This window comes from Sapajus apella, unplaced genomic scaffold (genome assembly GCF_009761245.1).
Source record: "Sapajus apella isolate SASKATOON/1434 unplaced genomic scaffold, GSC_monkey_1.0 scaffold154, whole genome shotgun sequence".
In the NCBI taxonomy this organism is placed as follows: domain Eukaryota; kingdom Metazoa; phylum Chordata; class Mammalia; order Primates; family Cebidae; genus Sapajus; species Sapajus apella.
Genome location: NW_022437094.1, coordinates 314830 through 386918, shown reverse-complemented (window position 1 = coordinate 386918; position 72089 = coordinate 314830). Strand labels below are relative to the sequence as shown.

The following is a 72089-nucleotide window of genomic DNA, read 5'->3' as shown; positions in this document are numbered from 1 at the left end:
TTGGGGTTAAGATTCATTGACCCATTTATCAACATAAAATGCCCTTATTTATATCTAGTAACAATTTTGTCCTAAGTTCTGTTTTGTCTGATGTTAGTATGTCCACTTTGGTCATAATATGCAAAATATAGCTTCTTCATCCTGTTTGTGTCTTTGTGTGGCTCATAGAAAGGATATGGTTGGACCACGGTTTTTAAAAATCCATTCTGTTAATCGCTGCCTTTTGGTTAGAATAGCTAATCAATTTAAACTGAGTATAATTACTGATAAAATAGGATTCACATCTATCATTGTGCTATTTGTTTTCTTTATGTTTTGTCTTTTTTGTTTTTCTGTCTGTCTTCTTTCTTATAAATATTTTGCTACATACCATCTTAATTCCCTTGTTTGTATTACTATATTTTACAATTTAAATAATATACAAAAACTTTGCCTCTATAAATCTCAATTCCCTCCCCATGTTTTGTGTTGTATTTGTCCTATAAATTACATATTTAAATATTGCATGCCCATTAACACATTTATGGACATCTCATTCCCCATACTTTCTTTGTAAGCTTTTTGGTTAATGTTTGCCCCAATCCTTATCTACCACCTCAGGTGCTATGATGTAATATAAAATTATTGGTGGTAGATTTTATATATATATAATTTTTTCTGAATATTTCTGACAAATGACTCCATGGAATGGTCTATTCATCCTAGGGGAGCTCTTAGGTCTATTAAAGGTAGCCTTGCACATGACGTCTCCCTGAGAGCTGTCATACAGGTTGAATAATGACAGTTTTCTAGTAATGGGACTTTGAAGAGGTACCAACCTCATTTTACCCTCTTCGGTGATTACCACTTTGCTGCTTTTTGCTGTGACTGCATGCTGTTGATTTTCAAGGCTGCTGTGGAACTGGGAGATGGTATGGGAATAGGACAAATAAAAATAATAAAAAGTTTATGTTTCTACTGAGCTTCAGACAGCTTTCTTAAAGTCTCCATGGATATCTGCAAGTGTTTGGTTAGTTTCTAGAGTTCTGAAAACATTGATTCTCACTTTTTTTTTTTTTTTTTTTTTTTTTTTGCCAGTGTTCTCATTGCTTTTTATGAATAAGAGTATTCTGCAGATCCTCACTCCACCATTTTCACTGATGACATACCGGACTGTATTCTTAAATTCAGATATTTTATGTGAGGTTTTTTGTTTGTTTGTTTCATTTTGTTTTGGTTTAAATTGTAGTGAATGTGGTTGACACTTGCTCTGAATTTTTTCCAGGATGCATTTTTATTTTTGCTCTATGCTCCTCCGCACACATTTCTGGGGCATCAATTACCCAATTTTCATGTCCCGCATGAAGCTATGAAGTGTTTATGAGAAATATCTTGGACATACACAAGGCATGCTATTCCCTCAGTAAAGCACAGTGCCAAGGTGGAGTAATCATATGTTCAGATATATATCAAGCTTTGGATTCCAGACTTTCACTAGAAGCTATCAATCTTACATACCACTCATGAGCAGTACTTACTAGTAGTACTTATATTCTCTCACAGAAATTATATTTCTGTACTTTGCATTTCCTGATGAGCATAATTCTAACATCTCTATTATTGAACTGCAAAAAACTTTAATGAAAAAAACAATATTTTTGGAGTTGGTAAAAAATAAGAGTGGGTCACTACAACCACTTTGGAAATCTGTTTGGCAGTGCTGACTAAAATTAATCACATGCATAACCTTTGTTACAGCAATTCCACACTTTTATATATAATCAACAGAAATGAGTGTGCACATGTGTAGCAAAAAATATTTACATAAAAACTCATATAGCTTTTATTATTTTAGTAGTATGATTATTATTAATAACCAAAAACTGAACATGACCCAAATGTCCATCAATCTTCGAAAGAGTAAATAAATTATTGTATAGTCATACAATGAAATACTACTGAGAAATGAAAAAAGAACAAACCATTGCTGCATACAACAGCATCAATAAATCTCAAAATCATTAAGTTGCATGAAATAACAGCTACAAATGAATAGATATCATATGGTTTCGTTCATATAAGTTTCAAAAACAGATGGTAATAATCTATTATACAAGAAGGTGGGTGAGAAATAATATTCTGTTTCATATTTCTAGTGCCAATTACACAGGTATGTTCAATTTATGAAAATTTGCTGAGCTGTGCATGTATAATATCTGTACTCTTCTGTATGTATGCTATATTACAATAAAATATCAGCAAATCAGAATGTAAACATATATATTCTGACTGAAGAGAGAAAGTATTTGAAGCAAAGGGAACAACATGTACAAAGGTATTGTGATGTGAAGAACATGCTGTGTGCTATGTTATTGGAATGGTGATGAGTTCAGTAGGGCAGGAGCACAGCTATGCTTATAGGTAAAAGATGAGAGGTACAGTAAGCCTTTTATTTCTGGAATACAGTGAGAGGGTTTAAAAATGTGTTTTGTCTTGTTTATTCCAAAAATTAAGTAAAAGAGTAGAAGTAGAGCAAGCCTTTTGTTTCTGGAATATAGTAAGAGTGTTTAAAAATGTGTTTTGACTTCTTTATTCCCCAAATTAAGTCCACTCTCACCATATGTATTGCATATATTTATTTACAATAGGCCATCTATTTAAATGTTCCAGAAACACCTCGATGTAGACACTCTGGAACAAAATATCTTCACTCTAATAATGCATACATAGACTAAAACTTGCTCTTCCTTTGGTGCCTTGGCACCATTCTTTACTTCATTGCCCAAATCAGAAACCTTGGAGTCACCTTTACTTCCTCTTCTCCCACAACCAATCAATAACCAAATATTAGTGATAACACATCATTTATATCTTCAGAATTGACGTACTTTTCTATGGTCCAGTGGCTACCACCTTAGTTTAAGGCCCACTGTTTCACATGGACTATCACAAAAGCCTCTAGACAGGATTCCTGTTGCTACTTTCTCCTCTTTTCTAAGCATGCTCCACACTACTGTAGCATGAAGTTTCTAAACACCAAAATTTTTAGCATGCCTTATACTGCCCTTCACTATATATATATATTTTTTAACCCCAGAGCCCTTATCTTCTCTAAATAAAATTGCTGTCCTAAATAGCACCCTAGCTGAATACATGCTAATTTCCATTATGTTTAGAATTCCTTTCAATCTGGCTGGGTGCGGTGGCTCACGCCTGTAATCCTAGCACTTTGGGAGGCAAAGGTGGGTGGATCATGAGGTCAAGAGTTCAAGGCCAGCCTGGCCAAGATGGTGAAACCCCGTCTCTAGTAAAAATACATAAATTATTCAGGCACAGTGGTAAGCGCCTGTAATCCCAGCTACTTGGGAGGCTGAGGAAGGACAACTGCTTGAATGGGGTGGGGGGGGGCGCGGAGGTTGCAATGAGCCAAGGTACTCCAGCCTGGGTGACAGTGAGACTCTGTCTCAAAAAAAAAAAAAAAAATTCCTTTCTTATTTGGTGTATGTAGAATTCTAGAATAAGGGACATAATAACTAAAAACTTTGTTGTGCCTCTCACCCACCTTTTATCTGACTTGTCAAACGTCGTGTCACATCAATACATAATTGTGGTTAATTCTCTATTTTCTTTTTGTTAATCAAGCTTATCATTGTAGCCTTCTGTCACATTGCAGTCAGCTGTCAAACAAGACTCTAAGATTAAGGTTTGAGTTTAGGTAGAGGAAAATGGTCTCACAGGCTTCCAAACTTAATTATAAGTTCTAGCTTTACCTAACACAGTTCTCTGAATAGAGTTCTGGGAAACAAGTGTATCTAACTATGTGTTATGTTCCTTCTCCTTACCATTCTTTCTCGTGTTCCTCTGGGACTTTGTGGAGAGAACCAAGACAGGTCCAAGATAACTATTCTTGGTTTTCTGAGCCAAACACCATTAAAGTCTAGCATTACTTCTAAAGGTGTATATGTATAGAAGAAAATCAGCCTCAGAACTTTTTGTTACCACATAAGACTAATCACTAACTTTATGTATCCACCTCTGCTTTTGACTCATTTATTCCAAAAATTAAGTCCACTCTCAGTAATCTGTCACAGAGATATTAAAGTATTTGTGAATATCCAAAACATAGGTCTTTGCAGAGTTTGCTGCATAGATCAAGTGTTCAATAGATCAGCTGAGTGTTAATGAAGATAATCCAATAACCTCTAAAACAGACAGTAAATGAGCAATTTTCTGGGAAAGAAGTGCATTTTATTCCAAGGTTTTCTCAGCACTCTCTGGAAAAAAAAAAAGATTCTGATACAGCAGCCATAGTTAAATAAAGATCCATTCTCCAAGAGAAGGCTAAAGAGTAGCTTAATAACACACAACCATCTCCAGAGGACTGGTTTTTATGTCAAATGACTATCTGAGAAGGTTTGGTGATATTTATGTAATCCAATACTAATTTTTCCTTTATAGTCATGAGATTAAATGGTATATACAACTGGCTGTTACTATTTTTTTTTAATGATGCTGATGAGTTGTTTCCTTTCTCATTCTATACAGAATTTAAAGCGGACTGAATAGACTTAAACGGCAATATGAGGATTCCACCCAAACACATGACCAAAACATCTGGAGAGTAAAGTCTATCAGAGCCTAAAATCACTGAGATTGATCAAAGACCTCTACTAAAGAAGGTAGAGGTTCATTCCTTTAAAATATGTTGAAAAGAGAGCCCTAGCCACTTTTCTGAGACCCTTTCTAAATATATATAAATTCCTATGGCTTGAAAGTTTTGTCATGACATATACACACACAAACACACACATCCCTCTCCCTCTTCCTGTTAATCTCTTACTCTCTAATTTGTTTTAAACCACACACACACACATACATACACACACACACACAAAAACACACAAATGCCCAGTGTAACCATATAGGCTTGCTAATATTTAACAATTTTTACCTACAAAAGTAGTAATTTCTTATGGGCTAACTGGCTTAACTGAATATATATGTGTGTATAGTAAATTAACATATATAATAATATGTATATGTGTGTAAATTACCATGTATTATATAATAAAACATATTGATGTGTGTGTGTGTGTGTATGTGTGTGTGTATTTTTCCCTCCTCAGAGAGTTAGGCCATACTAGTTTCTATGAAAACCAAATCATCAAATTTTGCCCAAAACGCATAATTCAGCTGCTATGACTAGTTTCATTTCTCTTTCCACCCAACACACACTCATATACATAAACAGAGGAAACTCAAAAGCCTTTACTATCACTTTCATTCAGAACTATGTCAAAGATAGGTTTCTTTTTTCTTCTGAGTAGTATATTTTTATTTGTAGTTAATAATGTGGAAACTAAAGTTAATAAAAATCAGGAGAAAATTACGTTAAGTGAAATAAGTAAGGCACAGAAAGACAAATGCACATTCTCATTTATATGTGGAAGCTACACAATTGATTTCATGGAGGTAGAGAGTGTAATAGTGATTGCCAGAGGCTGAGAAGGGGGATGATAGGGGGATGAAGAGGGGTTGATTAACAGGTATGAAGATACAGTTAGATAAAAGAAATAAGTCCCAGTGTTTGATAACACAATAGGGCTACTACAGTTAAGAATTATTTATTGTACATTTCAAAACAGCTAGAAGAGATGATCTGGAATGCTCCCAACACAAAGAAATGATAAGTGCTTGAGATGATGGATATCCCAATTACTCATATTTGAACATTACACAATGTATGTTTGTGTTACATGTACCCCATAGATATACACAACTACTATATACCCATAAAAATTTAAGAATTTAAAATTAATAAAAATCAATAAAACACTTCAAAAGCTATTGGGAGTAGGGTCAGATGTATTGGGAGAAGAAGTAAAACAGTCTATGACCTAAAACGAATGCAATTTTTCTTCATTTGGCTTTATGTCTATGATTTTTTTTTTAATTCTGTTACCTTTAACTAAAAAGAGAATTAAATAAAATGTTATTATATACAACTAAAGGGAAATATCCATTCTACTCAAGATTATGACACAAACAATCAGTACTGCCCCTCAAAAAATCAAACCCCCACTAGCAAACATACACTACCATTATCACTATATCCAGTGCACTGGGGGACTACTTGCTCACTTTTCGTGGCAGAGGAATCTTGTCTATATCCACAGTGAACATTAGTGTCAATCTCAGACCAACTGCATCTTCCTCCACTGCCCTTTTCCATTCTTCTCTTTTCTCTCCTACAAACTGCTTCTTGTTTTGTTTGAAAGAGTAAGTGTGCCTTTTGTCTCCTCCAGGGCAGAAAAATGCTTTCTGCATTGATCAGAAGCCTCTGACCAGGAAAGCAAGGAGGCCCTGTTCTGGGTTTGCTGCCACTGTGCTTGGAAGCCTACCTTACTTCTATTAGGCCACCCTCTCTGCATACATACCAACTGCTACAGCAATGGTATGCCTACAAGTTTTTCAGGTCCCTAATACTAGCTCTTCAATCAGCTTCTGTGTTACGAGGAAAAATTAACATCAAATAAAAATGCATAGGTCTAGTGGCCGGGCGCGCGGTGGCTCACGCCTGTAATCCCAGCACTTTGGGAGGCTGAGGTGGGCGGATCACGAGGTCAAGAGATCGAGACTATCCTGGCCAACGTGGTGAAACCCCGTCTCTACTAAAAAGCACAAAAATTAGCTGGCATGGTGGCGCGTGCCTATAGTCCCAGCTACTTGGGAGGCTGAGGCGGGAGAATTGCTTGAACCTGGGAGGCGGAGGTTGCAGTGAGCCGAGATCGCGCCACTGCACTCCAGCCTGGCGACAGAGACAGACTCTGTCTCAAAAAAAAAAAAAAAAAAAAGGCATAGGTCCTTCTACTATTCCCTTCAGGCTAGACTTTGACTAAGGTTGGGAGCAGGAAACAGATGTCTAGACCAGCCCCTGTAGTATTTTCTATAACAGAAACAACCTCTCTTATTTTAAAATTAAATGTTAAAGATAGATGTATAGCACCTCCCTCAATCCACCACTAACCTCTCCAGTGAACTACTGGACTTTTAAAAATGTTGTTTGATTATAAAAAGTTTCATTTTATAACATATCCACATGGTATTTCACTTAAAATATATTTGTATAAAAACTATGAAAAATAAATTTATAAGGTAAAGGCAGTAATATAGTAAAATAGATTTGGCAATCCAGATGTCTCTATGTGCAAGAGAAGGAATAGAAAAATCTAATTTGAATCCTAGTCTAATAATTAACATATTGTGTGATACCGGGCAGGTCACTCCTCCTCTCTGACTACAGTAGTTAAAATGTAAAGTCAGAAACCACAGTAGTTGTTTGACCTTGGATAAGTTAATTAACTGCTTTATGCTTTAGTTTCCCATGTATAAGATGGGGATAATAGTAGTTCCTATTTCATAATGTTATAGTGAAGATTCATGGCTTACTTAATGTAAAGTACTTCTATGAGTGCATGAATATATTGTCTAATAAATGTGAGTTGTTATTGTTTCCAGTAAGTTTTCATTTGGCATGGGAAATGAATGGCAGATTCTTATCAGTCTTACAGTCTAGTTAACTAATAATTACTATGTATATCACCAGGAGTTATTACATTTAAAATTACAATTAAAATGGAAGGAAAACATAAATTAATACAAACTACTATGACAGCTTCTAGGGCTTCAGCATTGGGAATCTCAATTTTGATTGATCTACTCAACAAATGTGCTGAATATTCACTCTGCGCCAGGCAATATATAATATACTTCACATACATTACCTTACATTTACCTCACAATACTTCTGTGTAGAAGCTAGTGTTGTGTCTATTATATTGAGGCTATATAATTTGTTCAAGGTCACATAGCTGTAACTGCTTAAGTAGAGATTTGAACCCAAGTTCCAAAACCCAGGTTCAACAGCATGCAAAAGCTGGGCTGAATCTCTAGAATCTTTAGAAGCAAATGCTCCAAAAATACATTAATAATTAGAGCTTATTGTTTGTTAGTAACTTTGTACACACAAACACACACATACACATGTATGGTCTGGGAAAGAAAATGCTATATACGAGTTTACTCGTTTAAAAGAAGTAGGGACTGAAAAGACGAAACTGTCCTCTGTTCCCAAAATATTTCTCTGGCTTCCATTTTGGCTTCTAATTTTCTCCCTTTCCCTCAAACAAAATTCTGTGGGGTTTCTTATAATAGTTTTTTTCTCTACACCACCACTGATGCTACCCTTTTACACACTAGTCAACTATTAAAACAACTTCTTAACTCTTTTCTCTGTTACTGTTCTCCCCTTCCTCCATTGCAGTCTGTATCGCTTTTACCTTGCTTGAATCCACCCACCTAGACTTTTAGCAAAATGCTAGAACCAAGTCAGAAAGTGCTAGAGCTACAAGACACCTATGTATTGAGCAAGGCAGAGATTATGTCATTTTCCTATTAAAAAACCGTCAGTGACATAATAGAAAATGTACAAAGGCAGTTCACAGAATCAGAAAGCCAAAATTGCCAACAAACAAATGAAAAGATATTCAGTCTCATTAGTTACCAAGGAAATTCACATTATAACAAAAATATGATATTATTTAACCTGGCAAATTGGAAAACATAAATGGTTGGTGAGTGTGCGAGATAATACAAATTTTCCAATTCTGCTATGGGAATGAAAACTAGTACAGCAACCTTAGAGAGTGATTCAGGCTAAAGATGTATATATTTGTGACACATCAAATCTGACGTACTATAGATACAACTTCTTCATCAAAGTTCTAGAGAACTTCAGGAAGTCCATGATGTTGAATGGGGAAAAATTAGATTTTAATTTTATTTGGTTTTATTTTAAGTTCAGGGGTACCTGTGTGGAGTATGCAGGTTTGTTACATGAGTAAACATGTGCTATAGTGGTTTCCTGCACAGGTCATCCCATCACCAAAATATTAAGCCCAGCACCCATTAGCGATTTTTCTGATGCTTTCCCTCCCTCCACACTCCCCAGCAGAACCCACTGTGTGGTGTCCTCCCCCAACTCTATCCAAGTGTTCTCATCATTCAGCTCCAACTTATAAGTGAGAACTTGCACTATTTGGTTTTCTGTTCCTGCATTAGTTTGCTGAGGATAACAGCTTCCATCTATGTCTCTGCAAAAAACATGATCTTGTTCCTTTTTATGGCTACATAGTATTCCATGATGTACATGTACCACATTTTCTTTAACCAGTCTATCATTGATGAGCATTTGTGTTGACTCCATGTCGTTAATATTGTGAATAGTGCTGCAGTGCACATATGCGTGCATCCATCTTTATAATAGAACAATTTATACTCCCATGGGTATGTACCCAGTAATGGGATTGCTGGGTCAAATGATATTTCTGGTTCTAGGTCTCTGAGGAATAGCCACATTGTCTTCCACAAAAGTTGAAATAATTTACATTCCCACCAACAGTGTAAAAACATTGCTTTTTCTCTGCAGCCTTCCCATCATCTGTTGTTACCTGACTTTTAATAACTGCCATTCTGACTGATGTGAGTTGGTATCTCATTGTGGTTTTGATTTGCATTTCTCTAATAATCAGTGATGTTAAGCTTGCTTCCATATGTTTGTTGGCTGTGTGTATATGTTCTTTTGAGAAGTGTCTGTTCATGTTCTTTGCCCACTTTTTAATGGGGTTGTTTTCTTGTAAATTTGTTTAAGTTCCTTGTAGATTGTGGATAATAGACTTTTGTCAGGTGGTTAGATGGCAAAAAGTTTCTCCCATTCTGTAGACTGTCAGTTTACTCTGATAATAGTTTCTTTTGCTGTGCAGGAGCTCTTTAGTTTAACTGAATCCCATTTGTTAATTTTTGCTTTTTTTTGCAATTGCTTTTTATATTTTTGTCATAAAATCTTTGCCCATGCCTATGTCCTGAATGGTATTGCCTAGATGTTCTTCTAGGGTTTTTATAGTTTTGGGTTTTACATTCAAGTGTTTAATCCATCTTGAGTGAGTTATTAGATAAGGTGTAAGAAAGGGGTCCAGTTTCAGTTTTCTGCATATGGCTAGCCAGTTCTTCCAGCACCAATTATTAAATAGGGAATAGTATGAGTACATTCTCATTCTACTAATAAAGGCATACCCAAGACTGAGTAATTTGTAAAAGAAAAAAGTTAAACTGACTCAGTTCAGCATAGCTGGGGAGGCCTCAGGAAACTTACAGTAATGACAGAAGGAGAAGCAAACATGTCATTTTTCACGTGACAGCAGCAAAAGAATGAGTGCCCAGTGAAGGGGGAAGCCCCTTATAAAACCATCAGATCTCATGAGAACTAACTCACTATCATGAGAAAAAAACATAGAAGAAGGAAACCACACCCATAATTCACTTATCTCTACCTGATCCCTCCAAAGACACATGGGGATTATGGAAACTACAATTCAGTGAGATGAGATTTGGGCAGGAACAAAGCCAAACCATATCATTCCACCCATGGCCCCTCCCAAATCTCATGTCTTCATATTTCAAAACACAACCATGCCTTTCCAATAGTACCCCAAGGTCTTAGCTTATTCCAGCATTAACCCAAGATTCCAAGTCCAAAATCTCATCTGAGACAAGGCAAGTCCCTTCCACCTATGAGCCTGTAAAACTGAAAGCAAGTTAGTTACTACCCAGATACAATTGGGGTACAGGCATTGGGTAAACACACCCATTGCAAGTGGAAGAAATTGGCCAAAACAAAGGGGCTGCAGGCCCCAAGCAAGTCTGAAATCCAATAGGGCAATCATTAAACCTTAAAGTTCTAAAATGATCTCCTTTGACTCCAAGTCTCACATCCAGGTCTTACTGATGCAAGAGGTGGGTTCTCTTGGCCTTGGGGCAGGAATCCTTTCCCCATTTCTTGTTTTTGTCAGGTTTGTTGTAGATCAAATGGTTGTAGATGGGTGGTTTTATTTCTGAGTTCTCTATTCAGTTCCATTGGTCCATGTGTCTGTTTTTGTACCAGTACCATGCTGTTTTGGTTAGTGCTACGTTTTAGTATAGATTGAAGCCATGTAGCATGATGCCTGCAGCTTTGTTCTTTTTGCTTAGGATTGTCTTGGCTATTTGGGCTCTTTTTTGATTCTATAAATTTCATAAATTTTAGAATAGTTTTTTCTAATTCTGTGAAGCATGTCAGTAATAGTTTAGTGGGAAGAGCAGTGATTCTATAAATTACTTTGGGCAGTATGGCCATTTTCATGATATTGAGTCTTCCTATCCATGAGCATTTGTTTCTGTCCTCTCTGATTTCCCTGAGCAGTGGGGTTTGTAGTTCTTCTTGAAGAGGTCCTTCATTTCCTTGTTAGCTGTATTCCTAGGAAATTTATTACTATTTAGCAATTACAAATGGGAGTTCATTAATGATTTGGCTCTCTGCGTACCTGTTGTTGGTGTCTGGAGATGGTAGCAATTTTTGCACATTGATTTTTGTACCCTGAGACATTAATGAAGTTGCTCATCAGGTTAAGAAGCTTCTAGGCTGAGATATGGGGTTTTCTAGATTTAGAATCATGTCATCTGCAAACAGAGACAGTTTGACTTCCTCTCTTCCAATTTCAATACTTTCATTTCTTTCTATTGCCTGATTGCCCTGGCCAGAACTTCCAATACTATGTTGATGAGAGAGTGCATCCTTGTCTTGTGCTGGTTTTCAAAGGGAATTCTTCAAGGGTTTTTCCTTCAGTTTCACTCTGGTCTTGATTATTTCTTGTCTTCTGTTAGCTTTGGGATTTGTTTGCTGTTGTTTCTCTTAGTTCTTTTAGTTGAGATGTTAGTTTGATAAGTTGAGATCTTTCTAGCTGTTTGATGTAGACACTTAGTGCTATAAATTTCCCTCCACACTGCTGCATCCAAAGATTCTGATACATTGTTTATTTGTTCATACTGGTTTCAAAGAACTTCTTCATTTCTATCTCAATTTCATTATGTACCCAGGAGGCATTCAGGAGCAGGTTGTTCAATTTCCATGTAGTTGTGTGGTTTTGAGTGAATTTCTTAATCTTCAGTGCTAATTTGATTGTGCTGTGGTCTGAGGGATTGTTATGATTTCAGTTCTTCTGTATTTGTGGAGGAGTGTTTTACTTCCAATTATGTGGTCGATTTTAGAGTCAGTGCTATGTGATACCAAAAATAATCCATACTCTGTTGTTTTTGGGTGGAGGGTTCTGTAGATATCTATCAGGTCCACTTGATCCAGAGCTGAGTTCCAGTCCTGAATATCATTGTTAATTTTCTGTCTCAATGATCTCTCTAATATTGTCAATGGCATATAAAAGACTCCAAGTATTATTGTGTGGGAGTCTAAGTCTCTTTATAAGTCTCTATGAATTTCTTTCATGAATCTTTGTGCTCCTGGGTTGGATATAGACGTAGATATAGATATTTAGGATAATTAGCTGTTCTTGTTGAATTGATCCCTTTAACATTATGCTATGCCCTTCTTTGTCTTTCTTGTTTTCTGTTTGTTTGTTTTTGTTTTTTTGGTTTAAAGTCTGTTTGGTCAGAAACTAAGATTGCAATAGATTTCATCTATCTGCTTTCCATTTGCTTGGTAAATTTTCCTCCATCCCTTTATTTTGAGCCTATGTGTGTCTTTGCATGTGAAATGGGCCTCTTGAATACAGCACACCATGGGTCTTGACTCTTTATCCACCTTCCCATTCTGTGTATTTTACTTGGGGGATAGCCCATTTTCATTAAAGGTTAATATTGTTATGTGTGAATTTGATCTGGTTATCATAATGCTAGTTATTTTGCAGACTTGCTGATGTAGTTGCTTCACAGAGTCACTGGTCATTATACTTCATTGTGTTTTTGTAGTGGCTGGTAAAGGTTTTTCCTTTCCATATTTAGTGCTTCCTTCAAGAGCTATTACAAGGCAGGCTTGGTGCTGACAAATTCCCTCAGCATTTGCTTGACCGAAAAAGATTTTAATTCTCCTTTGTTTATGAAGCTGTTTGACCAAATATGAAATTTTGGTCCTAAAGAAAATTCTTTTCTTTAAAAATGTTAAATATTGGCCTCCAATCTCTTCTGGCTTGTAGGGTTTCTGAGATTCTGTGTATTTCCTGAATTTGAATGTTGGCATGTCTTGCTAGGTTGGGGAAGTTCTCCTGGATGATACTCTAAAGTATGTTTTCCAATTTTGTTCCATTCTTTCAATCTCTTTCAGGTGCCCCAATCAGTTGTAGGTTTGGTCTTTTTACATATTTCAATAGTTCTTATAAGTTTTGTTCGTTGCTTTTCATTATTTTTTCTCCAATCTTGTCTGCCTGTCTTATTTCAGCAAGATAGCCTTCAAAATCTGAAATTCTTTCCTCTGTTTGGTCTAGTTGGTTATTGATATTTGTGATAGCATTGTGAAGTTCTTGTGTTGTGTTTTTCAGCTCCATTAGGTCACTTATGTTCCTCTCCAAACTGGTTATTCTGGTTAACAGCTCCTACAATGTTTTTTTATGGTTCTTTGATTCTTTGCACTGGGTTAAAACATGCTGTTTTAGTTCAGCAAAGTTCATTACCACTCACCTTCTGAAGCCTACTTCTGTCAATTCATCCATTTCAGCCTCTACCCAGTAATGTGCCCATGCTGGAGAGGTGTTGTGATCATTTGGAGGAGAAAAATCAGTCTGGCTTTTTAAAATTTTCAGTGTTTTTTCATTGATTCTTTCTCATCTGCATGAGTTTATCTAGCTTTGATCTTTGAGGCCGTTGACCTTTGGATGGGTTTTTTGTGGGGACTTTTCTTTATGGATGTTGTTGTTGTTGCTTTCTGTTTGCTTTTCTTTTAACAATCAGACAACTCTTCTATAGGCTGGCTGCAGTTTACTGGGGGTCCACTCCAGAACTTATTCACATGGGTTCCTCCTACAACTGGAGGTGTCACCAGTGAGGGCTGCACAATAGAAAAGATGGCTGCCTGCTCCTTCCTCTGGGAGCTCTGTCTCAGACTGGCACTGACATGATATCAGCAGGAACACTCCTGTATGAGGTGCCTAGAGACTCCTGTTGGGGGAGTTCTCACCCAGTCAGGAGGCAGGGATCAGGGACCACCTTAAAGAAGCACTCTGGTTAAAGAAGCCCCTTGGTGCTGGGTGTAATCCCACTGCTCGGTACAGCCTAGATTCTTCAGACCCAGCAGGGGGAAAGACTCAGTTCATTAATCTGTGATGACTGTGGCTGCCACTCCTTCTAGGAACCCTGTCCCAGGGAGATCAGACTTCTGTCTGCAAAACCCTGGCTGGAGTTGCTGAAGTTTCTGCAGGTAAGCCAAGCCAAGTGAGTTGGAATGGATTAGAGTCTGGCCTAAAGAGGCAGTCTGCCCACGATCTGCCACAGCCACTGTGCTGTGGTGTGGGGAATTCCTCTTGGTTCCAAACCACCCAGTCTCCCTGTGCCAGCAGGAAAAAATGGCAGACTGGAGCTTCAGTGATGGTGCTGCCCTTCCCCCCAGGTGCTCAGTCATTTCGGGCAGCTGGCAACTGCAATGATGGCAGTCATCCCTCCCCCGGGGAACTCAGTAGTCTTAGGCAGTCTCCAGCCAAGTGACCACTGAGAATCTGTAGAGCTCTGTGCTTGGGATCCAAGGTGCTGGTGGCATGGGCTCACGAGGATATCTCCTGATCTGTGGGTTGCACAGATCTGTGGAAAAAGTGTGGTTTCCCATGTAGAGTTGTTCACTGCCTCCCCTGGCTGGGGGTGGGAGCTCCCCTTGCCCCATGTGGCTCCTGGGTGGGCCATCAGTACACTCTGCTTTTCCTCACTCTCCATGGGTCATGCCAACTGCCTACTCAGTCCCAACAAGAGAACCTGAATACTTCAGTTGTTGGTGCAGAATTCACTGACTGTTTTCATTCTTCTCAGGGGGAGGCTCCAACCACAGCTCTTTCTAGTGGGCCATCTTGGCCAACTCCCCCGATTTTTATTTAGACTACTTGAAATTTAGCATCTCTTTTCAGCATGCATGTAGGCAAAATACTACAATTGTATTAGTGTACATATCTATGTGTGTGTACATATATGTGTGTGTATATATATATATGTATATATATATATATAACTTTGCACTAATAAAAATTCCAGTTATTTGCATAACATATTAGTTATTAGAGCAATCTCAAAATAGTGCTTATGCTCATTAGTAATTTTAGATTATAGTAACTACTAGACTCACTGAAATATCTTGCTATTGAATGAACTTAATTTAAAAAATCACGTTTTTTTTCCTCCAACTTTTATTTCAAGTTCAGCATTACATGTGCAGGTTTGTTACACAGGTAAACATTTGCCATGATGGTTTGCTGCACAGATCATCCCGTCACCTAGGTATTAAGCCCAGCATCCATTAGCTAAGAATCACATTATTCTATCACAAACTTTAAAATGATTTGGTAAATATATTTCAAAAAAATTGGTTCCTTTTTTAGTCGAATGCATTGTATTTTACGTATTTAAAAACATTTTTTTCAAAGATGGTTTACTAGAGGCACCCAGCACCTAACTCATCCACAGAGAAGTACAAAAACAGCAAGTAGATAATCACATGTCAAATGCAGAGTTTAAGAGAATATCCTGGAATTTATCAGAGCAGTGACAGGAAACCTCTAAGGCATGAAAGGAGAGGGAAGCAAAATAATACAGAGCAAAAAAGAACTCTCCAACGTGGAAGAAAAGCAAGAGATCCCCTGTGGTTCAGGCTCCCACCACAGACCCCTGTAATCTTAGCCACAGAGAGAGCCTCAGCCCTTACAGGCCCTGAGACTTAGTATAGGGAGTTACTTAAAGTCCACACCTTGGCATTATTCCAGAGGAATGTGTGCTGGGTCCCACATAAAATCTGGGACCCAAGTAGCTGCTTCACAGCACCATTTTGAGAGCACAACTCCCACCAGACTACACCCTGCTCTGGGGCCCAACTGATGCTCCATCTCCATATCCTAAAAGCCCTGCAGACATCCCCTCATGTCCACTCAGAGGGCTGCAACATTATGACACTGGCTGGACCCAGAAATGCAGCCAGATACTCAGAATTCTAGTAGTGTACTGGGGCAGCTGCCTCTGGATCATAGAGAGCTAAAGTATGTATTACCCAGATCCTAAGAGCCACCTGCCTAGGGCTGCTACCACTGATGGCAACCCCATTGACCACTAGCAGCAAGAAAGCCCTTTGTCTACATGTACATTCAGGAATTCTGGGACCAGCTTGCCTGGGCACAGTCCAGGGGGCTGAGAATAGGCCCACCCTGCCCACTGACACTGACACCCAAGCACACTATCTGTTATCTGAGGGCCTGGGAACCAACCAGTCTGCCTGTTTCCACTGGTACACATGTGCACAATAAGAAAGCCTAACAACAGGCCCAGCCTACATGCCACAATCAACAGACTGAAGAGACAACCTGTACAATGGAAGAAAATATTTGCAAACTATGAATCCACCAAGTGACTAACATCTGGAATATACAAAGATACCAAAAACCTCAATGCAAAAATATAAATCATCTGATTAAAAAATGGGCAAATAAATATTCTGAATAAACGTTGTTCAAAAGAAGACGCACAAATGTCCAACATATAAAAAATTATTGACACCAATAATCATTACAGAAATATAAATCAAAACCACAATGAGATTCTGGATTCAAGATGGGAGACTAGATGCAGCCAGGAGGTACATCTGCCATTGAGAAACAGACATCAGAAAGACTGGTACACTCTGAGCAGATCTTCAGAGCTAAGGCCTTGAGAAAGGATGTAGCAAGGACAAAGATGCTGGGCTGAAGGGGAAAGAAGCTGGAAACCATGTTCGGAGCTGCCATGCACTGGAACTTGTTCCTGGACTGCAGCAACTCCTGAGGAAGGGGTGAGTTGAACAGGTGAGGAGCAGCGTATTTTCACCATGGACCTCTGGAATCCTGGCATCAGGCAACCTCAGAACCCCCATGGACACTTCAGCTGGCAGGAAAAGCAATTGAGATAGATGGTAGGAGTAGGACTCCAGGCTGTGGAGAGTCCAGAGGGCCTGGTTTGGAAATACCTGCAGTGGAGCATGGCCAGGGATGTATAAGTTCCAAAGGTCGCTATGTTTCTCTAGGAGACTTTAGCCTTAAGGGGACTGTCGAAGCTGGAAAGAGCTGGAGAGTCTTGTATGTAAGATGGAGCCAGTGTAACCTGAGTACCCCTGTCTGTTGGCCTCCCCCAGTGTCTAAGCTTGGCCATGCCTGCCTGTAGTGCAGCCTCAGATGCCCAATCAGGGTGCTTCCAAAAGGCCTTAATTATAGCTCCTTAACTGGCAGACCATAACTGACCACGGCAGAGCTCCACCACAGTGTCCTCCACCACCACACACCAGCCACCTACATGCTCTCCACCACTGCAGCCTCAGCGGCACTACACTTCCAGCACACTATCATCCACAGCCACCCACCAACTGCTTTGCCAATGGATGTGAATGCAGATAAACCTCACCTCCTCTCCTCTGCATGCACACACCCCACCATGCCTATCCAGCAGGTTTGAACACACTCCGCGAACCCAGTTGTGCTGCCATTGCTGGTGAAAACATGCACACAAACGTTGGAAACCAAGCCTCACCCATGCAGCCACCAATGCCAATGTGAACATATGCATGAAGGCTGAAAACGACACCCCTGGTGCTGCCAATATTGCTGCTCCAAACATGCACATGGAGATCAGCAACCCCACACCCACCAGTGCCATGCCTTCACCAACACCACTGCTGGCTACGGCATGCACTTAAATGCAGCAGCCTTGCTGTCACTGGTATGCCACCCCAGCCAATGCATGTGTACCCTGCTGCACAGCCACTGCTCCTGGCACATACAAATGAGCATAAATCCCACTGCCACCACCCCAACAATGAACTGTAACCAATGATTCAGGAACACCTTGTAACCTACAGTGAAGAAGGTTCCTAACCTTGAGGGGCTAGGGAACAAAGCTGGGGGGCTGACAACAGACCCCAGAGTTAAAGCATGAAGCCCAGGGGTGCTGAGCTGGACATGGCCTTCTAAAATCTTCCAGAAATGGAGCCAATCGACTGAACCCACCTTATACCACAATCAAACACCCAAGAGCATCAAAAAAGATAAAAGCAAAAACAAACAAAAAACCTCAACCAAAGTACAGCAACTAAAGATTTAAGGAATATCAGCTCACACAAATAAAAAAGAACCAGCACATGAACTATAGCAACTCAAAGAACCAGAGTATCTTCTTACCTCTAAATGACCTCAGTAGTTCCCCAACAATGATTGTTATCCAGGCTGAAATGGCTGAAATGAAAGAAATAGAATTTGGAATATGGATAAGAATGAAGATCATTGAGACTTAGTAGAAAGTCGAAACCCAATATAAGAATTCTAGGGAATACAATAAAACAATAGAGGAAATAAAAGATGATATAGTCATTTAAAAAAGTAACTAAGTTAACCTGATAAAGCCACCATGAAAACACACAAAATTACATAGACCTTTGACACTATAAAGCCAACACACAAACAAGTGTGCATAACAACCAGCTAACAACAGGATAACAGGATCAAATCTACACATAGCAATAATAACTTTGAATGTAAATGGGCTAAATACCCCAATTAAAAGGCACAGACAACCCAATGGTCTTGGTTTGTTAACAAACTCATCTCACATGCAATTACACTCATAGGCTCAAAGTAAAAAGGCAGAAAAATCTAACAAGAAAATGGAAAATGAAAAAAAAAAACAGGAGTTCCTACTCTAATTTCAGACAAAACAGACTTTGAACCAACAGAGATTAAAAAAAAAAAGATTAAGGAGAGCATGACATAATGGTAAAGGGTTAAATTCAATAAGAAGACTTAACTATCCTAAATATAGATGCATCCAACACAGGATCACCCAGATTAACAAAGTAAGTTCTTAGAGACCTACAAAGAAACATAAATAACCACACAATAATAGTGTAAGAGTTCAACACCCCATGAACAGTATTAGATCACTGATGCAGACAACTAACAAAGATATTCAAGACATGAACGTAAACTTGACCAAATAGACCTAACAGACAAATATACAACACTTCACTCAAAAAAAAAAAAAAAAAACCAGAATAGACTTTCTTCTCATCTACACATGGCGCATACTCAAAAACTGACCACACAATCAGCCATGAAAACCTCAGCAAATTAAAAAAAACAAAACAAACAAACAAAAAAAACCCACAAAAAAAAGCCAACCACACTCCTGGACCACAATATACTAAAAATAGAAATCAACACTAAAATTTCACTCAAAATCACAGGGAAAATAAATAGCCTATTTCTGATGATTTTTGGGTAAACAATGAAATTAAGGCAGAAATCAAGAAATTCTTTCAAACTAATGAAAAAAAAAGCCACAACATACCAGAATCTTTAAGACACAGCTAAAGCAGTGTTAAAATGGCAATTTATAGGGCTAAATACTCACATCACAAAGTAAGAAAAATCTCAGATTTAACAAGCTACGTCCCACCTAGAGGAACTAGAGAAACAAAATATACTGTAAAGTATCCAGACATGGAGGCTGATAGCACTTTGGGTGGAAAGTAGGAGGATTCCTTGTGGCTGAAAACTGAAGACCGGAGCCTGGACAACATAGCCCATGAAAGCAGCCAGGAGGGTGTTTCCTAAAAAGCTACAAGTGCAGAGCTTCCCAAGGCCATAGGAACCCATCTCTTGCATCAGCATGACCTGGATGTGAGACATGGAATCAAAAAGATCATTATGGAGCTTTAAGATCTGACTGCCCCGCTGGATTCTGGACTTGCGTGGGGCCTGTAGCCTCTTTGTTTTGGCAAATTTCTCCCATTTGGAATGGTTGTATTTACTAATTGCCTGCACTGCCATTGTATCTAGGAAGTAACTAATTTTTTTTTTTTTTAATTTTACAGGCTCATAGGTGGAAGAGACTTGCCTTGTTTTAGATAAGACTTTGAAATGTAGAATTTTGAGTTAATGTTGAAATGAGATAAGGCTTTGGGGGACTGTTGGGAAGTCATGATTATGTTCTGAAATTTGAGGACATGAGATTTGGGAGGGGCCAGGGCAGAATGATATGGTTAGGCTTTGTGTCCCCACCCAAATCTAATCTTGAATTATAATCCCCATAATACCCATGTGTCAAGGGAGAGACAAGGTGGAGGTAATTCAATCATGGGAGGGGTTTCCCCTATGTTGTTCTCATGATAGTGAAGTCTCACAAGCTCTGATGGTTTTATAAATGTTTGGTAGTTCCTCCTGTGATCATTCTCCTTCCTGTCACCTTGCAAAGAAGGTGCCTTGCTTCCCCTTTGCCTTCCACCATGATTGTAACTTCCCTGAGGGCTCCCCAGTCATGCTGGCCTGTGAATCAATTACATTTCTTTCCTTTATAAATTCCCCAGTCTCAGGCAGTTCTTTATAGCAGTGTGAAAATGGACTAATACAGGACATGGCTTTTTACCTCATTCTATAAGGCCAGCATCATTGTGATATCAAAACCTCACACAGACATAACAAAATAAGAAAGCTTCTGGCCAATACCCTTGATGAACGTAGACCCAAAAACCCTCAGCAAAATGCTAGCAAACAGAATCCAGCAGCACATTAAAAAGCTTATCAACCACAATCAAGTAGGCTTTCCTTATGAGATGCAAGATTAGTTCAACATACACAAATCAACAAATGTGATTCATCGCATAAACAAAAACAAAAACCACATGATCATCTCAATAGAACAAAAAGGCTTTTGATAAAATTCAACATCACTTCATATTAAAAACCCTCAACAAACTAGGCATTGAGGGAACATAGTTCAAAATAATAAGAGTCATCTATGAAAAACCTACAGTCAACATCATACTGAATGGGCCAAAGCTGGAAGAATTTCTTTACAAATCTGGAACAAGACAATGATGTCCTCTGTCACCACTCCCATTCAATATAGTACTGGAAGTCCTAGCTAGACAATTGGGCAAAACAAAAAAATAATAAAAGGCATCTAAATAGGAAGACAAGAAGTCAAAAAATCTCTGTTTGCAAACAATATGACTCTATTCCTAGAAAATCCCAGGGTCTCTGCCCATAAGTTCCTTGATCTGATAAACAACTTCAGGAAAGTTTCAGGATACAAAATTAACGTACATCATCCAAGCTGAGAGCCAAATGAAGAACACAATCCTATACACAATAGCCACAAAAGGAACAAAATACCTAGGACTACAGCTATTCAGGAAGGTGAAAGGTTTCTACAATGAGAATTACAAAATGCTACCCAAAGAAATCAGGAGATGATACCAAAAAATGAAAACAACATTCCATGATCATAGATAGAATAAATATTGTTAACATAGCTATGCTGTTCTAAGTAATTTACATTCAATACAATTCCTGTCAAACTATCAATGACATTCTTCCAAGAATTTTTTAAAAACTATTTTAAGGGCCGGATGCAGTGACTCACACCTGTAATCCCAGTACTTTGGGAAGCTGAGGCAGGCGGGTCAACTGAGGTCGAGAGTTCAAGACCAACTTGACCAAAATGGAAAAACCCCATCTCTACCAAAAATATAAAAATTGGCCAGGCATGGTGGCACATGCCTATAATCCCAGCTACTCAGGAGGCTGAGGCAGGAGAATCGCTTGAACCCAGGAGGCGGAGGTTGTGGTGAGCTGAGATTGTGCCACTGCACTCCAGCCTAGGCAACAAGAGTGAGACTCCGTGTCAAAAAAAAAAAACTATTTTAAAATTAATATGGAATGAAAAAAGAGCCTGAGTAGAAGCAAGGCAATCCTAAGCAAAAAGCACAAACCTGGAAGCATAACATTACCTGATTTCAAACTACACTACAGAGCTACAGTAACCAAGACATCATGGTACTGGTACAAAAACAGACACATAGACCAATGGAACAGAATAGATAACTAAGAAATAAGATCAGCCATCTACAACCATCTGATCTTCAGCAAACCTGACAAAAGCAAGCAATGGGTAAAGGATCACCTATTCAATAAATGGTGCTGGGATAACTAGCCATATGCAGCAGACTGAAACTGGGCCCCTTCCTACACCATATACAAAGGTCAACTCAAGATAAATTAAAAACTTAAATGTAAAACCTAAAACTATAAAAACCAGGGAAGATAACCTAGGAAATACACTTCTGGACACAGGGCCTGGCAAACATTTCATGAAGAAAATGCCAAAAGCAATGGCAACAAAACCAAAAATTGATAAATGGGATCTAATTAAATTAAAGAGGTTTTGCACAGCAAAAAAAACCAAAAAACAAAACCAAAATAAACAACCTTTCAATATAGTAAACAGACAACCTACAGAATAGAATATATTTACAAACTACACATGTGACAAAATCTAGTATCTAGAATCTATAAGGAACTTAAACAAATCAACAAGCAAAAGACAAACAAGCACATAAAAAATAGGCAAAGGATATGAACAGACACTTCTAAAAAGATATACATATGGCCAACAAGCATATGAGAAAATACTCAACATCACTAATCATTAGAGAGATGCAAATTAAATACACAAAGAAATGCCATCTCACACCAGTCAGAATGGCTATTGCTAAAAAGTAAAAAGAAAAAAAGAATGCTGGCAATATTGCAAAGAAAAGGAAACACTGTGGCGATTCCTCAAGGACCTAGAAATAGAAATTCCATTTGACCCAGAAATCCCATTACTGGGTATATATCCAAAGGATTATAAATCGTTCTACTATAAGGACATGTGCACACGAATGTTCATTGCAGCAGTGTTTACAATAGCAAAGACCTGGAACCATCCCAAATGCCCATTGATGATAGACTGGACAGGGAAAATGTGACACATATACACCATGGAATATTATGCAGCCATCAAAAACAATGAGTTTGTGTCCTTTGTAGGGACATGGATGAACCTGGAAACCATCATTCTCAGCAAACTGACAGAAGAGCAGAAGATTAAACACCGCATGTTCTCACTCATAGGTGGGTGTTGAACAATGAGAACACATGGACACAGGGAGGGGAGCACTACACACTGGGGTCTGTTTGGGGGAAATAGGGGAGGGACGGTGGGGGGTGGGGAGTTGGGGAGAGATAGCAAGGGGAGAGATGCCAGATGTAGGTGATGGGGAGGAAGGCAGCAAATCACACTGCCACGTGTGTACCGATGCAACAGTCTTGCATGTTCTTCATGTGTACCCCAAAACCTAAAATGCAATAAAATAAATGGAAAAAGAAAAAAAAGAAAAAAGGAAAAGGAAACACTTATACCCTGCTGGTGGGAATGTAAATTGCTCAGCCATTGTGGAAAGAAATTTAGTGAGTTCTCAAAGAAGTCTAAACAGAATTACCATGCTACCCAGCAATCTCATTATTGGGTATATCCTCAAAGGGATATAAATCATCCTACCATAAAGCCTCATGCATATGGATGTTCATCACAGTACCCTTAACAATAGCAAAGATATAAAATCAACCGTAAAGCCCATCAATGATAGACTGCATGGAATACTACATAGCCATAAAAAGAACAAGATCATGTTTTTTGCAGCAACATGGATGGAGCTGGAGGCCATTGTCCTTTGTGAACTAATACAGGAACGGAAAACCAAATACCACATGTTCTCGCTTCTAAGTGGGAGCTAAACATTGAGTAAACATGGACACAAAGAAGGGAATAACAGACACTGGGCCTAATTGACGGTGAGGGTTTTAGAAAGGTAAGGATCAAAAACTACCTAGAGGGTACTATGTTTATTAACTTGGTGACAAAACAATCTGTACAGCAAACTCCCATGACATGCAATTTACATATATAACAAACTTGCACAGATAGCATTAAACCCAAGATACAAGTTTTAAAAAATACAACGAAATATCATATACCTCTAATTACAAGGGATATTATAAAAAAGACAAAAAAATCAGAAATCCTGGTAAGGACATAGAGAAAATTGAACTCTTACAGTGCTGGTCAGAATGTAAACTAGTACAACCATTATGAAAAACAGTTTGGAGGTTTTCACAAATCTAAAGATAGAACTACTATGAAACTACAGCAATCCAACTACTCAGTATTTACCTGAAAAATAGCCAATCAGTATATCAAAAGGATACCTACATCTGCATAGTTATTGCAGCACTGTTCACAATAGTCAATATATGGAATCAACCTAAGTGTACATCAATTAATGGATTGATAAAGAAAATATAGAATATAAGGCTGGGTGCAGTGGCTCACACCTGTAATCACAGCACTTTGGGAAGCTGAGGTGGGTGGATCACTTGAGGTTAGGAGATTGAGACCAGCCTGGCCAACATGGCAAAACACCATCTCTACTAAAAATACAAAAATTTGCTGGGTGTGGTGGCGTATGCCTTTAATCCCAGCTACTCAAGAGGCTCAGGCAGGAGAATCACTTGAACCTGGGAGGTGGAGCTTGCAGCAAGCCAAGATTGTACCACTGCACTCCAGCTGAGCAACAGAGCAAGACTCTGTCTCAAAAAAAAAAAAAAAAAAAAAAAAAGAAAGAAAGAAAAAGAAAATATGAAATATATATACACAATGGAATACTCTTCGGCCATAAAAAGAATAAAATCCTGTTGTCTGCAATAACATGGGTGGAACTGCAGGTCATTATTTTACATAAAATATGCCAGACAAAGAAAGACAAATATTGTATATCGTCACTCATATGTTGGGGCTTAAAACTAAAAGTTGATTTCATGAAGGTAGAGAGTAGAATGATAGTTACCAGAGGCTGCAAAGGCTGTTGGAGTGAGTGATACAGACAGGTTGATTAATGGGTACAAACATTCACAGATGGAATAAGTTCTAGTGTACAGCAGCACAATAGGGTGACTGTAGTTAACAGCAATATATTGTATTTTCCAAAATATCTAGGAGATTTAAAATGTTACCAACACAATAAGGAAATGATAAATGTCTGAAGTAATAGATGTGCTAAATATAATAATTTAATCATTAAACATTGTATGCATGTATCAAATGTCACATATACCCAATATATATGCATAATATTATGCACAAATAAAAAAAGAAAAAATAATCTTTCTGAGAAGGGTCCTATAAACCACCGGACTCTCAAAATAATATATGGCACAAAAAGGTTAAGAATATGTTATAAAGACATTCTTGCACATATATATCTGGAGAAATGTACATTTAATAATACATTTATTTATTTGACAAAAATTGTAGGTTGGGTACAGTGGCTCATGCCTGTAATCCCAATATTTTGGGAGGCTGAGGCATGAGGATCACTTGAGCCCAAGGTTTTGAGACCAGCCTGGGCAACATGGTGAAACCCAGTCTCTACAAAAAACAGAAATTAGCCAGGCATGATGGTGTGCACATGTAGTCCCAACTACTCAGGGGGCTGAAGTGGGAGGATTGTTTGAGCCTGGGAGGTCGAGGCTACAGTGAGCCAAGTTCATGCCACTGCACTTCAGCCTAAGTGACAGGGTGAGACTCTGTCTCAAAAAAACAAAATGAAAAAAATTATATGTATTTATCATATACAACAATGATGTTTTGAAATATGTAAACAATGTGGAATGGCTAAAAAGAGCTGATTAACATAAGCATTGCCTCATACTCCTATCGTTTTTTTGTGGTAAGATCATAAAATCGTCTCTCTTAGTGATTTCCAAAAATATAATACATTGTTATTTTCTATAGTCACCATATTGTACAATAGATATATTAAACAGTATTCTTCCTACCTAAATGAAATTTTGTATCCTTTTTGTAACATCTCCTCAATCCTCCTGTCTGCCTCTAGCTCCTGGTAACCACCATTCTACGCTATGCTTCAATGAGTTCAACTTCTTTAGATTCCATGTATAAGTGAGATCATGTTCACTTAACATAATGTCCTCCAGTTTCATCCATACTATCACAAATGACAGAATTTCATTCTTTTTTAAGGCTGAATAATATTTCATTGTGTATATATACCACATTTTCTTTAACCGTTCATCTACTGATGGATACTTAGATTAATTCTATATCTTGGCTATTGTAGCTAATGCAGCAATAAACATGGGAGTGCAGATGTTTTTTCAGCATAAATTTCCTTTTCTTGGATACATATAAGTCCATATCTCCAAAAAATGAAATTGGAGATTTATGTAAAAAAATATATATATTAAAAATAAAATTGGAGATATATATATATATATATACATATACATATATATGTATATATACACATTTGTAGTAACATGCTGGATCATATACAATTCTATTTTTAATATTTTGAGAAATCTTCATACTGTTTTTCTTAATACCTGTAACTAATTTACATTCCCACCAACAGGGAACAAGGGTTCCCTTTTCTCCACATCCTCATTAATACTTTCTGTCTTTTGTCTTTTTGATAAAAGCCATTCTAACAGGTATGTGTTAATATCTCATTGTGGTTTTAATTTGCATTTCTCTGATAAGTAGTGCTAGTGCACATTTTTTAACAATAACATTATACAGAATAGTAAAGATTTGGAAACAATCTAATATCCATCAACAGGAAAATAAATTTTTAAAATGTCACATAATTGTATACCAGAGGAATTAATTAGATTTAAATATATTAGGATTCTTCAATTTCAAAAAAAACTGTGAATGAAAAAATATACAGGACAATATGTACAATATGATATTTAAGCAGCTTAAGAATATGCACATGGAGCTATATTATTTCTTGTGCATCTGTATCTAGGTATGCAAAATAATGAAAAAATTGACTAAGTAAAAAATTTATTCCAATCTACAGCAATGACTTGCACTTGGGTGGTGGGGGTGCTGAAGTGGGGAATAATATATTACTGGATAATTAGTTATTTCCTAAATAATCACACATTTCCTAACATCTATTCCTTTGTCTATCTTGTTTCTTTTCCCTGGAATATTTTATGATTCCACTTGTCAAATGCCTATCTCTGTTCCTCAAAGTCTAGCTCAAATGTCATTTTCCTCATAAGAACTTCCTTGATTTTTAAGAAACCAGAGTTCTCTGAACTCTCCTACCACAATTTGCATCTTAATGGTATATGCTCTTACTGCTCCTAGGTGACAGAGCAGTGAGGTAGCAGGAGAGGCAGTGGTGGGGGGAGGAAGGTGTAAGTTTAAGCACAGTTTAAGCAATTGTCAACCTTGAAATCTTTATTTTTTAATACCAGCTGGGAAAACAAACTCCATTTCTCCTTTCTATTTCCTTTCTCCTTCATCACTCGTTTCTTAAACACCAGCGATATATCTTCTCCCTTACAAAGGCACAAAGGCTTTCAAGAGACATCTGAGGGGCTGTGACTGAAGAAGTTCCAAAGAAAGATAATAATGAAAGGTATAGGCCAGGTGCAGTGGCTTATGCCTGTAACTGAGCACTTTGGGAGGCCGAAGCAGGTGAATCACTTGAGGTCAGGGGTTCAAGACCAGCCTGGCCAACATGGTGAAACCCTGTCTCTACTAAAAGTATGAAATTTAGCTGGGTGTTTTGGTGTGCACTTGTAATCCTAGCTACTCAGGAGGCTGAGGCAGGAGAATTGCTTGAACCTGGGAGGCAGAAGTTGCAGTGAGCCAAGACCATGGCACTGTATTCCAGCCTGGGCGACAGCAAAACTCAGTCTCAAATAATATTAATAATAATAATAATGATAGGGATAAAGGTATAGGGAAGCTCCCATTAAGGCATCATTCTGGGCTGGCAGTCATTAGTTTAACCCTGGAGCAAAGTGGGTGACTTTTATTTGTGGACTAGCATACAAATATTCCCATGGAAATCTCCAGGTATGCTGACAAGTTGTCAGTCATACCATAAATGCTTTGCAAATTTTCTTCAATACCTAACCTTGTGATTATGCTGTTATCTTCTATTTTGTCCCAAATTCACTGGAGGACAAAACCTTCTCCACTCTGCTTTGTGTACCTGAAGGCTAGTTTTTATTTATTCCATTAATGGGCTCCCTTCTTCTCTGGCTTTTGTTTGGGGTTTGGGCAACAGGAAGTGCCCACAAGACTTTGAAATGAGAGAAGAGAGCATGATTGAATTAATTCTCTCTCCAAGTTTCCACCCTACAGTAACTGTGGGCTGGCTGTTTCCTTCAACCAAAGATCATAGCTTCTGTCAAGTGGCTCTCTCTGATAGCTATAGATACTCATATAAAGTTCCAGAAATTATTTCCTACTTGCACCTCTTCAGTCAAGGGGTACTAAAAGCACCTGTCATTACCATACCTACAGTGGTACACTATTTTTATGGTTTTCCTATTCTTTGCTCACAACTTTGTAGGTAGTTCCAGTATTAAACTTGCCCCCAATTACTCAATGGTATCTGTTTGCTTCTGGAACCCTGACTGATAAAACTGTTTCCATCATTACAATTCAAATAATAACGACCAACATCTGTTGAGCAGGTACTGCATGTGAGGCTTAATTACAAACACTTGACATGTATTGACTCATTTAACCGTCACAAAACCTCTATGTGGTAAATACCTCTTTCTTTTCCACAAATCATTTCACTCTTCCTTTCTTCATTTCTGTTCCAGATATTTTCCTCTCCCTTAAACTGTGAAAAGAAACTGGAGCTTCATTTCCTCCTATAGTTTAAAGGGGAAGTAAGGAATAAGCCCCAAATTTCATCATGGCTTGCAATAATAATAATAAGGGTAACAGAAAGGACATGATTTGGTTAATACATTCAGAGCAAGATAATCGAAGAATGGATAGAAAAACCACATAAGGTAATTGTATAAAGTTGATGAATAACATAAGATACATTGTTCCTCACTTTCAGTCACAGGGAATGATTTTCAGGCTACAAAGAATAAAGAGGAAAAAGAGGTAAAACACATTTTAAGATGATGGAAAAGCCCATAATAAGCAAACCAATAGTAAGAAATCACACTGATCTGTTTTAAACAGTTGTTAAAATCAGCCACCAGGAAGAAGGGTAAAAAGAAGAGGACAAGAAAATAGGCCATAGATGCAAATCAATAATATCTAATTTCAAATGAGGCATTTTATCACCTTGTCCAGTAATTTTTCAATGACACCACATGGCCATGCAATGGTTTTGTGTATCATATATAATGTAAATTGTTCTTTAGTTGTTTCATGTGTGTTTTTGTTCTCTCACTAAACAGAGAAGGTCCATTCTCTTTTTTTTCAATTCCACTGGTCTAAGCACTCTTGATCAAAATCCTTCAAAAGCTTCCCAATGATGTTTAAATAAAAGTTCAGATTTTTTTTTTTTTTGACAGAGTCTTGCTCTGTTGCCCAAGCTGGGGTCCAGTGATGAGATCTTGGCTCACTGCAACCTCCGCCCCCCGGGTTCAAGCAATTTTGTCTTAGTCTCCCAAGTAGCTGGGACTATGGGCACACGTCATGACGTGTAGCTAATTTTTTTGTATTTTTAGTAGAGACAGGGTTTCACCATATTGGTCAGGCTGGTCTCGAGCTCTTGACCTCAGATCATCCACCCACCCCAGCCCCCACGAAGTGCGGGGATTACAGGTGTAAGCCACTGCCTCCGGCCAAAGTTCAGACTTTTTACAAAAGACTTTCATACTCAGGGACAGAGAGGAAGGAAAAACGAAATAATTTTACTGAAAGCTAGAAGTGAATAATGGTTTTTCTTTAAATTATTCCTACTTTTTCAACTTTTTGTATCACTATCCCCTTCACTCATTTTATTCCAGCTACATTGTTCCTTTTGTAGTGTTGGATATTTTGCATTCCTTTAAACATTAAGTACTTTGTCCTTGTTAATCTCTTTGGCATGCTCAGCAAAAAAGACAGATACCTGAAAATAAAGCTTTGCTTAATTAGACTGATAGCCATATGGAGTCTTCAAAGCTATGGGAGTGTAAACAATTGAGGTTGTTTACTGGGCTAAGATGCAGTTTATATGACTAGCATAGCAACTTACAGCATCACATATATAGCATTTACCTATATATTCACTCATCTAATCATTCAGCAATTCTTTATTGAGTGACTATTCTTTAACAGAACCCATAGATGCTTACGGATACCTATTCATTGATTCAACTACTTCTTTCTGAGTGTCAGTCATGGGCTAGAAACAATGCTGGATACTTGGATGAATGAAAGAAAAAAAAATAGTCCCTACTGTAATGAAGTTCCCAGTCTACTTGGGGAAGGTAGACACTTAAAAAAAAAAAAAAAACCGCAAATTGATTAATTACAATTTTCTGTGTAGAAGTACAAAGTGTGATGAGTGTGAATGAGGGGTTTAAAAATGTTTCACTAAGGAAATATCTATTGAGTAAAAAACAGACCAGTGTATAGAAATTGAAAAAAGAAAGGGGGTTCAGGGGTTGGTAAAGAGAATACCAGTCTCAAGAGAACTGTAAGTGCAAAGGCCTTGATATGTAAAGAAATGTAAAATGTCCAGCTACTTTGAGGATCACTGTGACTGAAATAAAGCAAGTAGAAGACAGAGTGATAGAAGACGACTTGGAGGGTAGGAATGATTGAAAGAAAAAACATTCTTCATTTTTAGCTTTCTCAAATCACTTCATCTCTCTTTCCTTCCACTTTGTCCTTGATCATACAGATTATTTGTAGGAGGGCCTTCATAAAAAGTCTGGACTTCATTCTAAAAACATTGGGAAGCTTTAAAAGGATTCTGTTTAAGGGGTGAGATGATCTGATATCTAATTTGGAAAGATCACACTGGCTACTACGTGAAAATGGGTTGCAAGAGTGCATTTCAGGAGGTTAGTAAAGAAACCACTAGTGTTTCCATAAGAAAAGAGTGACGAATCTCATCAGATTCCATGTAGAGACTAAGTACGGACATGTGAGCATTGCGTGACAAGGAAGCTCCTGATGACTTTTGCAAGGGACGTGTTTGTGGAGTTGTGAAGAGCTGAAGCATGACTATAAGGTTGAAGAGTGAGTGGAAACTGAGGCAATGTACCCAGTGAATGCATATAACTCTTTTGAGAACTCTGGTTGAGGAAAATATATTTACTTGTTTGCCCATGGAAAGAAGACTGATTTTATTTTTAAGATGGAAAAAAGTACAGCATGTTTACTGATAGAAAAGCTTACATAGAGATAGAGAAGTTGAAGATGCAAAAGGGAGAAATAATAACATTTCTAGGAAGGATCCAGGGAGTAGGGTCTAAAGCATAGACTAAGGATTGGCCACAGAAAGAAAGAGGGCCTTCTCCTCCATCATAACAAGATGGAAAAAGGAAAGAATGCATGCAGATGCAGATACTCCTTTTTCCCACCATTAGGCTGCAAAGGCATGATGAATACATGATTTTAACTAAGTTCATCATATGATTGTGATGCTTTGGACATTTGATTCTGGAGGAAAGTATGCAAAGAAACAAGAAGAAAAACGTACACATTGTATAGGTGTCAGAATCAACAACATCTGATTTCTAAGCACAGCAGTTTTGATGATCCCATTAGCAGTGGTCATGTCCAGAGAAGGCATCAGTGTCCATTGCAGCATTCCAGTATCAGTGGTAGCAACAACAAGGTCCATATGTCAGATGGTTCCTCTATTGTAAATATGGCTGTGGTGCTTGGTTCTCACCTATTTACTCCATCTGTTTCACTAAACTTCCAAGAAATTCTAGCAATTACTCACTTTCCTTTTCACAAATTCTTCATCTGCAAAAGTGAGACAGAACTGGTTTCGGTGGCTTGCAACCAAAGAAACTGACTGATACATACATGAGAAAGAAACAATGTCTTTTTTTTAAAGTAAGGTGTCAATTGAGATAGAAACAATACAAAAAAAATACCAATAAAATGAAAAGTTGCTCCTTTGAAAAAATAAATAAAATTGATATGTAACTAGATTAACAAAAAAGAGAATATTCAAATAATTATAATCAGAATAAAAATAAAGACATTATAACTAATATTAGGGAAATACAACAGATCATCTGAGACTACTATGAACATATCTGTGAACACAAACTAGAAAATCTAGAGAAAATGGATAAATTACTGGAAACATACAAACTCCCAAGCTTGAATCAGGAGAAACAGAAATCCTACATAGACCAATAATGAGTAGTTAGATTGAATCAGTAATTAAAAAAAAAAAAACCCTCCCCCTTAAAAAAAAGCACAGGACCAGATGTACTCACAGTTGAATTCTACAAGCTATTTGAAGAACTGGTACCAATTCTACTGAAACAATTCCAGAAGGTCAAGGAGAGAATCCTCTCTGACTAATACTATGAAGCAAGAATCACCCTAATACCAAATCAGGATAGGACACACACACACACAAAACTACAGACCAGGCTGGTCCAAGTGCAGTGGTGTTTACAACTAATTGATCACAGCCAGTTACAGATCTCTTTGTTCCTTCTCCACTCCCACTGCTTCACTTGACTAGCTTTTTAAAATAAATAAATAAATAAATAAAACTACAGATCAATATGCCTGATGAATGTAAATGCAAAAATCCTCAACAGAGTGCTAGCAAACCAAATCCAACAGCACATCAAAAAAATAATTCACCATGATCAAGTGGATTTCAAGTCAATAAATGTGATTAACCACAAAAACAGGATTAAAAACAAAAAGCCTATGATCATCCTAGTAGATGCGGAAAAAGCAACTGATAAAATCCAGCATCGCTTCATGACTTAGATCCTCAACAAACTAGATATAGCAGGAATGTACCTGAAAATCATAAAGGCCATGTATGACAAACCCATAGCCAACATTATACTGAATATGGAAAAGTTGAAAGTATTCCCCTTCAGAACTGAGACAAGACAAGAAAGTCCACTTTCACCATTTCTGTTCAACATAGTACTGGAAGTTCTATCCAGAGCAATCAGGCAAAAGAATAAAAGGCATCCAAATAGAAAATGAAGAAGTTGAACTATTTTTGTTTGCCAATGATACGATCTTATACCTGGAGGGCAACAAAGATTATCATGATTCAAGAGAAAGTTAAAATTGAATCCAAAAGACTCTTAAAAATCCAGTAAAACAACACAAGAGCTGAAAAATGGAATAGCTATTTTCAGAACCAAATTGATCTGACAGACCTGAAAAACTCACTACAAGGATTAGTAATACAATCAGAAGTAATAACAGCAGAATAGACCAAGCCCAGAAAAGAATCCCAGACTTCAAAGACAGGCTCTTCAAATCAACTCAAGCAGACAAAAATAAAGAAAAAATAATTTTTAAAAATATAACAAAATCACCAAGATATATGAGATTATGTAAAGAGACCAAAATTATAACTCATTGGTGTCCCTGAAAGAGGGGAAGAGCAATCAACTTACAAAAAATATTTGAGAATATTGTCTGTGAAAGTTTCTGCAACTTACTAGAGAGGGCAGCATTCAAATTCAGGAAATTCAGAAAAACCCTCCAAGATACTATGCAGGATCATCAAGACTCATAGTCATGATTCTCCAAGGTCAACATGAAAGAAAAAAATATTAATGGCAGCTAGAGAGAAGTCACCTTCACAGGGAACCTTTTACAATAAACAGTGGAAGTTTCAGCAGAAATCCTACAAGCCAGAAAACATTGGGGTCTATATTAGGCATTCTTAATGAAAGGAAATCCAAATTAAGAATTGCGTATCCTGCCAAATTAAGCTTCATAAATGAGGGGAAATAAAATTCTATTCAGACAAGCAAATAATAAGGAAATTTGTTACTACTAGACAGAGTTTACAAGAGGTCCATGAGGAAGTGCTAACCACAGAAACAATAAACAATTACTGGCCACCACAAAAACACATGTAATTACATAGACCAATAACACTGTAAAGCATCTATACAATCAAGTCTACATGAGAACCAGCTAACATGGAAAACAGGATCAAATTTGCACATTTCAACACTAGCTTTGAATATCAATAGGTTAAATGCTCCAACTCAAAGGCAGAGAGTAGCATCTTGGATAAAGCAAGCAAGACCCAAGTGCATGCTATAATCACAGAACTCGTCTAACACACAATGACACACATAGACTCAAAGTACAGAGAAAGTTGAAGATCTATCAAGAAGAAAAAAGCAGAAGTTGCTATTCTTATTTCAAATAAAACAGGCCTTAAAGCAAGAAGGATTTTTTAAAAAGACAAAAAAAGGGCATTACATAAAGTTAAAGGCTTCCATTCAATAAGACAACTATCCTAAATATATATGCACCCAACACTGGAGCACTCAAATGCACAAAACAAGTTATTGGAGACCTATGAAGAGTCATATGTAAACACATTAATAGTGGGAGACTCCATTAACAGTATTAGATCATTGAGGTAGAAAGCTAACAAAGATATTCAGGAAATAAATTCAATACCTGTCCAAATGAACCTGACAGACTTTAATAGAACACTGGACTAACAGCAGAATATGCATTATTTTCATATAGACATGGTACATAGTCTAAAATTAACCACACAATGAGCCATAAAGCAATTCTCAACACATTCAAAAACCCAAAATCATACCAACTACACTCTCAGATCACAGCATATTAAACATAGAAATAGATACCAAGATCTCTCAAAACCATACAATTACATTGAAATTAAACAAAATGCCCCTGAATAACGTTTGGGCAAACATGAAATTAAGGCAGAAATCAAAGCATTCTTTGAAACCAATAAAACCAAAGAGAAAACATATGAGAATCTCTGGGACACAGAGCAGTGTTGAGAGGAAAATTTATGGCTCAAAACATCCCCATCCAAAAGTTAGAAAAATCTGAACAAACTAACATCACAAATAGAGGAAATAGGAAAATAAGACCAAACCAATCCCTAAGCTAGCAGAAGAAAAAAATAACAAAACTCACAGCTAACCTGAACAAAATTTATATGTGAAAGCCATACACACAATCAACAAAATGAAAAGTTATTTTTTTTTGAAATAATGAGTGAGATTGATAGACCACTAGTTAGACTGATAAAGAAAAAAGAAGATCCAAATAAATATGATCAGAAATGACAAACGAGACATTATCACCAATGCTAGAGATATATTTTTTAAAACCCTCAAGTCTATTAAGAACATCTCTATAAACACAAATTAGAAAACCTAGATGAAATGGATAAATTTCTGGGAATATACAACCTCCCAAGATTGAACCAGGAAGAATTTGAAACAGAGAACAGACCAGGAATGAGTTCTGAAATCGAATGAGTGATTTAAGAAAAAAACAAAAAACCTACCAACCAGAAAAAGCCCTGAACCATAAGGATTTACAGCCAAATTTTACATATAAATGTTTACATATAAACAAAAGTTGATCTCAGTCTTTCAGAAACTATCCCAAAAATTTGAGGAGGAAAGACTCCTCTCTACTACATTCTATAAGGCCAGCATCATTGGGATACCAAAACCTCGCACAGACACAATGAGGTAAGAAAATTTCAGGCCAATATCCCTGGTAAACATACATGCAAAAATCTTCAACAAAATACTAGCAATCCACATCCAACAACAAAACAAAAAGTTAATCCACCACGATCAAGTGGATCTTCTTTATTCCCAGAATGAAAATTTGGCTCAACATATGCCAATCAATAAATGTTATTCATCATGTAAAAAGAATTAAAACAGAACTACATGATCATCTCAATAGACATAAAAAATGCTTTCAATAAAATTCAACATCCATTTATGTTAGAAACCCTTAACAAACTAAGCACTGAAGGAACATACTTCAAAATAATAACACCAATCTACGTCAAACTCATAGCCAACATCATACTGAATGGGTCAAAGCTCAAAGCATTCCTCTAAAAAACCAGAACAAGACAAGGATGCGAACTCTCATGACTCTTATTCAACATAGTACTGAAAGTGCTAGTCAGAGCAGTTAGTCAAGAGAAAGAAACAAAAGGCAGCCAAATGAGAAGAGAGGAAGTCAAACTATCTCTCTTCTCAGATAAAATGATTCTATACCTATAACATACCATAATCTCTGCCCAAAGGCTTACAGATCTTATAAACAACTTCAGCGACATTTCAAGATACAAAATGGATGTACAAAAGTCAGTAGCATTTCTATACACCAATAATGTCCATGCTGAAACCAAATCAAGAGCCCAAGCCTATTCACAATAGCCACAAAGACAATAAAATAGCTAGGAATACAGCTAAACAGAAAGATGAACGATCTCTACAAAGAGAACTCCAGAATACTGCTCAAAGGAATCAGCGATGAAACAAACAATTGGAAAAACATTCCATTATCATAGATAGAAAGAATCATTATTAAAATGGCCATATTTCACAAAGCAATTTACAATTTCAATGTTATTTCTATCAAACTACCAATGACATTCTTCACAGAATTAGAAAAAAGCTATTCTATAATTCATATGGAAAAAAAAGTATCCCAAATAGTCAAATCAAACCTGTGCATACAGAACAAAACCAGAGGCATTACACTACCTGACTTAAGTGGTACTACAAGGCTACAGTAACCAAAACAGCATGGTACTGATATATAAGAAGGTTCATAGATCAATGGAACAGGTTAGAGATCCCAGAAATAAAGCCACATAAAGTCATCTGCCCTTGGCAAAGTCAACAGTAAGAAGCAATGGAAAAGTGACTGCCTATTCTATAAATGGTAATGGGATAACTGACTAGACATATGCAAAATACTTAAGTGAACCCTATCTCTTCCCCATATACAAAAATAAAGCTGATGTGGATTGAAGACTTAAATGTAAAACATAAAATTATAAAAAACTCTAGGAAAAACCCTAGGGAATATAATTCTGAACATAGGCCATAATAAATATTTCATGTTGAAGACTCCAAAATCAATAGCAACAAAAACAGAAATGGGCAAGTCGGACCTAATTAAATTAAAGAGCTTCTGCAAAGAACAATAAATTTTCAAGAGAATAAACAGACAAACTACACAACAGAAGAAAATATTTGCAGACTATGGATCCAAAAAGGGTCTAATATCCAGAATCTATAAGGAACTTAAACAAATTAACAAGCAAAAACAAAACAACCACATTAACAAATGAGCAGAAAACATGAACAGACACTTCTCATAAGAAGACATACACGTGGCCAAAAAGCATATGAAAAAATACTCAGCATCACTAATCATTAGAGGAATGCAAATCAAAACCACAATAAGATAACACCTCACACAAGTCAAAATGACAATTATTATAAAGTCAAAAAATAACATATGTTTGTGAGGTTGTAGAGGAAAGGAAACAAATATCCTGCTGGTATTAATATAAATAAGTTTAGCCGCCATGGAAAGCAGTGTGAAGAATTCTCAAAAAACTTAAAACAGAACTACCATTTGACCCAGCAGCCTCATTACTAAGTATATACCCAAAGGAATAGAAATCATTCTACCATAAAAATACATACATATACATGCTTATCATAGCAAATACATGGAATCAACCTAGGTGTTCATCAATGGTGGACTAAGTAAAGAAAATGTGGTAAATATATAATATGGAATGCTATGCAGGCATTAAAAAAGAACAAACTCATGTCCCTTCCAGCAACTTGGATGGAATTGGAGGACAACATCATAAGCAAATTAAGACAAAACAGAAAAACAGATACTACATGTTATTTCTTATAAGTGGAAGCTATACATTGACTACACACAGATATGATGAAGTGAAAAATAGACACCAGGGTCTACTTGAGAGTGAAGGGTGAAAGAAGGTGAAGATCTGAAAACTATGGATCCAGTGCTATACTCATTACCTGAGTGACAAAATCATATATACACAAAACTCCCATGACATCCAATTTACCCATGTATCAACGCTGTACATTAACTCTCTGAACCTAAAATAAAAATTGAAAAAAATCGAATGATCTCATTAAAGTGGGCAAATAACATGAAAAAAAAAAAAACATTTCTTAAAAGAAGATATATGAGGCCAAGATGGCCAATTTGTAGCAGCTGCAGTCTGCAGCACTCACAGGGAAGAATGAAGGCCAAGTGAATTAAACATCTTCAGCTGTAATATCCAGGTTCTCACACTAGGCCTAACTAGGCACAACCTTATCCATCATGATCAATTAGGCTTCACCCTTGGGATGCAAGGTTGGTTCAACATGCACAAACAAATAAATAAATGTGATTCCTCACATAAACAGAACTAAATAGAAAAACGATATGATTATGATGCAGAATAAACCTTTGATAAAATTCAACATCCATTCATGTTAAAAACTCAATAAACCAGGTTTTGAAGGAACATATCTCTAATTAAGAAGAGCCATTTATGATGAATCTACAGACAATATCATGCTGAATGGGCAAAAGCTGGAAGCATTCACCTTGAAACTGGCAGAAGACAAGAATGCCCTCTCTCACCACTCCTATTCAATATAGTTTTAGCCAAGGCAAACAGGAAGAGAAAGAAACAAAGGTATTCAAATACAAAGAGAAGTCAAATTGTCTGTTTGCAGATGAAGTGATCCTATATCTAAAATAACCGCATTATCTTAGCCCAAAATCTTCTTAAGCTTATAAACAATGTCAGCAAGATCTCAGGATACAAAAGCAATATGCAAAAATCGCTACCATTCCTATGTTCCGCTTCTGCACCTGGTTCCTCTTTTTCTTAGAAGATAGAATCAGTAATAGTAACATAAATCTCAATGTGTTTGTTCTTTCTTGACAAGTATGAGAAAAGTACTGACGCATTAGGTCTTCTCCTCACCTCGGCTACTTGAAAGACCTGGGCCCCTATCTCCAAGACACTTGATTAAAGTGACCCTATCACTGACCACCATTACCTCACCCTACCTACCCTGCCCCCTGCTTTGTACTCAATAAAAGTCAGAGTGTCCAGGCACTCAGGGCCACTGCCAGACTCTGCACTTTGGTTGGCAGTGGACCCCTGGGCCCAAACTATTTTTCTGTTGATCTCTGTGTCTTGTGTCTTAATTTCCATAGTTTCTCATCTCCACACCAGTAGAGAGGGGCTCACAGGACCCTGTAGGGCTGGACCCTACAGCACAAATATCTTCTTTTGAGAAGTGTCTGTTCATATCCTTTGCCCACTTTTTGATGAGGTTGTTTTTTTTCTTATAAATTTGTTCAAGGTCTTTGTAGATTCTGGATATTAGCCCTTTGTCACATGGGTAGATTGCAAAAATTTTTCCCATTCTGTTGGTTCCTGGTTCACTCTAATGATAGTTTCTTTTGCTGTGCAGAAGCTCTTTAGTTTAATTAGATCTAATTTGCCTATCTTGGCTTTTGTTGCCATTGCTTTTTGTGTTTTTGTCATGAAGTCCTTGTCCATGCCTATGTTCTGAATGGTACTGCCTAGGTTTTCTTCTAGGGTTTTTATGGTGTTAAGTCTTACATTTAAATATTTAATCCACCTTAAGTTAATTTTTGTATATGGTATAAGAAACAGATCCAGTTTTAGCTTTCTGCATATGGCTAGCCAGTTTTCCCAACACCATTTATTAAATAGAGAATCCTTTCCCCATTACTTGTTTTTGTCAGGTTTGTCAAAGATAAGGTGGTTGTAGATGTGTAGCATTATTTCTGAAGCCTCTGTTCTGTTCCATTGGTCTATAGATCTATTTTTGTACCAGTACAATGCTGTTTTCATTACTGTAGCCTTGTAGTATAGTTTGCAGTAAGGTAGTGTGATGCCTCCAGCTTTGTTTTTTGTTTTGTTTTTTGCTTATGATTGTCTTGGCTATGAGGGTCCTTTTTTGGTTCCATATGAAATTTAAGGTGTTTTTTTTTTTTTTTCTAATTCTGTGAAGAAAGTTAATGGTAGCTTGATGGGGATAGCATTGAATCTATAAATTACTTTGGACAGTATGGCCATTTTCACAATATTGATTCTTCCTAACCACAAGCATGGAATGTTTTTGCTTCTGTTTGTGCCCTCTCTTATTTCCTTGAGCAGTGGTTTGTAGTTCTCCTTGAAGAGGTCCTTCATATATTTCTAAATATTTTATTCTCTGTAGCAATTGTGAATGGGATTTCCCTTATTATTTGGCTCTTTGTCTGTTATTCCTCTATAGGAATGCTTGTGACTTTTTGTACATTGATTTTGTGTTAAAAAAAAACACAACTTCTTGTTTCATTGACCTTTTGTATTGTTTTCTTCATTTCATTTTCATGTATTTCTGCTCTTTATTATTTCTATGCTTCTGCTAATTTTCGGTTTGGTTTGCTCTTGCCCTCCTAGTTCTTCAAGATGCATCATTAAATTGTTTATTGAAGTATTTATTTATTTATTTTTTTTATGTGGTGGCTTATAAACTTCCCTATTAGGACTGCTCTCACTGCATCCCGTTAGTTTAGATATGTCGCGATCCATTTTTACTTGTTTCAAAAATATTTTCCATTTCCTTCTTAATTTCTTCTTTGATCCACTGGTCATTCAGGAGCATAATGTTTAATATCCATGTGTTTGTATAGTTTCCAAAATTGTTCTTGTTTTTGATTTCTGCTTTTATTCCATTGTGGTCACAGAAGATTCTTGATGTTATTTCAATTTTTTGAATGTTTTAAGACACATTTTGTAGCCTAATATTTGCTTTATCATTGAGAATGAACCAAATGCTAAGGACAAGAATGCTGTTTTGTGGTCTTCAATTTCTTTTTCCTTTCCTTCATGTCTTCCTTTTAGTAAAAGTGATTTTTTTTCTTGTAAATATATGTTAGATAATTTGATCTATAGTGCAGATAAAGTCCAACGTTTCATTGTTGATTTTATATCTGGAAGGTCTCTTTTAATTTGTTGCTTTTCACTGTTTGTGTATCTACTGTATGTTTTTTGATTTGAGATTACCATAAGGCCTGAAAATACTATCTTAAAACCCATTATTTTAAACTGATGTCAACTTAACACTGATTGCATGAACAAAAAAGCAATAGGAAAACTAATGAAAACTCTACACTGTAACTTCGTCTCTCTGCTTCTAAAATTTGGTTTTTTTCCATTTATATCTTACTATACTGTCTATGTCTTGAAAAGTTGTCATACGTCATAGTTATTATTTTTGATTGTTTCATATTTTTGTCTATTTGAGGTAAGAGTAGTTTACACACTACTATTATAGTGTTATAATATTTTGCATTTTTCTATAGACTTATTATTACCAGCGAGTTTTGTATCTTCAGATTATTTCTTAATGCTCATGAATGTCCTTTCCTTTCTGATTGCAGAATTCTATCATTTCTTGTAGGATGATCTGGTGTTGGTGAAATCCCACAGTTTTTGTTGGTCTTGGAAAATCTTTATATCTCCTTCATGTATGAAATACATTTTCACTGGCTATAGTATTCTAAGGTAAATTTTTTTCCTGCAGTACTTTAAATACATCATGCCACTCTTTCCTGTCCTGTAAGGATTTTCACTGAAAAGTCTGCTGCCAGAGGTATTGGAGCTCTATTGTATGTTATTTGTTTCTTTTCTCTTGGTGCTTTTAAAACCCTTTCTTTATTCTTGACCTTTGAGAGTTTGACTATTAAATGCCTTGAGATAATCTTTGGGTTCAATCTGCTTTGTGTTTTACAAGCTTCTTGTACTTGGATATTAATGTCTTTCCTTAGGTTTGGGAATTTCTTTATTATTATCCCTTTGAATAAACTTTCTATCCACATCTTCTTTATACAGTCTATCATTAATGGGCATTTGGGTTGTTTCTAAGTCTTTGCGATTGTGAACAGTACTGTAATAAATACGCATGTGCATGTATCTTTATAACAGAATGATTTATAATCCTTTGGGTATATATCCAATAATGGGATTGCTGGGTCAAATGATATTTCTAGTTTTAGATCCTTCAGGAATCATCACACTATCTTCCACAATTGTTGAACTAATTCACACTCCCACCAACAGTATAAAAGTGTTTCCTACTTTTCCACATCCTCCCCAGACAAGCAAAAGCTAAGAGATTTTGTCACCACCAGGCTTGCCTTACAAAAGCTCCTAAAGGAAGCACTAAATATGGAAAGGAAAAACTGGTACCAACCACTGCAAAAACATACTAAATTGTGAAGACCATCGACACTATGAAGAAACTGTATCAACTAATGAGCAAAATAACCAGCTAGCATCATAATGAAAGGATCAAATTCACACATAACAATATTAACCTTAAATGTAAATGGGGTAAATGCCTCAATGAAAAGAAACAGACTGGCAAATTGGATAAAGAGTCAAGATCTAAAATGAACACCATAATATCACAATTATAAGAACTAGAGAAGTAAGAGCAAACACATTCAAAAGCTAGCAGAAGACAATAAATAACAAAGATCAGAAAAGAACTGAAGGAGATAAAGACACAAAAAAACTTAAAAAAAAAAATCAATGAATCGAGGAGCTGGTTGTTTGAACACATTAACAAGATAGATAGACCATTAGTCAGACTTACAAAGAAGAAAGGAGAATCAAATAGACACAATAAAAAAGATAAAGGGACTATCACCACTGATCCCACAGAAATACAAACTACCATCAGAGAACACTAAAAATATCACTACTCAAGTAAATTAGAAAATCCAGTAGAGATGAATAAATTCCTGGACAGATACACCCTCCCAAGACTTAACCAGGAATTAGTCAAATCTCTGAACAGACCAATAACAAGTTCTGAAACTGAGGCAGTAATTAACAGCCTACCAAACAAAAAAAACCCAGAACCAAATGGATTCACAGTCGAATTCTACCAGAGGTACAAAAAGGAGCTGGTATCATTCCTTCTGAAACTATTCCAAACAATACAAAAGAGGACCTCCTTCTTACTCATTTTATGAGGCCAGCATCATCCTGATACAAAAACCTGGCAGAGACACAACAAAACAAGACAATTTCAGGACAATATCCCTGATGAACATTGACGCAAAAATCCTCAATAAAATACTGGCAAACCGAATTCAGCAGCATATCAAAAAGTTTATCCACCATGATCAAGTCAGCTTCTTCCCTGTGATGCAAGACTGGTTCAACATACATAAATCAATAAATGTAATCCATCATGTAAACAGAACCAATGACAAAAACCACATGATTATCTCAATAGATGCAGAAAGGACCTTCAACAAAATTAAATACCCCTTCATGCTAAAAACTCTCAATAAACTAGGTATCAATGAAATATATCTCAAAATAATAAGACCTGTTTATGACAAGCCCACAGCCAATATCATACCAAATGGGCAAAGGCTGGAAGCATTCCCTATGAAAACCAGCACAAGATAAGGATGCCCTCTCTCACCACTCCTATTCAACATAGTATTGGATATTCTCACCAGGTCAATCAGGCAAGACAAAGAAATAAAGGATATTCAAATAGGAAGAGAGGAAGGCCAATTGTCTCTTTTTGTAGATGACATGATTGTCTATTTAAAAAACCCCATCGTCTCTCAGCCCAAAATTTCCTTAACTAATAAGGAACTTTGGCAAAGTCTCAGGATAAAAAAATCAATGTGCAAAACTCACAAGCATTCCTATACTCCAATAACAGACAAACAGAGAGCCAAATCATGAGTGAACTCATATTCACAATTGCTACAAACAGAATAAAATGTCTAGGAACAAAACTTGGAAGGTATTTGAAGGGCCTCTTCAAGGAGAACTACAAACCACTGTTCAAGGAAATAAGAGAGGACACAAACAGATGGAAAAACATTCCATGCTCATGGATAGGGAGAATCAATATCGTGAAAACAGCTGTACTGCCCCAAGTAATGTATAGTTTCAATGATATCCCCATCAAGCTACCATTGACTTTCTTCACAGAAGTACAAAAAACTACCTTAAATTTTATATGGAACCAAAAAGGAGCTCATATAGCCAAGGCAGTCCTAAGCAAAAAAAAAAAAAAAAGCAAAGCTGGAGGCATCTGCTACCTGACTTTATACTACAAGGTTACAGTAACCAAAACAGTATGGTGCTGGTACCAAAAAAGATATATAGACCAGAGCGACGATCCAAGATGGCCGTTTAGGAACAGCTCAGGATTGCAGCTCCCAGTGAAAGTGCAAAGGGTGAGTGGACGCCGCATTTTTATTGCCCACAGACTAGGAAATTCCCGGGAAGAGGTGCTCCATGGTCGCCAGCGCGGCTGTTTCGGCCAGCGCGGCTGTGCCGGCCAGTGCCGCTGCTTTGCCCCGCGCGGCTGCTTTGTCGGCGCCCCGGAGCCGCGCTTCTCCGTACAAAATACACCGGTCCGGGTGCCCTTTTGGCTGGCGATTGGAGCCACGGGAAGTCTCCCGTACGCCGGTTCAAAAAGGGGACTGAGCAGAGAACCAGGACAGTAGATTCCAGGGCAAAAAAACAAAAAAAAGCGCCACAAACCTCAGTGCCGCTGTTTAAACCAGCGCAGTGAGTGGCCGCAGGGGAAAACAAACAGACCCCGGCGCCTCTTCAACAGGCGACTGGAACACCAACTTAAAAAAGGCTCTGAGGCAGGGAGACAGGCGATCAGGCTCGGCTGGCCCCACCCCCACAAAAGAACAGCAACCAGAAACTCTGGATTGAGAGTTTCACAGCAAGCGCAGCTGAACCCGGGACAGTCCAGCTCTGTGGGGGAGGGGCGTCCGCCATTACCGAGGCAGCCTGCCATTGCCAAGGCAACCCGCCATTGCTGAGGTAGCCCGCCGTTGCCAAGGCAACCTGCCACAGCAGAGACTCCGCCCCAACAGAGGCGGGCCACCATCCCCAAAGCAGTTCTAACTACACCCATATAAACAGGACTGCAGGGAAGTTCACTCGGCAGCAGGGCGGAGCACACAGCAGCTCAGCAAAGCTGCTATAGGCCGAAAGTGACTAGGCTGCCTCCTTGCTAGGCTGGGCAGGTCTGAAGGGGGAAAAAAAAAAAGAAGGTGGCAGCATAACGGAAACTCATAAATAAAGCCCTAAATCCCTGGGACAGAGCACCTGGGAACAAAAAGCAGTTTATGAGTACTGCTACAGCAGACCTAAAAGTACCTGCCCAGCAGCTCTGAATGAATAACAACAGAGCTCGCAGCTCACCGTTTGAGCTCCTATAAAGAAGAGACCGTCTCCTCAAGCAGCTCCCTGACACCTATATATCCAAAAAGACACCTCATAAAAGAGAGATCAGATTGACACTAGGCGGGTATCCTTCTGGGACAAAGATAGCAGAAGAAGAAAACTGGTAACAACCCTTGCTGTTCAGCAGCTGCTGAAGGTGACCCCCAGGCAAGCAGGGCCTGGAGTGAACCTCAGCAGACCTACAGCAGAGGGGCCAGACTGTCAGAAGGAAACCAAGAAACAGAAATAACCTCATCATCAACAAACAGAACGTCAATCTGAAAGATTTGAGACCCAATCTGAAAGCCAACAACCACAAAGTTGACAGGTGGATAAATCCTTAAAGATGGGAAGAAACCGGCGAAACAAGGATGAAAACACCCGAAACCAGAACACCTCTCCTCCTAAAACGGATCACAACTCCTCACCAGCAAGGGAACAAAATTGGAGGGAGAACGAGTGTGATGAAATGACAGAATCAGACTTCAGAAGGTGGGTAGTAAGAAACTTCTGTGAACTTAAAGAACATGTTCTAACCAAATGCCAAGAAACTAAGAACCTTGAAAAAAGATTGGACGAAATGCTAACAAGAATGGACAAAATAGAAAGGAATATAAGTGAATTGATGGAGCTGAAAAACGCAACACGAGAACTTCGTGAAGCATGCACAAGTATCAACAGCCGAATGGACCAAGCAGAAGAAAGGATATCAGAGGTCGAAGATCAACTCAATGAAATAAAACGGGAAGGCAAGACTGGAGAAAAAAGGGTAAAAAGGAATGAACAAAGTCTCCAAGAAATGTGGGACTGTGTGAAAAGACCTAATCTACGTTTGATAGGTGTACCCGAATGCGACGAAGAGAATGAATCCAAGCTGGAAAATACTCTTCAGGATATTATCCAGGAAAACTTCCCCAACCTAGCAAGGCAGGCAAACATTCAAGTCCAGGAAATACAGAGAACACCACAAAGATATTCATCAAGAAGAGCAACCCCAAGGCACATAATCGTCAGATTCACCAGGGTCGAAATGAAGGAGAAAATACTAAGGGCAGCCAGAGAGAAAGGTCAGGTTACCCATAAAGGGAAGCCCATCAGACTCACAGCAGATCTCTCAGCAGAAACCCTACAAGCCAGAAGAGAATGGGGGCCAATATTCAACATCCTTAAAGAAAAGAACTTTCAACCCAGAATCTCCTATCCAGCCAAACTAAGCTTCATAAGTGAAGGAAAAATAAAATCCTTTGGGAACATGCAAGTACTCAGAGACTTCGTCACCACCAGGCCAGCTCTACAAGAGCTCCTGAAAGAGGCTCTACACATATAAAGGAACAACAAGTACCAGCTCAACTAAAGGGCAAAACAGCCAGCTAGCACCAAAATGGCAGTATCAAATTCACACATAACAATATTAACCCTAAATGTAAATGGACTAAATGCCCCAATCAAAAGACACAGACTGGCAAATTGGATAAAAAGCCAAAACCCATCAGTGTGCTGTATCCAGGAAACCCATCTCACATGCAAAGATACACAAAGGCTCAAAATAAAGGGATGGAGGAAGATTTACCAAGCAAATGGAGAGCAAAAAAAAGCAGGAGTTGCAATTCTCATCTCTGATAAATTGGACTTTAAAGCAACAAAGATCATAAGAGACAAAGAGAGACATTACATAATGGTAAAAGGATCAATGCAACAAGAAGAGCTAACGATCCTAAATATATATGCACCCAATACAGGAGCACCCAGATACATAAGGCAAGTTCTTAATGACTTACAAAGAGACTTAGACTCCCACACAATAATAGTGGGAGACTTTAACACCCCATTGTCAACATTAGACAGATCAACCAGACAGAAAATTAACAGGGATATCCAGGACTTGAACTCAGACCTGGACCAAACAAACCTAATAGACATTTACAGAACTCTCCACCACAAATCCACAGAATATACATTCTTCTCAGCACCACATCACACCTACTCTAAAATTGACCACATAATTGGGAGTAAATCACTCCTCAGCAAATGCAAAAGAACGGAAATCCTAACAAACAGTCTCTCAGACCACAGTGCAATCAAGTTAGAACTCAGAATTCAAAAACTAACTCAGAACCGCACGGCTTCATGGAAACTGAACAACTTGCTCTTGAATGTTGACTAGATAAACAATGAAATGAAGGCAGAGATAAAGATGTTCTTTGAAACCAACGAGAATGGAGACACAACATACCAGAATCTCTGGGACACATTTAAAGCAGTCTCTAGAGGAAAATATATAGCAATAAGTGCCCACATGAGAAGCAAGGAGAGATCAAAAATTGACACCCTATCGTCAAAACTGAAAGAGCTAGAGGAGCAAGATCAAAAAAACTCAAAGTCTAGCAGAAGACAAGAAATAGCTAAGATCATAGCAGAACTGATGGAGATAGAGACACAAAAAACCCTTCAAAAAATCAATAAATCCAGGAGCTGGTTTTTTGAAAAGATCAACAAAATAGACAGACCACTAGCCAGACTAATAAAAAAGAGAGAATAACCAAATTGATGCAATAAAAAACGATCAAGGGGATATCACCACAGATTCCACAGAAATTCAAACCATCATCAGAGATTATTACAAACAACTCTATGCACACAAACTAATAAACCAGGAAGAAATGGATAAATTCCTGGACACTTGCCTCCTGCCAAGCCTAAACCAGGAAGAAGCCGAAACCCTGAATAGACACATAACAAGGTCTGAAGTTGAGGCAGCAATTAAGAGCTTACCACCCAAAAAAAGCCGAGGTCCAGACGGGTTCACAGCCGAATTCTACCAGACATACAAAGAGGAGCTGGTACCATTCCTTCTGAAACTATTCCAAACAATACAAAAAGAGGGAATTCTTCCCAAATCATTTTATGACACCAACATCATCCTGATTCCAAAACCCGGCAGAGACTCAACAAGAAAAGAAAACTTCAGGCCAATATCCATGATGAACATAGATGCAAAAATCTTCAATAAAATACTGACAAGCCGATTGCAAAAGCACGTCAAAAAGCTTATCCACCATGATCAAGCAGGCTTCATCCCGGGGATGCAAGGCTGGTTCAACATACGCAAGTCTATAAATGTAATTCACCACATAAACAGAACCAAAGACAAAAACCACATGATTATCTCAATTGATGCAGAGAAGGCCTTTGACAAAATTCAACAGCCCTTTATGCTAAAAACACTCAATAAGCTAGGTATCGATGGAACATATCTCAAAATAATAAAAGCTATTTATGACAAACCAACAGCCAATATCATACTGAATGGGCAAAAACTGGAAGCATTCCCCTTGAAATGTGGCACCAGACAAGGATGCCCGCTCTCACCACTGCTATTCAATATAGTATTAGAAGTTCTAGCCAGAGCAATCAGGCAAGAAAAAGAAATAAAGGGTATTCAAATAGGAAAGGAGGAAGTCAAATTGTCTCTATTTGCAGACGACATGATTGTATATCTAGAAGACCCCATCGTCTCAGCCCCAAACCTCCTGAAACTGATAAGCAAGTTCAGCAAAGTCTCAGGATACAAAATCAATGTGCAAAAATCACATGCATTCCTATACACCAATAACAGACTTAAAGAGAGCCAAATCAAGAACAAACTTCCATTCACAATTGCCACAAAGAGAATAAAATACCTAGGAATACAACTAACAAGGAATGTAAAGGACCTCTTCAAGGAGAACTACAAGTCACTGCTCAACGAAATAAGAGAGGACACAAACAGATGGAGAAACATCCCATGTTCATGGTTAGGAAGAATCAATATCGTGAAAATGGCCATACTGCCCAAAGTAATTTACAGATTCAATGCTATCCCCATCAAGCTACCAATGACCTTCTTTGCAGAACTGGAAAAAACCACCTTAAACTTCATATGGAACCAAAAGAGAGCCCGCATAGCCAAGTCAATTCTAAGCAAAAAGAACAAAGCGGGGGGCATCACACTACCAGACTTCAAACTATACTACAAGGCTACAGTAAGCAAAACAGCATGGTACTGGTACCAAAACAGAGATATAGACCAATGGAACAGAACAGAGGTCTCGGAGGCAACACAACATATCTACAACCATCTGATCTTTGACAAACCAGTCAAAAACAAGCAATGGGGAAAGGATTCCCTGTTCAATAAATGGTGTTGGGAAAGCTGGCTAGCCATGTGCAGAAAGCAGAAACTGGACCCCTTCCTGACACCTTACACTAAAATTAACTCCAGATGGATTAAAGACTTAAACATAAGACCTAACACCATTAAAACCCTAGAAGAAAATCTAGGCAAAACCATTCAGGACATAGGTGTAGGCAAGGACTTCATGACCAAAACACCAAAAGCATTGACAACAAAAGCCAAAATAGACAAATGGGACCTAATCAAACTCCACAGCTTCTGCACAGCAAAAGAAACAATCATTAGAGTGAATCGGCAACCAACAGATTGGGAAAAAATTTTTGCAGTTTACCCATCTGACAAAGGGCTGATATCCAGAATTTACAAAGAACTAAAACAGATTTACAAGAAAAAAACTAACAAGCCCATTCAAAAGTGGGCAAAGGATATGAACAGACACTTTACAAAAGAAGACATACATGAGGCCAACAAACATATGAAAAAATGCTCATCATCACTGGTCATCAGAGAAATGCAAATCAAAACTACATTGAGATACCATCTCACGCCAGTTAGAATGGCGATCATTAAAAAATCTGGAGACAACAGATGCTGGAGAGGATGTGGAGAAATAGGAACACTTTTACACTGTTGGTGGGAGTGTAAATTAGTTCAACCATTGTGGAAGACAGTGTGGCGATTCCTCAAGGACATAGAAATAGAAATTCCATTTGACCCAGCAATCCCATTACTGGGTATATATCCAAAGGATTACAAATCGTTCTACTATAAGGACACATGCACACGAATGTTCATTGCAGCACTGTTTACAATAGCAAAGACCTGGAACCAACCCAAATGCCCATCGACGATAGACTGGATAGGGAAAATGTGGCACATATACACCATGGAATATTATGCAGCCATCAAAAACGATGAGTTAGGGTCCTTTGTAGGGACATGGATGAACCTGGAAACCATCATTCTCAGCAAACTGACAGAAGAGCAGAAGATCAAACACCATATGTTCTCACTCATAGGCGGGTGTTGAACAATCAGAACACATGGACACAGGGAGGGGATCACTACACACTGGGGTCAGTTGGGGGGAAATAGGGGAGGGAGGGTGGGGGGTGGGAAGCTGGGGAGAGATAGCAAGGGGAGAAATGCCAGACGTAGGTGATGGGGAGGAAGGCAGCAAATCACACTGCCATGTGTGTTCCTATGCAACAATTTTGCATGCTCTTCACATGTACCCCAAAACCTAAAATGCAATAAAATAAATAAATGGGAAAAAAAAGATATATAGACCAATGGAACAGAACCGAAGCCTCAGAAATAATTCCACACATCTACAATCATCTGATCTTTGACAAACCTGACAAAAACAAGCAATGGGAAAAGGATTCCCTATTTAATAAATGGTATTAAGAAAACTGGCTAGCCATATGCAAAAAAACTGAAACTGGATCCCTTCCTTACACTTTATACTCAAGATGAATTAAAGACTTAAAAGTAAGACCTAAAACCATAAAAACCCTAGAAAAAAACCTAAGCAATACTATTCGGGACCTAGGTATGGTCAAAGACTTCATGACTAAACACCAAGAGCAATGACAACAAAAGCCACAATTTATAAATGGGATCTAACTCAACTAAAGAACTTCTGCACAGCAAAAGAAACTATCATTAGATTGAACAGGTAACATATAGAATGGGAGAAAAATTTCTGAAATCTATCCATCTGACAAAGGGCTAATATCTAGAATCTACAAAGAACTTAAACAAATTTATAAGAAAAAAACATCAAAAAGTGGGCGAAGGATATGAACAGACACTTCTCAAAAGAAGACATTTATACAGCCAACAAACATGAAAAAAGCTTATCATTACTGGTCATTAGAGAAATGCAAATCAAAATCACATTAAGATACCATATTATGCCAGGTAGAATGGCGATTATTAAAAAGTCAGGAAACAGATGCTGGCAAGGATGTGAGAAATAGGAATGCTTTTACACTATTGGTGGAAGTGTAAATTAGTTCAACCATTGAGGAAGACAGTGTGGCGATTCCTCAAGGATCTAGAACTAGAATTATCATTTGACCCAGCAATCCCATTATTGGGTATATACCAAAAGGATTATAAATCATTTTACTATAAAGAAACATGCACATGTATGTTTATTGCAGCACTGTTTACATTAGCAAAACTTGGAACCAACCCAAATGCCCATCAATGACAGACTGAATAAAGAAAATGTGGCACATATATGCAATGGAATACAATGCAACCACAAAAAAGGATGAAGTCATGTCTTTTGCAGGGACATGGATGAAGCTGGAAACCATCATTCTCAGCAATCTAACACAGGAAAAGAAAGCCAAACACTGCATGTTCTCACTCATAAGTAGGAGTTGAACAATGAGAACACAGGGACACAGGGAGGGGAACATCACACACCAGGGCCTGTAAGGGTTGGGAGGCTAGGAGAGGGTAGCATTAGGAGAAATAACTAATGTAGATGACAGGTTGATGAGTGCAGCAAACCACCATGGCACGTGTATACCTATGTAACAATCCTGCACATTCTTCACATGTATCCCAGAACTTAAATTATAATAAAAAGAAAAAAAAAAAAGAAAAGGGAAAGTGGAGTAACTCAGCAGAAAATCTAGACAATCTTAACTGAATGGTCAAGGTTAACATCTCCAGTAATAAGTCATGTAAATATCATGTACATCCTAGTATGACATGATGAGGATACCTCATCGCATGGTATTCTCCCTCAAAATCCATAACTTCAGTCTAATTATAAGGAAACATCAGACAATCTTAAATTGAGTTACATTCTACAAAACAACAGAGCACCAACATTCAAAAAATGTCAAGGTGATAAAAGATGGCAAAACTGTCACAGAACAGAGGCAACTAGGGAGACACGAAGACTAAATACACTGTATTCCATATTGGATTCCAAAAGAGTAAAAGAGGCATTAATGAAAAAACTGAGAAAACTCAAATAAAATATGTAGTTTAGTTAGTTGTATTATATCATATCAATGTTCATTGTTAAGTTTTGACAAATGTATCATAGTTAGGAAAGCCCTGGGTGAAGGATATATACATAGAAACTTTCTGTACTATCCTTTGCAACTTTTCTTAATAAAGACAATCCACAGGCTGGGAAAAATATTTACAACACACATAATAAATAGTATACAAAATATATTAAAAATTCCAAATCAATAAGAGAAAAAACAAAAATAACCATAAAAAGGCAAATGAATGAAAAGAGCTTTCATGTCAAACAAAATGTGAATTGACCAATCAACCTTTGAAACGATCCATAATCTTTTAGAAAGAAAATACAAATTAAAGCTATTGATTACCATTTGATACCCCTTAGACTGGAAAATTACTAAGTCTGAAGTCTGATAATTCCAAATAACAGTAGATACAGGGAAACAGAGACTACATTCCTGGTGGCTGAGGTGAGGAATGGGGGGGTTGAACTCCAAATTGTAACATCTACACCAGAGAGCCAATCCTGGTAAAGTTGAAAATGTGTATACACTATGACCCAATTCTGCTTCTAGATTTCTGCCCTAGAAAAACTCTCAAATATGTGTGTAAGGAGAAAGAAACACGTACAAGACACTCATTGCAGCACTATTCATGAAGAAGAGAAAGAAGGACAGAGAGATTTGGATTTTTCATTGTCACAACTGAGGACTTGTTACTGGCATATAGTGGGTAGAGGCCAGGGATACTGCTAAACATCTTACAATGGACAAGATAGCCCTCCAGAGGAAAACATTATCTGGCTCAAAATATCAATAATGCCAAAATCAAGAAATCTTCTGTTATCACAAGAGTATATGTATAATTGTTTTCTAACCAGAGAAAATATTTCCACTGCATTCTAAAACCTCTTCCTGATACTTTTATATTCAAGGAGTGTTGGTTAGACCCCATAATTTGTACTTTCATCCTATTTGTCCTACTGTCTGCTTTTGTACTTCAATTTATTCACAATTTTGCACTGGCACTTCTATAGACCCCTTTCTCTCTAGGAAATTTCATTCCACTTCCTACAACTCACATTTTTCTTAGGTTTGTCTACCTGTATGTCTGAGCATGTGATCTGGCTTTGGAAGCTTTAAGTGAACTATAATTCAACTTTGATTATTTAATATCTAGTCTCTGTGGCCCTTGAGTTACAAAAAAACCGGGCTGCTTAATTATAAAGTACACTCCATGCTCCTAAAATTGCAAAAATGCTGTACTTATTCAGAGTCAATTTTTGATAGACTTACTGACTATACCAATAGTAGGCTAAGGATTTGTGTATGTGTGTGTACATTCAGAATTTTTATTTTAAAACAAAGAATCAGAGTAACATTAACAATAGAAAATCCATATGGAAATATTCACAATCTGCTCAGTGAGAAATGGGAAAACAACTTCCCTGCCTTACTGCCAGCCTACTGTTTGAGGAGCCAGAAGTTAACGTGCAGCTGCAAGTGCACCTTTTCCAGCTAAACCCCACTCCATAGCTATGTACATTTTTATTCAAAGCCTCCACGACCAGAGAGAACAGTGAGAACTGAGAACCAAAATGCTGTTATTGGCAAGGGTTTGACCAAAGGGTCTGAGATGTATAAGCACCAAGAAGGGAAAGGGAGATCGAGCAACATATGAAAAAAGGGCTGTAGGAACAAACACAGAGAAAATAAGTCAAATAACAAAACACAGAGAAAATAGTACAAAATAACCTACTTCCACTCAGAGCAAAGTGATAGTGCACATACATTCATCCTCTCAAGTGTGGGCTAACTGCACAGTGACTCATACTATCTCAAACGTGGTCTACTGGAAAGATTCAAGTCCCCTAAGGGCACTCAGCATAGGACCACAGTGACATGGTAACAGACATACACAAGCATGCTGTGACCCAAAAGCAACAACACACTTTAGATAATAATCGTTCAAAAAAAGGCCTCTCCCAGAACTGAGGTAACAAATTCCAAGTTAGCTAGAAACATCATTTGGGGAATTCCTTTGAAGATATGAGTTAAAATAAAACAAAAATCAATACCTAAAATATCCTAAAGTGGAGAAATAAGGAATCTCTACGAATAACTAATTTTTTTTTTTTTTTTTTTTTGAGATGAAATTTCACTCTTGTTGCCCAGGCTGGAGTGCAGTGGTGCAACCTCAGCTCACTACAACCTCTTCCTCCCGGATTCAAGTGATTCTCCTGCCTCAGCCTCCTGAGTAGCTGGGATTACAGGCATGCGCCACCATGCCCGGCTAATTTTGTATCTTTAGTAGAAACAGGGTTTCTCCATGTTGGTCAGGCTGGTCTCGAACTCTTGACCTCAGATGATCCACCCGCCTCAGCCTCCCAAAGTGCTGGGATTATAGGCGTGAGCCACTGCGCCTGGCCAAGAACCAATTATTTTAGGTTTCTCATTTGGATGGCTCTCCCACTAGATAGGTGGTGCGATTACTTCACATGTAATGAGTTCACTACAAGGAAGAGTTGTTTGGTCCAGTGAGGGGGAACAGGCTTTTTAGAAATAACTTCCCCTTCCCTGGACACCATCCAAAATTAGAACCCTTCAACTGTCATTAACTACAATGCCCATATTAGTTAATAATCCTAGATTTCAAGTACTAATACATGTAAACTATTATCTTAAAGATAAAAGTTCCAAAGGAAATCAGTAGCTTTATTACATAGGCATATGATTTTTGTGAGAAATTCAACTTAAGAGTGTCCATCTGAAAGACAGAAATTGTTAAGAGGTAATGTGCAGACCTCAGGTACCACATCATTTACCCTCTAATAATGAGCTGCATTTCTCCCTAACTTCTTATTGCACCTTAATCTCTCCAGCATCAAATCTTCTACTCTATAACCTTGTTAAACACCTCTCTCTAACCACAATTTCCTTCTGTTTTTATTATTTGGCAGAATTACACCTAAATAAATATTTCCACCATAGCACATGTATGCCTATGTAACAAGCCTGCACATTCTGCACAGGTATCCTGAAACTCAAAGTAAAACCAAAAAAATTATGTAATTAAACCAGAGGATAAAATAAATAAAACTCAACTTAATTTGCCATGTAGAGCTGTATAAAAGTGAGGAAGGTGACCTTACATAAACCCCCTCGGCCTTCCACACTCATATGTGTGCCTGCTTGGCTAAGGATATTTTTTTTTTTTTTTTTTTTTTTTTGAGACAGAGTTTCACTCTTGTTACCCAGGCTGGAGTGCAATGGCGCGATCTCGGCTCACCGCAACCTCCGCCTCCTAGGTTCAGGCAATTCTCCTGCCTCAGCCTCCTAAGTAGCTGTGATTACAGGCACGTGCCACCATGCCCAGCTAATTTTTTGTAGTTTTAGTAGAGACGGGGTTTCACCATGTTGACCAGGATGGTCTCGATCTCTTGACCTCGTGATCCACCTGCCTCGGCCTCCCAAAGTGCTGGGATTACAGGCGTGAGCCACCGAGCCCGGCGGCTAAGGATATTTTTTAAAGGTAACATACGGTATATTTTAGTTGTAAGCCCTAGACCCTGATCCCAACTGTTAGCCCCCATATACAAAATAAATTACCATATTCTCAACAATTATGAATGTAAATATATAAGAGAGTGAATGGCAAGTAGGAAATTGAGTGTCTGAGTAAATACACAGACTAGTGTAGTCAGGAAGTCTACTAAAAATTGACTCTGAATAAATATATTTTTGCAATTTTAGAAACATGGAGAGTACTTTATAGTTAAGCAGCCTAATTCTTTTTTTTTTTCTTTTTTTAATTGCATTTTAGGTTTTGGGGTACATTTGAAGAACATGCAAGATAGTTGCGTAGGTACACACATGGCAGTGTGATTTGCTGTCTTCCTCCCCTTCACCTATATCTGGCATTTCTCCCCACGCTCTCTCTCCCCAACTCCCCAATCCCACTGTCCCTCCCCCATTTCCCCCCAACAGACCCCAGTGTGTAGTGCTCCCCTCCCTGTGTCCATGTGTTCTCATTGTTCAACACCCGCCTATGAGTGAGAACATGCGGTGTTTGATTTTCTGCTCTTGTGTAAGTTTGCTGAGAATGATGGTTTCCAGGTTCATCCATGTCCCTACAAAGGACGCAAATTCATCGTTTTTGATGGCTGCATAGTATTCCATGGTGTATATGTGCCACATTTTCCCTGTCCAGTCTATCATTGATGGGCATTTGGGTTGGTTCCAGGTCTTTGCTATTGTAAACTGTGCTGCAATGAACATTCGTGTGCATGTGTCCTTATAGTAGAACGATTTATAATCCTTTGGATATATACCCAGTAATGGGATTGATAAGCAGCCCAATTCTTATCTGCAAATACACAGATAAGAAGTCTGGAAAGACAGGGAGATGTCACAGATTTGCAAAGACAATCTTGGCTCAGCTCCCTAGTGCCTAGTGCTTTCCTCTAAAGTTTCCTCAGGCTCATAGGATTTGGATAAGAGGCATCCTGAAGGGCATCAGTGTCACAGGTATGCAACATCCTTTATACAATCTATTCTTATTTCTAACTACTCATGCAGTAGAATCTGTACTTCATCCAAACTTGTCTACTCAAGAGGTTACACATTATGACTACTACTATTAGCAAATTTCTACTAAGTGTCAAGCCATGTAGTAGGCACCAAGAATATGGTGCTAAAATAACTAAAAGAGTATAACTGGATTGTTTGTAACACAAAGGATGATGCTTGAGAGGATGAATACCCAATTTTCCATGATGTTATTATTACATATTGCATGTCTGTACCAAAATATCTCATGTACTCCATAAATATATACACCTACTATGTACCCACAATAATTTAAAAAATGTTTTTAAATGGCAGACATATTTTCTGTCTTCATGGAACTTATAGTCTAGCAGGCTGACTTTGGACCATGCTTGTCCCCATAAAAATTGCCTCTCTCCTTTCTGCCCTTGATAAAATTTCATCTTCAAAATGTAGCTCAAGCCCTTCCATCTCCTTGATGTCTTTTCCAACCATCTTGTCCACTATAATTGGTCTTAAATCTAGATTCCTGGAGCACGTGGTGTCTTCCCTTCATGTTGGGCACTCTTCACTGCCTTGTATATCTATTTCTTTATGGGCCTCACCCGCCCAATTGGACCATTAATATATTTACAGCACAAATCAAGCCATATTCATCCCTTACTCTAGTGCTTTGCACAGTGCCTGGAGTGTAGTAAACGCAACACATGGTATTGTTGCTGCTGCTCCTAGTTAAGACAGTATAATATGCAGTGTGTGTGTGCTCCTAGTTACAATATAATACTTGGTGTGTGCGCACGCACACATGTGTAGTGAAAGGTAGAAATCATGACCTCTCATGCAGTTGCACCTTTACATATATTGCCCCCTTGCCCTTTTGTCTGCTTAATACATAGGACTCTTTCAAAAACAAGTGAAATGTTACCTCCTTTCCAAACTAAACTGTTAGCTCCTTGACAGCAGGGACCATAGTTTATTTATGGTAGAACTCTTGGAGTATAAAAGTTGCTAAATGAAATGAAACCACCAGGCCAAGCATGGTGACTCATGCCTGTAATCCCAGCACTTTGAGAGGTGGAAGTAGGTGGATCACTGGAGGTCAGAAGTTCGAGACCAGCCTGGCCAACATGGTGAAACCACTTCTATACTAAAAATTCAAAAAACAAAACAAAACAAAAATTAGCCAGGCATGGTGATAGGTGCCTGTAATCCCAGCTACTAGGGAGACTGAGGCAGGAGAATCGCCTGAACCCGGGAGGCAGAAGTTGCAGTGAGCCGAGATGGCACAACTTAACTCCAGCCTGGGAGACAAAGTGAGACTCCGTCTCAAGAAAGAAAAAAAGAAAAGAAAAGAAAAGAAAAGAAATCGCCAGTCCTCCACATAATAATAGGAGAAACGAGTCACTTTGTTCCACTAGAAAATTTGCAAACACTGATTTTCACATTTGCTTTCACCCGATTTTCCCTGTTTGTGTTACAAAATCCCCAGGCATTTGAGTATCAAATGAAGTAATATATGAAAGTACCTGGCATTAAGTAGATGCTCTATAAAAACCCTCTTCCTCTATGTTAATTCACTGCATGAAGAAATATTGACTGCCTAATATGTGCCATGCACTATTTTATGCTCTGGGAAAAACTGCATCAAACAACAACAAACAAAAGTCCAAGCTTTCATGAAACTTACATTCCAATAAGGGGAAATAGGCAATAAACAAAATAAATACATAATGGTCAGCAAGTATCACATGTAAGAATAAAAATGAAGCAGACAAGAAAGATTAATTAGGAATGTTAAGGGTGGGTGGGGCTGAATTATTTTGTATAGAACAGTCAAGGAAGACTTCTCTGAAGAGACAGTTTTTAAACAGAAATCTGAATGAAGACAGGGAGTAAGTCATGAAAATATCTAGGGTAAAAGGAAGATTGTTAGAGTAAAAGTGAACGCAAAAGTCTTGGGGCAGGAATGTGTTTAGAATGATTAAGGAACATCAAGAAAGGTTTTTATAGATCAGACCATAAGTATCTGTTGACTCCCAACCATGTACACACTATACATGAATGTTCTATGATATATATATATATATATGAATATAAATATATATATATATATGTCCCTCTTTATGGATATTTATGGATAACTAAGTGTTATGGGTTAAATTGTGCCCTGCCAAAAGATATGTTGAAGTATTAACTCTTGGTACCTGTGAATGAGGTTTATGAGAATTTTATACCAACAGAAACACTGCCAGTCTGGGCTGAAAAAGACAGAGATGAGAAAAATGCAGGAAGAATAACATCTTGTTTTCTTTTGTAGTTTTTTTTTTTTTTTTTTAATTTCCAACATTTATTTTAAGCTCGGAGGTACATGTGCAGGATGTGCAGTTTACATACGTCAACTTGTGCCATGGAGGCCTGCTGCACAGACCATCCCATCACCTAGGTATTAAGCCCAGGATCCATTAGATATTCTTCCTGATGCTCTCCCTCCTCCCACCCCTCACCCTCTGACAGGCCTTTTTGTGTGCTATTCCCCACCCCCACCCATGTGTCCATGTGTTCTCATCATTCAGCTCCCACTTATAAGTGAGAACATGTGGTATTTGATTTTCTTTTTCTGCCTTAATTCACTGAGGATAATGGCTTCCAACTCCATCCATGTCCCTGCAAAGGACATGATATTATTCCTTTTTATAGCTGCATATATGTAGCATATTTTCTTCATCCAGTCTATCATTGATGGGCATTTGGGTTGATTCAAAGTCTTTGCTATTGTGAACAGTGCTGCAATGAACATATGCATACATGTATCTTTATAAAATAATGATTTATATTCCTTTGGGTATATACCCAGTAATGGGATTGCTAGGTCAAATTGTATTTCTGCCTCTACATCTTTGAGGAATTGTCACACTGTCTTCCACAATGGTTGAGCTAATTTACACTCCCACCAACAGTGCAAGAGTTTCATTTTCTCCAAAATCTCACCAGCATCTGTTGTTTCTGGACTTTTGAATAACAGGCATTCTGACTGGTGTGAGACGGTATCTCACGGTGGTTTCTACTTCCATTTCTCTAATGATCAGTGATATTGGTGATATCGAGCTTTTTTTCAATATGTTTGTTGGCCACATGTATATCATCTTTTGAGAAGTGTCTGTTCATGTCCTTTGTCCATTTTTAATGGGAATATTTCCTTGTTTTGTTTTAATTTAATTTTAAGTTTCAGGATACATGTGGAGAATGTGCAGGTTTGTTACATAGGTAAAAGTGTTCCATGGTGGTTTGCTGCACCTATCAACCCATCACATAGGTATTAAGCCCGACATGCATTACATATTTATCCTGATGCTCTACCTCCCTTGCTGCCCCCCTGAAAGGCCCCAGCGTGTGTTGTTCCCCTCTCTGTGTCCATGTGTTTCACTGTTCACCTCCCACTTATAAATGAGAACGTGCAGTGTTTGGTTTTCTGTTCCTGTGTTAGTTTGCTGAGGATAATGGCTTCCAGCTCCATCCATGTCCTACAAAGGACGTGATTTCATTCTGTTTTATGGCTTCATAGTATTCCATGGTGTATATGTAGCACATCTTCTTTTTTCTTTTTTGAGATGGAGTTTGCTCTTGTTGCCCAGGCTAAAGTGCAATGGCACAGCCTCGGCTCACCACAACCTCCACCTCCCAGGTTCAAGCGATTCTCCTGCCTCAGCCCCCCGAGTAGCTGGGATTATAGGCATGCACCACCACACCTGGTAGCACATTTTCTTAATCCAGTCTATCATTGCTGGACATTTGGGTTGATTCTTACAGTGGATTCTGCTGTTTCAGAGTTCTTTGAAGTTTTCATGCACTAGTTATGAGACATTTCCAGCCAAAATAACTTAAAACTATTTTCAAGGAAACTTTAATGATAATTCAGCAAAGCAAAGTTGTGTTCAGATCAGACATAACCTCCAAAAAGATTCCCATAAGCTAAGGTGAGGTAGAAAAAGCAAGTCAACATCTAGGAATTGCTAAGGAAGAAAAAGCAAGTCAACATCAAGGAATTGCTAAGGAATTGCTTTGAGAAATAATTACAGAAGTGTAGGGTATTGGTACACAATGAATCCATCAGGAAATGGGTTCAAGTTTAGACTCTACCGCTTATTAGTGGTGTGCTCTTGAGAAAATCATTCAGCATTTTTAAGTCTCAATCTTCCCATCTGTTAAGAAAAATGAGGTTAATAAACCTTGAGCTTCTTTAGGTGCTTGCTACGCAATCTGTGGTTCAACCAACAGCATTTGCATCACTCAGAAACATAAAAAATTAGAAACTCTTTAGGTCCCACCCCAGATCTTCTGACTCAGAATCTGCATTGTAAGCAGATCCACAGGTGATGTATACGTATTAAAGTTTGAGCAATACTGACTTAGGTGTGGTGGAGGAGAAATGAGAGAACTCACATAATCTGATCAGCAAATTAGGAAGCCAGAGTTGAAAGTAGGTATAAATGGGGCATGATATATACGGAAAAGTCTTAAAACTGTTACTGTGGGGTTAGATGAAATGATGGTGGAGCAGCCAGTATGTCTTCTCTGAGATCAGAAAGCATGTCCTTATAATAGGCCCAATCGAAGTACATTTTAAATCCAAGTACATTTTAAAGGAAAAGGAATAGGACAAAAGATAGAGAATATACAAAAGCTACCATTCATTGACTGAACATTAAATGTTAGGTATATTTTGGGGGTTATATAATTATCATGATCATTTTAGTATATAGATATTGTCAAGAATTTAGAATAGGGTCTTGCACTTAGTAATTGCTCAATAAATGTTAATTATTATTGCTATTGGTGATAAATACTGCCTTAACCTGTCAATTAAAGAGTTGGGCAAAGGAGAAAGAGGATCCAAAGTAAGAAACCCATATTTACTTTATTGCAACTTGAACTGACTTTATCAAAGAGGAAAGAGAAAGAAAACAATTGCTCCAAGTGAAATTGCTCCAAATGCTCCAGGTGAAATTACTCTTCCTAGGAAGTTGCTTGATTTTGGCTTTGGTTTCTTCCCACTTCACTTTGAAAAAAGTAGGCTCTCACTCTGGAAATAAGCAACTCTTAGCTTGAGGAAGTCGGGATAATTCTATTTATAAAAAGCAAAACAAATTCTAGAGGAGGCAGCAAGACTTGAGCAGGGAGATTGGATTCCTTTGGAAGAAATCTATCCCAGGAATATTGAAAGTGGATAGTTTCAGCCAGATCAGCTTACTTTGGTATTTTGGAGGGTAGAAGAAGCTTCTCTCTCAACACTGTCTAAGGTTAGCAATCTCTGCATCCCAACCTCTGACAATAGCTCTAAGAAAACCTGGCTGAGAGAAAAACTTCAAATATCAATTGCTACTTCAGTAAGGAGTGTCAGGAAAGGCTCTTTAGAGTCACTGAAAAAAATCATTGATAAAAGAAGTGTCCAAATCCTCGGCAGGGAAGCATAAACCTTGGAAAGCTCCTGAGAGTAAGAGGACCCACAAAGGGGAAACACAGTTAATCACTGTTACTATGTCTAGTTCTAAAGCCCAGGCATTACATTTATAAATGCAACTCTTGCTAATTCTCTAGGCCTGGGCACATCGGTATCAACTGCCCTCCCCATGACTTCCCTCTTTTTCATCCAGGGCTGTTACCCTTTAAGAAGGCACTCACCAGGCCCCACTCACTGGCCTTTAGATAGTTATGATGATTAATAAGATAATTTTAAGCTACTGAAGGATGCCCTGTGGGCTTCAAAGTGCAAAGAGAAAATTGGAGCAGGGTGTTATGGCAATTTCGGCCTCAAATTGCTTTATACTGTAATAGGAATAGATCCACCATAGGAAAGGACTAGGCCATTGGGAGCGCAGTGAACCCCATATGTTCCCAAAATAGCAGCAAAACATACCTGGCAAGCATATCAAGAAGACCAGGCATACAGTGGGCTGAGAAACTTCCAAAGTAGGTAGGGCCAAAATAATGTTTGGTACAGGGGACAGATTTGGAAGTGTCTGTTCTGTACACAGTGACCCCCTTATAACTCCACTTTGATTAGCAAAGGTGTACCAATGGCTTATATTACATGACCCTAGCCTCCTGACCAGAGCTGGTTTATCTAGGTATAAGTAGCTGGCTCAAGTCAGCTCTATCGGTGTGATATGGGAACTGGAACAAACAAAGCCAGTATCTTTTCATGTGACTGAACTGTAACTTATAAACTCAAGAGATGAGGGAGCTATCTCTTGCTCACTATGTAATATAATTTGCTAAGAGAGAAGGAATAAGGAGATATGCCAAGGGAAGCAATGACTTTTGAGCCCTAAGGTTTCTGTCCACCTGTGGTACCAGTAATTTTTCTGGTCTTTGTTGACTGACCCTCAGTGAAAAAAAAAAAAAAAAAAAACCCTCTAATTTCTCTGTATAGCACTGAAAGCAGCTGTTTATGCAATCTCTAATGTTTTTTTTTCCCATTTATTTATTTTATTGCATTTTAGGTTTTGGGGTACATGTGAAGAACATGCAAAATTGTTGCATAGGTACACACGTGGCAGTGTGATTTGCTGCCTTCCTCCCCATCAACCTACATCTGGCAATTCTCCCCTTGCTATCTCTCCCCAGCTCCCCACCCCCCACTGGCCCTCCATTTCCCCCCAACTGACCCCAGTGTGTAGTGCTCCCCTACCTGTGTCCATGTGTTCTCATTATTCAACACCCGCCTATGAGTGAGAACATCCGGTGTTTGATCTTCTGCTCTTCTCTCTAATGTTTTGAATAGTAAAGAACAGCTTTTGGGTACAGTGTTCCTTATATTGTGCCTATAAAAAACAAGAGACTCTGCCAGGTGCGGTGGCTCATGCCTGTAACCCCAGCATTTTTGGAGGCGGAGGCAGGGGGATCACGAGATCAGGAGATCAAGATCATCCTGGCCAACATGATGAAACTCTGTCTCTACTAAAAATACAAAAAAATTAGCCAGGTGTGGGTGGCACGTGCCTGTACTCCCAGCTACTCGGGAGGTTGAGGCAGGAGAATTGCTTAAACCCCGGAGGCAGAGGCTGCAGTGAGCAGAGATCGTGCCACTGCACTCCAGCCTGGGTGACAGAGCAAGGCTCTGTCTCAAAAAAAAAAAAAAAAAAAAAAAAAAGAAAAGAAAAAAGACTCTTATTTATGGTTGATTCCTGGGTTCTGCCTAGTGTTCCAGTCTTTTTCCTGCCACCAACTTATGTATCAGCCATAATGAAACACTATTTCCTGAACACAGCATATCTCTGGTGTCTGCATTCATTTACACATGATGTTCCTTCCATCTGCAAAGCTTTCTTTCTGTATATGTTGACAACTCCAATTTATCCTTCAAGAGTCAAATGTCATCTCCTCTAGCAAGTCTTCTCTGACACTCTAACCCCCCAAATCACCCATATATTACTTGCTCATAGTAATGACTTTCTCACTTGGCAAGTTTGCCAAAACTCCCCTCAAGTTGACTCAAGTTTCCTCTAACCCTCAGTGTCCTTATCTAAAAACTGAGCATAAGTATTGTGAATTATCTTAGTATGGTCCATGGCATACTAGGTATGTAATCAAGAAATGCTAAATGTTAGCTAGAGTTTTGTCTGTCTCCCAGCTGAGCTGCAGGGCAAGACTGAGGTCTCAGATTTTTGTATTCTCAGGCCGTAGCACAGAGCTAACTACATAGAGGGCTCTCATGGCATATATATTGAACCAAAAATGAGATGAATAACTGAATGCTGCTTCCCCATTTCAAAACCATCTGCCTTACATAAGTGGAAATGGTTAATATATGTGATCAGGTTTAATTAAACCAAAGCTGCAGATCACATTCAAGTTATTATTCTTGTAAAAAAAAAAAAAGTACTCTGAACACCTTTCCATGTTCTCTGTTCATTACATATATATCATGCCATCACTGACCAGCAAAATGTTCCCAGCTCAGGGAGCTATTCCTAAGTCTAGCTTTCTAAGGAACAAAATATAGGCCATCTTAGCATCAGGAGACATTAGCTAGATAATATTCTTTGAAACTTAGCTATTTCCCTAAGACACTAGGAGAAAGAATTTTAACCTTGTTGTTTATTCAGCAGCTGCTTTTGCCCAGTAAAAAGTTCTCTAAACTCACCCTTTCTCTAACCCTACCCAGTCCTTCTCCAACCCACATGTTAATGCTCATTACCTGCTTCGGGTACTAAGGTTCTTCCTGCCTGGAATACCCTTTCCCTTCCACTCTGCATTAATTCCTATGTCTGCTATGAAAAACTGTCGCTTAAACAATGGAAATTTATTGACCCATAGTTCTGGAGGCTAAAAGTATGAAATCAAGGTGTCAGCAGCATTGGTTCCTTCTGAGGGCTATGCAGGAAGAATCTCTTCTAGGCCTCTCCTTGGGCTGCAGATGGTTGTATTCTCCATGCCTCTTCACATTATATTCCCACTGTGTGATCTCATTTTAACTTTATTACCTCTGTAAAGACCCTCTCTCCAAATAGCCACATTCTAAAAAACTAGTAATTAGGACTCCAACATATATTGGGGAACACAATTCAACTCACAGCAAAGGATATACAGATTAGAGGCAGAGAGAACAATAAAGGAGCAATTATAATAAGCTAGGTCACATATAATGAAAAAATAAGCAAAGACAATGCAAGTTCGGATAGAGAGGATATAAAGTTTCAAGAAGAAAAATCTAGAAGGTAAATAAAAAGGAAGAGTCATAGATGACTGTAGGCTTTATAGCTTGGTTGACTAGGTCCCTGTCAATCACAAGATCAAAATGGGAGTGAAGGGTTTAATGACATATTAAGGGTTTTAGAAATATTAAGTGTACACTACTGACATATCCAGTTAATGAATGAATAATCTAGGCTCAGGAGAAACATTCACTCTGGAGATGCAGACCGTCATGCAGGCAGTCATCAGCATATAAATGGCAGTTAAACTCAAGTGGACAAGATAACCTAAATAGGATTATAGAGTGGCAAGGGAAGAGAATGAACAAATGGTCAGAGGCAGGTGGAAATTTAAGAAAGAGTATTGTCATGGAAGACAAGGCAGAGGTTAAATAAAAGTGGCTAACAGCCTTGAATGTAGTAGAGAGTCAAGTAGGCTGAAGATCTAAAGAAAGGGCACTGAATATTACAGATCTTTAACTTTGGCAAGAGCAGTTTCAGTGATGCTTTAAATGGAAACTGCACAAAAAAAGGGAGTGGAAATTTAAATGAGTTCTGTCAAAGAAATATTTAGACAAGGGAAAAAATGTGCTTGCAAGCTTAAGATTAGGCAGTATGGCATAATAGGCATAGACTTCGTAGACTTCGGTTCAAATCTCAGCTCTGCCACTTACTAGCTGTCAGCTTAGCCAAGTTGCGTGATTTTGCTGTGCCCCAAGTTCCTTAACTGAACAATGAGGAAAATAATAGTATCTACTTAAAAGCACTGTTGTGAACATTATATACATTGATACCTATAAAGTGCCCAATAGAGGACCTGGTACAAAGTAGGTCTTCAATATATGTTAGCAATATTAGGTGGATAGGGTTGGATGAGTGGGAAAATCAAAGAAGAAGAAGACATTTAAGAAAATAAGAGAGAAGGAAGCCAACTGATGAAACAACTTAGAAAGTACAAGATAGGATGGATCTCTTACACTTACTAGCTGTATGACCTTCGGTAAAGTACTTTCCTGTGCCTCAGTTTTCTCATCTACAAAATAGCAATGATAATAGTGTCTACTGCACAAGATTATTGTGAGGATAAAGTGAAATGATGCATGAAACATACAGAGTATTGAAATTAAAGAAAATAATGCATAAAACTTAAAAAGCCATATACTCTAAAACAGTGATTGTATATTCTGCAGTAGAGAATAGGAATGGGGATTCTGATATGGGATGGGAACAGGCATATTCCTTTTCCACCTTTTGCAAATAGGGCATAGTAAGCCTCTGTTACTAATAGAGTGTATTATATTCCTTAGGTGTATTGGGAATGAAAAATTAAATGAGAACATCTAACTTCTAAGGCAGTAGTTCTAAAACTTCAGTGTGTATCCAAGTCACCTGGATGGCTTGTGAAAAAAAGATACTGATTGTTTCATCACAATCAGTATGAGTTTTTGAATCAATGCGTCTGGGGTGGGGCCTGAAAATTTGCATTTCTAAGAGGTTCCCAGGTGTTGCTGATGCTGTTGGTCCAAGCACCATACTATGAGAACCTCACTCTAAGCTAATGGTTCTCAACTTTTACTGCACATCAGAATTACCTAGGGAGCTCTTTAAAAATCCATCTTCCAAGCTGTGCCTCAAGCAATTACATCAGTATCTCAGAGGAGGGACAAGTTTATCAGTATTTTTAAAATATCCCCAACTGATTCCAGTGTGTGGCCAAGGTTGAGAATTATTTTAGGGGAAGCCCACCCTAAACCACAAGTTTTCCTTTATGTGCACATCTAACATGGACACCTACCTTATCCCTAAAAGGGAGCTGCAAAAATAAGTGGAAATTTCAAGGCCGGAAATGAGTGGAACTTTCAATGTATGGAACAGAGGAGCTAAAATTTTGTGTTTGTGTGACTTGTTCTTGTTCTTACTGCATTGTTCTCTTTGGAATTCTTTGGCATTTTTCTTCTTTCTCTCAATTCCCTTCGTCTTGCTCTTCTCTCCTTCTGAGTTCCCTGAGACTAATGAAGTGTTTAAACTTTCAGCTCCCACTGGGAAGGCCTTGGGGGAAACACAGTGCATAACTTAAAAGGAATCATGTGTGCCAGCAGGACTGAAAGTTTAAAAAAAGGTTTCCAAGCAGATAATTTTCACAATTTCATGACAAAGAGCGCTACAAAATCTTGTGACATTTTCTTAAAGCAGATGAGACTTTTTCTAGTGCTAATAATTTATTGTAATATATTTTGTTGAAGTACATTGAAGCGACTTTCCGTGTTTAAGTATAGTTGACCCTTGAAAAACACAGGTTTGAACTGCATGGGTCCACTAATACATAGATTTTCTTCCACCTCTCCCACCCCTGAAAGAGCAAGACCACATCCTTCTCTTCCTCCTCCTCAACCTACTCAACATGAAGATGGCAAGAATGAAGACCTTTATGATGATCCACTTCCACTTAATGAACAGTAAATATATTTTCTCTTGTTTATGATTTTCTTAACATTTTCCTTTTTCTAGCTTACTTTATTATAATAACACAACATATAATATGTATAACATACAAAATATATATTAATTAACTGTTTATATTATCAGTAAGGCTTCTGGTCAACTGTAGGCTACTAGTAGATAAGTTCTGGGGAATCAAAAGTTATACATGGATTTTCAGCTGTGTGGGGTCAGCACCTCTAACCCCTGTGTTGTACAATGCTCAACGGTAGTTTAAAATGCATTTGAAATCTTCTTCAGATAATTATGTTATAAAACAATGGTTAGTATGAAATTAAATTGTATTAATTGACATGAACAAGTTAGCAATAAGTTTACCAAGCTTTTCTTAAAGGAACATTAGATCCCAAATATAAAAACATACTGTAATCCATCTTGATTGTATAAGATAAATAATTCAAGATTCATTCTCTTTAGTACAATAGAATTTCAAACAGAATGATGTTGATGATTTCTTTTTTTTACAAATGACTTCCTGTCTCATTCAGAATAAAAGCCAAAATCTTTACAAGTTCCTATATGATCTAGCCCCCTCTATCTCACTGACCATATATCCCGCTACTCTTCCTCCTCTCCACTCCAGTGATACTGACCTTCTTACTATTCTTCGAACACACCATCATGCCTTTGCACTTGCTAGTTCCTCTGTCTAGAACACCCCTCCCTCAGGTATTCTCATGACTGGCTCCCTCACTTCATTCAGATATAGTCTTTAATATCACCCCAATTCAACATGCCCTGTAGCCTTTCTCCTGTCTTATCCCCACTCAAAGTATATGTTTATTGTTTGTTTTTTGTCCCCTCCACCCACACCTCCTCATTAGAATATAATCCCTAAGAGGGCATATTTTCCCCATAGTCTTGTGTGGTGATTCTTAGTATGTAACTGTCAAATGAATGAATGAATGAATGAATATAATAACACAATGTAATTTTGTGCCGATACCTTTCTCTGTCACAGCTCACTACCCTGGACCACTGAATAAGAACTAGGAAGGGGCTCAGAACAAAGGAAATTGCAGAGCACTGGGAACTGTGGCATTCAATTGACCGAACAAAAACTTACACAGTGAAATATTAGCCCTAAAACCTCAAACAATGCGTTTTCATCTCTTTGACCTGTGGGATATCATCAGGCTCCATCCACAGTCCTGCCACCCTCCCTGTGCAGAAATATGAGAGAGACAAATATATAAGAGATGTCACTGGTCCATAAGAGACCCTTTCTATCAAGTTTCTGCCACACCAGCTATTCTTTAACAGTAGATGGAAAGACAGTGAAGCCCTCCTTCTCATAACAATCTCCCTCGCTGGGCATGGATAAAGCCAGAGTGGCATTAGCTTTTCTATTGAAGTTTTGTGCTCTTTCCTCTTCGTATGCCATTTTGACTTGAGTTCTTATTTCTTCCAGCTGGAATTCCCAGTCACTTGGCTTTGAGCATACGGACATCTGGTACTGAATGGAAGTCAATAAAAGTGAACCATTGAGCCATTCATGTGAAAAATGTTTGGTAAATGTTGGAATCAAATTCAACATTTATCTCCATATCCTTGGAAAGCTACTAATCAGTTAAAAAGGGAGTCATTGACAACACTCAGCATGGCCTTGACATTTATACACGCCTCCCAGCAACATGTGCATCAGCTACAAGCAATGCACCTAGCATTCAATAAATATTTGTAGAATGAATGAATGTATTCAAGTTACCTGCACTGCCATGGCGCCTCTCAGGAAATGGAAATTTTCTTTTTGACCTAAAACTGCAGTCAACTGACTGCAGTTAACTAATGTGTAACTTGGCAACATTGCCCAGGGTACACCTCCTAAAAATCAAATGGATATTAGAACCAAGTTTGAAAGCTGGTTTGAGTAAGAAAAAGCTGTCCCTGCCGCACAAATTCCTTCCAACATACACGTAGTTTTATAGTAAGGTGAGGCACTGCCACCTTCTCATAATGGAATTTCCGGTCAAATTGAATTTCCAGTTAAATAGTGCACTGTCCCTTTAAAAAGCCAGGCAAGATGGAGCTCTCCCAGCTCACAATTAGAGGCTTCAGACAACCGGATAGGGTTGCTGCAGGGTGAAAAAAATAAAGAATGCCAGGAGGGAGGGAGTCGAGGCTCTAATACCTGGAAGAGAAATCAAGGATCCAACCACACAGCCATTGAACTGAGCGCGCCTCTCCCGCCCTTGGCAGCTCCCCTAGGCTCTAAAGCACCACCTCCCCTCTCCTCCCCTTCTTATCCAACCCCACTCAGCTCCACCCTCCAGGTCTTCCTTGACAGAGGCTATTTCGCCGCTCAGTGGGGATGATAAAAGGAAGGTGGAATGGGAGGTGGCAGTTGGTAAAGCAAAATGAAAGGAACTTACTTTCGGATTCTGCGCCTCCGAAGGCATCCTCTCCTCCCAGCCCCGGGGCAAGGGCCGACGGGGCGGGGCCGGGGTTAAGCGGGTGGACCCGGGGTCCTCACTCCCTCGGACTACAAACGTAGTTGAATGAAGACTTAGGGGGAATGGGCACCGACTAAGGCCGGGGTACAGTCTATTTTAATTATCTCGAGGGAAGACAGAAGAGGGTGAAGAGTTAGCCAGAGGAAGGAGTGGAGGTGAGCTCTAAAACCTTCCTTTTCCCTCCTTTCTGGTTAGCTTCCCTCACCCGGCATTAGCGATATCAAGGGCAATGATTTTCCTTTTTCCTCCTTTTTGGTCTCTCTCAGCTGCCAGTCCCGACCCCACCCAGCGACTCCACCCCATCCACTGCTACACATTCTGTCAATCATCAGCCCCTTTAAAGCCGCATCGCACCTCTTGGTTGTTCGTCCCACTTAGGCGGGCGGACAGAATCATGTTCCTTCTGACCTTTCCAGCAATACCCCAGACCTTTCCAACAACACCCAGGACCCTTCTGCTGGGTTTATGAAGTGAGGTTGTTTGCTAGTGGCGGCCTCTCCTCCCCCTTTGTCCTGAAGCTTGAATACTGGGCTCCACCCAAACTTCTTCCGGCAGGGGCAGGCCCCACCACACCCCACCCCGTCTCTTTACGTTACTTTGTTTCCGGTAAAAGTGGTTACCTAGGCTGCCAGATCCCCAAGAAAGTTTCTGTGCGCCCTCTTTGGCGCCGCCCACTCCCTTGCAGTCTTTGGATTGAAGTGGCCCCAACAGCTCTCGCGTCTCTGGGGCTTCTTCGTTCTGCCTGGCCTGGGATGCTCAGTCTTCCCGGTCTCGTCTCTCATCTGTGTGAGTCTCCATGTTTCTGACTAGAATGGGGAGGAGGAAGGAGGAAAGGGTGGGGATTTCTAATTCACCCCAAACAGCAGTTTCTTACTACCGCCCCACCTCGTAACTACGCAGCTCAAATTCAGAGAAGGACCCTGAGATTCCATCCCACAGATAAAATTGGAACTCCAGAATGACCCATGAGAAATCATGTTTAATCTCATACCCCCTTTCAGTTAATGACAATACCTGGTTGCTTAGGTTAGAAATCTTGGAGCCATCCCTGACAGTTCTCTCACAAGTCTCATCCAATTCTTGAGGAAATCCCCTTGGCTCTATCCTAAAAATGTATTCAGCATCCGACTATTTCTAACCCTTTCCACTACTACTACTACCCTGACCCTGGCCACCACCATCTCCCAAATATATGGCTAGTTAGAGTGTCCTCACTGGTCTCCCTTCTTCCACATCTGCCCGGCTAAAATCTGTTCAACAGCTGGCAAACAAATAGTCTTTCTTTTTTTCTTTTCTTCTTATTTATTTGTTTATTTTGCGTTTTAGTTTGGGAACAAATAGTCTTTCTAAAAGGCAAATCTGACCAGGTCTTACCTCTGTTTAATCAGTCAAGCCAGGCGAGGTGGCTCACGCCTATAATCCCAGAATTTTGGGAGGCCAAGGCGGGTAGATCACGAGTTCAGGAGTTTAAACCCAGCCTGGTCAGGATGGTGAAACCCCGTCTCTACTAAAAATATAAAAAATTAGGCGGGTATGGTGCTGGGCGCCTGTAATCCCAGCTACTCTGGAGGCTGAGGCAGAGAATTGCTTGAACCCGGGAGGTGGAGGTTGCAGTGAGTCGAAACTGCACCACTG

General features: G+C 38.4%; 2 long non-coding RNA genes across 2 annotated transcripts; both read right to left on the bottom strand.

Moving 5' to 3' along the window:
• Positions 1-13796: 13796 nt before the first annotated feature.
• On the bottom strand, positions 13797-71061 carry LOC116541701. Its single transcript, XR_004264903.1, has 2 exons — positions 70374-71061; positions 13797-18305 (listed from the first exon to the last, which is right to left on the bottom strand). It is a non-coding gene; the product is annotated as an uncharacterized LOC116541701 (long non-coding RNA).
• Positions 40168-59813, bottom strand: LOC116541700. Its single transcript, XR_004264902.1, has 3 exons — positions 59798-59813; positions 57947-57951; positions 40168-41952 (listed from the first exon to the last, which is right to left on the bottom strand). It is a non-coding gene; the product is annotated as an uncharacterized LOC116541700 (long non-coding RNA).
• Positions 71062-72089: the final 1028 nt, after the last annotated feature.